The 60,948-nt window shown below is 39.7% G+C and overlaps 1 protein-coding gene across 2 annotated transcripts; it reads left to right on the forward strand.

The window, feature by feature from the left end:
- The first annotated feature begins 33,101 nt into the window (after positions 1–33,101).
- Positions 33,102–36,005, forward strand: SSTR1 (somatostatin receptor 1). 2 transcript variants are annotated; one of them, XM_045067838.1, is made up of 2 exons: positions 33,102–33,589; positions 34,427–35,561. In XM_045067838.1, exon 2 carries the CDS (start codon positions 34,494–34,496, stop codon positions 35,559–35,561), a length of 1,068 nt encoding a protein of 355 aa, XP_044923773.1. In that variant the 5' UTR covers positions 33,102–33,589; positions 34,427–34,493. The 2 variants fall into 2 exon arrangements, with proteins under 2 accessions (XP_044923773.1, XP_012901700.1); XM_013046246.2 differs by lacking the exon at positions 33,102–33,589 and adding an exon at positions 35,891–36,005 and having other exon boundaries at positions 33,600–35,634.
- Positions 36,006–60,948: the final 24,943 nt, after the last annotated feature.

Raw genomic sequence — 60,948 nt, forward strand, 5'->3', positions numbered from 1 at the left:
CTAAAAAATGTTGTCTGCAGAAAATATGCATTACATGCAAAAGGGTTTAGGGAATTTTGAGTTTTTTTCAGGCTAACAGGTTTTTCTCCCCCCCCAACCCCCAGTGTTACTCATAGCCATCAATATATTTATTGCATTCAATGTGCTGACTATTTCCAAAAGGGGGATAAGGTACTATGTGTTTCCAAATTGGCTAGAGAATTTTTTTTCACGAAGTATCTTTTGAATTTAGCATTCTATAGACCCTATTTTGAGATATTCCTATTTCTCTTCACTGGGGGAAAAGATCATGTTTTTGTCACTGAGATGCCAAACCCTCTCTTCCTTTCTATTAGATTGCAAATCTTCTGCTTAGAAACTCAGGTCCTCTATAATTCTGATACCACCAAAGGAGGCCACCAGATATAATATGCCTGTCTAGATAGACAGTCTCTAAGATGTTCTCAAGAATGAGATGTCAAGGGAAGAACATGAGCTTGAAATAACATTTGAATGCCTTACTTGATGATTGTGGCATTAAAGATGCATAGTAAATACCATTTTTATTCTTTCCCCAATTATCTGTTTGAAAAAATAACTATGTTGAAATTGCTTCAAACAGAGTAATATTAAATATAATACCACAACCTCACTAAATGCTATTTGCTATTCAGTGGATGTGATGAGCATCTGATAAGGAGTCCACTTTAGATGAAGAAATATTAAAATGATTCTCTAATCAGACACTCCATCTGTGAAGCAAAAGCTATCAACAGATATACATTAGCCAATAGCATCGATGAGAATCTGTGAGTCTCAACTAAAGAGAATGACTTCCAGGAGAGATTTTGAAATAATAGATGACAGTTTGACTTAGTCCTCATTGTCTTGAGTCATATTGAATCAAAATCAATTTGAAGTTAAGCATTTATAAGAAAAATCATGTTATTTATAACTATGAGTGACTTACTTGACTTGATGCAAGTGCACTATGCTTCTAGCTTTTACTCAAAATTTACACGAAGGAATTTTGGTGTGCATGAGATTTGAAGATTTTCTAAACTTTGAGATGTGTGCTTGTAATTACCAGCATAGAAAAGAGGGTGGGAGCTATTGGGAGAGAAGGAGGTTATGACATTTATCATGGATCTCCCCTCTATGAGGAATCCATATATTCTCTCATTTAAAAACTTAACAGCAACTTATGGAGGATCTGTGAACCAGTTTGACCAAGATGGCTCCATAAATGTTAAGTAAAATGCCCAAGATTACATAGTTAAAAAGTCTGGGCAGAGTCAGAATTGCAGACCTAAATTAGACTCCAAAATCCACATCCTTCGCATCAGTAAGTGGTTTTGCAGTAACAAGAGGATTTTATTTAACAAAAACATTTTTCATAGTATTTAAACAAATACAATAGTAAGTTTCCAAATGGATTTAAAATAAGTCAATTAGGGTGCCTGGGTGGCTCAGTGGGTTAGGCCTCTGCCGTTGGCTCAGGTCATGATCTCAGGGTGCTGGGATCAAGTCCAACATCGGGAATCTCTGCTCAGCGGGGAGTCTGCTTCTCCCTCTCTCTCTCTGCCTGCCTCTCTGCCTACTTGTGATCTCTGTCTGTCAAATAAATAAATGAAATCTTTAAAAAACTAAAATAAGCCAATTGACAAAAATGCAATTTTTCACATGACCCTTAAGTAACACTTGGCCATACTAAGACTGTCATACTTTAGAGAGCAGAATTATGTGCCCTTGTTCTTTTTGATTCCACCCACATTATGGACACTCGACACATGTTTAAAAAACAATCCACATCCAATGCCCACAATGACTGGGCTCGAGTGCTTTGCTTGAGCATACTTTCCCCCTGGCTGATGTGTGAGTTCATTATCTCACATATTTTCTGTTTGCTGATTGAAGGTGACCAAAGTGCCAGGTATTTTTAGCTCATTATATAAAACACTCATTAATGAAGAGTCACAGCAGGTTTAAATTTGCTTAATGTTTGTTCTCACTTTTTCCCCTGGTCTTCCCATGGCATTTTCCTTTCTTTCATGTTTTTAAATCTCGGGGAAAAAGTTTTTCTCTGAATTTAAAAACCTATTTATAGTGACCTGAAAGTTTTATTATATGAAATAAAAAGAAGTGAGAATTATGTACAAGAACAAAAAGGAATGAACGTTTGTTAGTGAATCAAAAGCAAATTGGGGTAAATAGAAAACAGAAAATATGGCAGCATGTTTATAGCACCGACGATGTTATACATTATTTCTGTCACTTTGAAAAATGGCCTTTGAAATTTGCTAATAGTGTTTCCAAATTGCTGAGTTGATTGTAATTTAGTAGGCAACTAATAACAAAAACTTGCCATTTGCAACGCTTACTTAAAGCAAAAAGAAAAGAGAAACCCATGCAGATCAAAGCCTCTCTTAGACTAAGAGAAATGACCAAGAAGAAAATATATTTCGTCTGCTATCAGCCTGACCTGAAAGGAATTGATTCATAGTTTTTTTGAATAGGGGGCATGTGAATGGTTCAGTCTATTAAGCATCTGCCTTTGACTCAGCCCATGATCTCAGGGGCCTGGGATGGAGCCACCTCAAGCTCTTCATGGAGCTCCACGTCGAACTCCTTGCTCCTCAGGGAGTACGTGTCTCCCTCTGCTCATGTTCTCTCTCTCTCCCTCAACAAATAAATAAAATCTTTAAAAAATAATATTTCTTTGACTAGAATTAAAAGCACATATTCTCTTATTCATATGCAAATGATATATTAAACACATATGTAAAGTCAGGAAATGTATACAATTTGTAGAGAAGAAAATATACCCTGTGATTAAATTAAGATGGGAATGTAACATGACCATATTTCATCAATACTGATACATTATCTTTTTAAAAAATATTCTCATATTTTAATTTAATATTTAAAGCCAAAGTGTAAAAACCAAAGATCAGAGATAGAGTTAATTCTTACCTGTGTCACTATGGGACTAAGATTGGACAAACACATGCAGTCCACAAATAACACAGACTATTTCAGTCAAGATCTCCTCCCACTCTCTTTGACCTTCTCCTTGGACTTCTGCCCCGCCAATTCCTTTTTGGGTTTAGTACAGTCTTATGTTTCCAATTTCATAGGCAAAATTGTAGTTATTAACAAGAAACTAAGTTTGGCATTCCACTGACAAACTTATTATTAATCAATAGCCACACTTCGAACCTATTCCCCTTATCTGTGTTCTGGCTCCTCTGCTCATTAGGGAACTTGATCCCTGCTGGTTCCTTCTTGTCATCATTTAAATATGGTTAGGTCCTCCCACAGTATCTCTCCTGCCACTTATAGTAAGTTCTGTACCATATTGACCCATATTTACTGTTTCTACTTCCTTACTCTCATTTCCTCTGCAACTCAATCAGAATATTATTTTTGCCTACTCCTTTTCAGGAAAGTTCTTTTGGTCATTTTCTTAATAATGCCAGTGAATATATTTAAATCCTTGTCTCAGTTGACTCACCACTAGCTTAAAATGGTAGTACTCTTTAGAATCCTCTTCTTGGCTGACTTATTCTATTTTCCCTAGGTAAACTCATTGACTCTCATAGCTTAACTTTTAAATATATAAGTTCCCTAATATATCTTCCTTCTTCTGAGTTACAGATCTATTTATCAGTTTATCCACTAGATAGCCCTTCTTGAATGGACTCCCATGTTTCAAATAAAACATACAATTTTCTCTAAATCAATTATTTCTAGTATTTCCTATATGTAGATTAGTAGTTAACTGAGTGACTGGATTAATGAAATCTTGTTTTCTTCATGTGGTCTTGAAAATTATAGTCCACATTCCTCTCCGTTTGCTGAACTCTTTCTGTATTTAGTGTCAATCAATGTTCTTCATTTTACAGTGACTGCCATTCAATCCCAGATTTGATCACTTATTATTTCTAAATAATATTATTATACATGCATGTAAAATTATTTAAATGCTCCATATGTTAAAATTCTAGCTCTTGGGGTACCTGGGTGATTCAGTTGGACAAGCATCTTCCTTAAGTTCAGGTCATAAGCCTAGAGTCCTGGGACTGAGCCCCACATCAGGTTCCCTGCTCTGCGGGGAGTCTGCTTTTCCTTCTTCCTCTACCCCTTCCTCCACTCATGCTCTCTCTCTCAAATATATAAATAAAATCTTAAAAAAAAAATCCTCACTCTCTTCTAAAGTACTAAATTTTGAGAAATAAGTTCTCAAATTTAGCAACAGTGTCAAAAATTAATTTTATTTTCTGTAGAATTGGGGATTTAATAAGTACTTCATGAGGATTTTCTTATAAGAAATGAAATGACATATCAATTACTCAAAGAAGATAGTGATGAACTTGGGTAAATAAGTCTGCTCCTGGACAACTGAAGGTATGTCATTAAGATAGAGGTTTCTAATATATAAATACATATTTATTCATTTGTATATCTTTTGCTTATTAATAAAGAAAAAATATTCAGAACTCAGCAAGTAACTTTTTAAAAAATATGAAAACTGGGGTGGGAAATATTTTGGCTCACGAGAGTTCCCTCTGAGTTGCCATGACAATTATCTCCTGTTCCCTCTGTTCCCATATTTTTTCCACAAACCATGAGACCAATACACAATGATAATGGTCTCTACCAGAATTTACATGGAAGCATATCTTGCAATTTTTAGGAAATAACAAGAGTAAGAAGGACTCAATCAATCATCTATATTCAGAGTTTTAAAATATTTTATATGCACAAGGTACTTTTTCCTTCTATCAAGAAGAAAAGTATTAATTACATTCATTTTCTTGCTAGTAGGAGGAATTACTATGTGAGAACTTGGTAGTGAAAGAATGTAACTGCTATGAAACATTTAAGTAACAAATGTGTGTAGCTTTAATTTACCTAAATTGGGATGAGTAGAGGGATGATAATAAGAATATTTAATCTGACTAATCTAACTAATCATTGATAAACAACTATCTATCCAATATTTTAGGGGCTTTTCTTTGTTTTCTTTGAATTGTGATAAATCTTTGTTTTCTTTGAATTGTGATAAAATGCTTTCTTTGAATTGTGATAAAACTTTTATTAGTTTTAGATATTCCTCCAAAATATTATCTTGCCTATGAAACACCATTTGTGTTTAATTTGCTGCATTGATTTTTTTTTTGATGTTGTTTTTATTTCTCAACAACAGTTTGTTAGCTTTTTTTAGCTGCACTAATTTATTCCCTAGAGCACAATAGTAGCATATTCCAGATCTCAGAATAAGGAACAGAGTTTGAAGATTGGGTCTGAGAGACAGAATTTAGCAGTGGCCTATGTTACTCCAGTGTGGAGAAAGTAGCATTCCTAACTCCTCTAGTTGACAGCATGTGTTTTTTGTTTTTGTTTTTTTTTCCCTTAGTGCTGCTAGCATTTTTAGAGATTTTCAGTGTGTAATATTCACTTCACAAACTTTCCCTTCCTAGGTATATGCCTCTCCACGGTTACCCATTTGAAATAAATTAAGATCTAAAATAATTATGACAGCCATGGATTATGATATATTGCAGGATCACAATTTCCTTATAAAATGCTTTATTTTATTGGTAATACAAATTCTATAGATATACTGTAAATGATTATATATTAGTAGTAGCATTTAAATACTTATATTCTTTCCTAGACTATAAATTCTTTGAAAATAAACACTGGTTTATTTATATTTATATATAATATAGGGCTTACTCTTTTCCCACACTGGGTTTTTGGCTCATTAATTATAACCTTCTTTTATGACTGCTAATTAGTTAAGGATCAATTTCTTCTATGTTATTAGAAGGAACTGGACAGTCACTTCCAGCTAAGCAAAAAGGGCTGAGCTAGGGAAAATGGAGGAAAAGCCCATCGCAGCCTTAAAAAAATATGTAGCCCGAGTAGTGAGCCATTTTGGGGGAAAAGTACAAATATTTATAGAGGACTTGTATTCATATTTCTCTTTAGCATAGTGTGAACCTCCTGGGTTAAGAACAGCCACAGGAAAGGTATGTATTATGGTTCCGAGCTTCTGCAACTGAGTAGACCTACATGATCCTGTGATAAATGAAGCCTGCTTATATTTGCCTGTTTACATGTCTATATTTCTTCCAGCACATAAACTACTTCTAGGTAATAACTGTCCTTTCATCTGCGCATCGTCTGTACCTACTCCAGTCTGGCATCCAGTTCCTTTTCCACAAGCATTATTTGAGGCTGTGTAAATTCTCAGAATGCCTGGCTATTCATGCAGAATCTTTTCTTTGTAAAAACCAAGTCATAATGCCATTGCGATGCTTGTGTGAGCATGTGTGGGCGGGAGCGTGTGTGTGTGCGCGCAGCGCGCGCACGCATGAGCATGCTCAACAATCGGAAAACATCTCCTGAAATGTCAAAAATGTAGCCAATCTCCTGACTCTCTCAGAACCTGCGACCCACCGACTCTACTACCTCTCACTCTCCTTTACCTTTTTCATGAACTTCCTCCTGCTACCCTTGAATTCCATAGTCAATCAGTATAATCACATCCTTCCAAACCCCCTCAATTCTGTTGTCGTCTTCTTGTTTTCACTTGTGTGATTAAACCACAAGCCCGGTGCAATTTATCTCCTGTCCTCTCCACAACTCCACCCATGCAGTCGAATTCAGTGGCAGTAAAGCACACAACTAGACAAATTAATGTATTTTTAAGTTCTAATGATTAAACTGAAGTGGGTTCTTTACACTAATGGATACTCATTCTCTACCACCTCATGGCATTCACTTTTCTGCTTTCCTAGAAAACTTTTTCACCTTTGTCCTCTCTCATAAAACTCCAAATAGCTCTTTCCATCCACACTCTCAGCTGGAGGCCATATTACCAACTTCCTGAGAAAACTGAAGCATTCAGAAGAGCACGTCTACAAGCTGTCATACATCTATCCTCACTCAGTGCTTGAGATGTTTACTCTCCCTCCTTTCACTATGACTGAATTCTTCATGCTCCTTGCTCAAACCCAGACTTTGTGCAGCTCCTTGTCACTTACTCAAGAAAATTCCTATCTCAATCCCACATTGTCTCTTTTCATTCTCTAGAATCATTCCTGTTAGCAGGCAAACAGTTATTGTTTGTTATTAACAACGCTGTTATTTCCCTCATCTTAAAAATATCCTAAAAATAACCCTCTCCTGACTCTACTTTTCCCTCCACTAACTCTCCGTCTCTCTGCTCCTTTTTACAAAACAAAAACAAGAACAAAAAACTACCTCCTTGAAATGCTAGTGCAAACTTGATGTCCCCAATTTAATTCCTCCTGTGCTCTTTTAAACCACAACAGTCAGGTTTTTGCCTCTACCGCTCCATTGAAAATAATCTTGTCAAGGTCATAGATGTCTTACCAAAGGAAGTTTTTAGTCCTCACATTCTTTGATCTTTGATTTGCATTGAAACATGTGGTTCACTTGGCTTGTAAAACCCTGTACTTTCCTCTTCTTTTTCTGGTTCCACTTCATCTCTGACTTTTAACATTACTCATTTCCTTAGTGATCTTCAGACTCAGGGCTTTGAATACTTCATATGCTGATGACATCCAAATTTATACCTCCAGCTCCAGCCTCTCTCTTCTGAACTCCCAATCCCCCATATACAACTCCCACTGACTTTGCAATGTGAACGTCTAATAAACATCACAAAAGTGACATATTCAAAACGGAATTTCTGATCTTCCTTCAAACCAATAACCCGTATGTAATCTTTTCCATCTCAGTTAAAAGAGGTTCTCGCTTTACATTCTTGGGCACAAGACAGCGGCGTGATTGCAATTCTTCCCTTTCTCTCACACGCTACTCCCAATTTGTCAGCAAATGCTGTCAGCTATCCTTACCAAAACATATCCAGAAGGTGACCACTTTTTGCCACTTCCCTTCCTACCATTCGGGTCCAAACTGCCGTGATAGGTTTCTTGGATTCCTAGAGCAGCCTAACGCCTCTCTCCCGTCTCATTCTTGCCTTTCATCAGGCAGGTTTCAACACAGCCACCCAAATGACCCTTTTAAAAAGTTGTGTTAAAATGTTCAAAAACCTTCTGATGTTTCCTTATCTCTTATATAATGAAAGCCCAAGTCCTTTACAATGGGTTACAAAGTCCTCCAACTTCTGTCCCATTTCTTACCACCCGCCTGGGAGGGGGGTGCCTCACAGGCTACCTTTTCTCAGGTTCATTTCGCTCTAACCATAATGACTGACCTCTTTGTTCTTCCTCGAACACAATAGAGTTCTGGCTCCAGACCTTTACAGTTAAAGTCCCTACTTCTAAGACCACTCTTCTTCCCCTCCTATGCTTGGCTTGCTCTCTCATTTCTTCCAAGTAGCTCTGTCAGGGAGGCCTCACCTGACTCTCTCACGTGAGCTGCCATCTCCACGCTCCCTGTCTTTTTTTTTCCTCTACATTATTTGTCATCTTTGATATACAAGCTACTTCTCCCATTCATTTTGTTTTTGATTCTTTTCCCTAAAATATAAGAACTATGAGGAAAAGAGATTGATGTCTATTTTGTTAATAGGTACCTTGAACAATAAAGCAGCTTTTAGCAGCTGCTTAATGAGTATTTTTTCAGTGAAAAAATTAAAGAAAAAGATGGCAGACAACAGCAACAATGAAGAGGGGAAAACAGACTTATTCCCCAAACACTTAAAAATATAACAAAAGGATAAACAGGGGAGCCTGAGTGGCTCAGTTGGTTGGGCAACTGCCTTCAGCCCAGGTCATGATCCTGGAGTCCTGGGGTGGAGTCCCACATCAGGCTCCCAGCTCCATGGGGAGTCTGCTTCTCCCTCTGACCTCCCCCCTCTCATGCTCTCTCTTACTGTCTCTCTCAAATAAATAAAATTTTTTTAAAAAGTAAAGAAAAGGATAAATAGAGAAAAACTTGTGACAGAGAATTGATCTTAACTATCAGGAAACTCATTTTAGAGAAGTAAAGCAAACAAACAAACCTAAACAAATAAACAACCACCCCCAAAACTCTCAGTTTGTAATTTTGCCTCTAACTGGAAATGTTTCAGAAGATGGAGTTAATTAGAAAGCCAGAGAGAGTCCCAAACAGCAGATTTTTACCACTCTTCATAACCAACATAAAGAAAGCAAAGTATGTCATATCTAGCTGACGTAGTGATAACAATAAAGTAAATAAATAAATAATGAAGTAAATGTTTGTATACTGAACAAAAATTAATGACTAGTCTGTGAAAGGGTTTATTTGGTATTACTTCTTGGCCCCAGAAATAAATATAATAAGTAGCTAAGATACATAATTTCCTACATGCTGGCAAATCTCTGGCACGATTTGGCTTACGTTTGGTTTTTAAATTTTCTTTTAAAAACACTCAACATACAATTACAATGAGCAGATCTGGAGGCCAGCTTCTCCTCATAGTCTTATCCTGGGATTTGGTAAGAGAAGTCTTCCCTTTCTTTTATTCAGACTTCAACTCTTAGTTAGTCATGGTATAAAGCCATGATAAAAACACAACACCACTCTTAAAGCATCCCTACAAGACTTATAAAAGTAAAATTCCAATGAAAGTCAAATATTTATTGGAATACCCCTGACGAGATTGATGGAAATGTCATCAGGGCCTCAATATCTTCTGATTACGTAAAAGCATGATGACTTCACTACTCATCTCAGTTTGAAAACAAATGTGTTTGTATTAGTGAAAGACTTTCCCCTGAGTGCCCTCCTTTAAGAACAAAAATATGCATTTTTAGCATGATCTATTCACAGCCGTTTTCTAGCTTTAGCAATGTTCATGGGACCTACATACAGATCTTTCTGTCTTTGAATAAAAAGTGATGTATTGGGTAGTAGGGACAATAGGGCATACTTAACTTTCCTTAAATTATGAAGTTTTTATGTTTCACTTATAAATATTGATGATATAAAAATAGTCTAAGAATTGTCATAATGATAATGAGGTTTCACTTTTACTAAATCCTATATAACATTTATTTTCATGAGATCAATGCATTTTAGTCCCAACACCATACAGGGTATATCTAGCACTTGTGTGCTAGAAGAATCAAGGATTTTAGAGGTCTTAGCAATAGAAAATGTAGTCCTATCAACTTAATATAAAACATTTTATTTATATTCACTGAGAAATGATTACATACAAAATGTGTTGCCAGCAATCTGTGGCATAGTGTCAATATTTTGGAACTTCACAATTTTGCCTGATCCATGTCTGCATGCATAAAAGAAAATCAGAATTCTGCTTCACACCATCATGAAATAAATGGTACCAGTTTCTCCCTCCTGCCATGAGAAACTGTAAAATTGGACAAAATATATGAGACAATTGTTTTTTAGGCATTACACACAGTCCTCTCAGGAGTGCTATCATTGAGAGAAACAAATAACACAAGATGAGCATCATATTTGTCTGGCCTCCTGCCTGGGGCATTTTCCAGAGCCCAGCTCAGAGAGGTGGAGCCCACGCAGGGGCTGGTGGTCTCATTGAATGTAGGAGGCAGATGTAAAAGTTTAAAAATACAAAAGCTTCTGGAAAACAGAGTACTGGAGAGGTAGGATCTATATGGAAGTGGTGCCCCATAAATTCACACAAGTGTCCTTGGCTGAGGGTTTGGCTGTGCAGGTATAGGAAGAGATACCACAGGGCCTAACAGACTGATAGTTGTCCCACAACAAAGACACAAAAGGTCTTAAAGTGCCAGGAGATGTTTGAATGCTATTCCAGCCTCACTGTGCACCTTAGTCATTTAGTTAGAATTCACAAAAGGCTACATCCAAGGAATAAGGACTACTCTAGAGTAAGGGACATGCTCTAGGACTAATGGAAAAAGAGAAAACAACTAAATAAACCAGCCCTAGTAAAAAATAAAACCAAGCCTAAAAGAAGCAAAAGGATTTGTCAATAATTTAACTGACAACAAAATTTAATGTTCTTCCAAAGAAGACAATATAATAAAGACAAAATAATTATCATAAATTCCACTAACTATAAAATAAAAATAATTACTAGATTTATGAAGCAGAAGGGAAAAAATGTGAAATGAAATCATGAAAAATGAAATCAGTGGAAACAGATCCCTAAATGACTCAGATATTGGAATTGTCAGACAAGAACTTTAAAAGAGCTTTAATAATGTTCAAGGACACAAAAGAAAATAAGTGTAAGGAATAAATAAGTAAGAAAAATCAGCAAAGAAATGGAAACTGTAAAGAATTCAATTTCTAGAACTTATAAGCATATATCTCAAAAGAAAAATTCACTGGATTGGTTTAAGAACAATTTGGAGACTATAAGAATAGGTCAGTGAACTTGAATACAGATCAATAGAAATTATCCAATATGAAAAACATGGAGAAAAAGTACTTGCAAGAAAATGAACACTGACTTAGGGACCTGTAGATAATAGCAAGCAATATAACAAATGAGTAACTGGAGTCCCAGAAGGAAAGGATAAAGTTAATGAAGCAGAAGATCTAAGTGAATAATAACCAAAAACTTCCTAAATTTGGTAATAGCATCAACTTACAGATCCAAAAAACTTAGGAAACCTCAAGCAGGATAAACATAAATCTTACCAGACCAAGGCACATCATAATCAAGTTGCCGATAAAGAAAGAATATTAAAAAAACATTAAAAGTACTCATAGAAAAATATACATACAGGAAAACAGAGCTAAAAATGATGGCTGAGCTCTCATCAGAAAAATGCAGGTCAGAAGAAAGTAGAATGATATTTCTAAAAAGGTGAGAGGAAGAAAGAAAAAAATCCCCATTCACCAGGATTCTTGTCCTTCACAGTGAGAGTCAAAGACATTTTCAGGCAAGTGAAAACAACAAAACTTCATCTCAACACACCCGCACTACAAGAAATGCTAAGGCTAGTGGGAAATGATACCGTATGGAATCATGAATCAGTAAGAAGCAATGCAGAGCACTAACAGGGTAAATATGTGGGTGAATATAAATAGTTCTCTCTCCCTCTTAATCCCTTTAAAAGATGGCTAACTGCTTAGAATTGGTCAGGTTTATAATGTATGAAGAAGTAAAAATATATGGTATCAATTGCAAAAGAATTGTGGAGTAAATAGGATTGTATTCTGGTAGGATCCTCGCATATTACATGAAGTAGGATAATATTAGCTCTAAGAACACTGTGTCATGTTATACATGCACAATCTCTCGTGAAACCACGGAAAATCAGTAATACAAAGAGCTTCATTAAGAGTCACATCTTAGACCTAAAAAATCTTCCTATGAACAAATAGACCTTGAAGATACAGTCTAGCAGGTGAAATCAGGGGGACTCAATGAAGTGATCAGGTAGAACCAGGTGCCATCATGGTAGTGTGTTACCCTGAAAGAGCTGATATGGGTTCCTGGTCTCAAACTGTGGATGACTTTCTTTCATACAAAAATAGCTGTAGATTACTTATTTATGTCTGCTCACTCCCTTCTGCTTGCTTCCTGAGAGTAAAAACTATGTCCCAAACAACTTAGAATGAGAAACCAAAAAGGAATTATTGGCAAATGATTTCTTTAATCCTTACATCATGTTCTGAGGGAAGACCAAACACATGACTCTAGATGGAAGTTGAATAATAGACTGAATGTCTGTTATCCTCAAGGATCATACCTTCACGCAGGAGACATACATGTTCTAGGTGACTATAGATTTAACACTATCGTTAGAAGAATTAGGGGAAATGATAATATTTTATCTTTCTATGGTGGTTTTCCTAACATCTTGAAATATTGTATACTTTGGTTGCATAATGGTGTTTTATAGTCTTCAGTTATTTGTAATAGCAGCAAGTTTCCCCTTTTGAAGTGTTGTGCTTGTTGACAGAATTCAAGCCAGGGAACTACAACATCAAAAGAATCTCTGATATATGCATTTAACTCTGGTCTTTTATTCACATTCTTTTATGTTTTCATTTCCAGCCATTCTTTCATTTTTCTAGTGGTAATGAGAGAGATGAGTGGTTAGAATAATTCTGTTAGTCAAACAAATAAGCTGACATCTGCCTTTGAGAGCAGTTTTAATCTTCCTTTGTACTGAGGTAAATCAGATGCCTGTCAAGCCATGAAATGTTTACAAATTCATTTATTTCCCCCCCAGTAGAATATGCATTGGTTTAGGCAACAAGCCCTCACTTTAGAGAACTCTGTCCTTCTGACGTCCAATAAATCCTTGAAGTGTTGTCACATAGAGCCAGAATGCTCTAGAACAGTATTCTTCCAGAGAGTTTTCCACTGATAAAAACAAAACAAAGCAACAACAACAAACCCAAAACAAAAAAACCCTTTTGTTCATTGTAGGCAGGAGAAGTTGAAAGACTCCTTTTTTCTCAAAAACAACGGATAAAAACATGTTTCCTAGACCAAGGTATTTGAGGCCACTATATTGTGCAGAGCCATGCCCCAAACAGAGGGATTCATTTACTCTTTTGTTTATCCAACATGAGGATATTTCATATTGTCTGGACTCTGACCTCAAGGATAACATCTCCATTTTAGGAGACATACATGAACAAATACAAATACAACGTGAAAAGTCAATCATTAATATAAGCCTTTGTGCCATGAAGAATTTAACCTTGCCCACCAGAGATTTGGTCTTTGCCTTTGGCTTCTGGAGGTTATATCTAAACCTGGGCATAGTCACATCTTTTCCCACTGGCCGTGGCATGTGAGATAAATAACAATATGATTTAGGGTGGGGGCTGAATTTTGTTCAGGGGGCTTTAGGTCGCACAACCTTAGCTCGTTTTCTGAGGGACTGAAGATGGAGATTAGCCACTGGTTAGTCAACTATACTTATCTGATGGGGCCCCAATAAAAACTCTGGATGCCAGACTTGGATGAGCTTCCCTGGCTGGCAATATTTCAAGCTTATCATCAGAATATAAATCCTGGAAAAGTAAAGCTGTCCATGACAATGCGGAGAGGACAACTTGAAATTCTGCGTTTGGTACTTCCCTGAACTTTGTTCTAGATAATTCTTCTCTAGGTTGATTTTAATCAGTATTCTGGCCCTCTAATGAACCATAACTGTGATTATAACAGCTTTCAGTAAGTTCTGCGAGTCTTTTGAGCAAATTTTCAAAATAAGCAATTGATTTCAGAAGTAAGGGTGGTCTTGTGGCCTGTGATCCCTCTAATACAGCATCCCTTATATTCCAATGTCTTCTAGGCTCTTCACCTGGCTCTGACTTAAACCTGGCTTTCCCCTAAGAACATTTCTGCCCTAAGAGCCCTCTCAAATAATAATTGTTTCTCTCCCACTTCCCTTTAGCCTCTGGACTTAGAATTGGTATGGGTGCTCTCTAGTCTCCTCATTGCTATTCTGGAACTTTCTCTTAGAGCTTCAAGGAAAGCTTTTAAATTTCATGGTATCACTTCCTACTACCCACTACCCTTCAATATGTGATCATCTACCTCCTGTATGCTCCAGATCATCTTCCTCTCAAAATTATCATCTGGCCTCAGAACTAATTACTTTACCTGTCTCATGAACATGACTTTTATTAGAGATGCACCAACCTGAACAAAATTCAGACTTCGCTCTGCACTGATCCAGACTCTTGTGCAATCAAGACTCCTGTCCAATCCAGGATCTCCCCACCCTGAGCTGATCTTTCCATAGCCTTAAGACCATTTCCTATAATATGATCTTTATTGAATTCCTTGAGGTAATTTGATCACATGGTATGTCAAAGTTTTGGTTTTATATATCGCTGCATTCTTTCTGACATTTTAGTCATTCCATAAAATAAATTAGTCATCAAAGATCATTCCTGGGAAAATCTTCATTATCCATTCATTCTGTTGGTTATACTTCAAATAGTTATTAAGCCCTGCTATGTGCCCAAGAATGTGTTTTTTACTTGGGATTCAAAGATAAAAGACATCACCTCTGCCTTCAGTGAGATTACAGTCTAATTGGTTGGCAGGGTCGAAACATTAATATACATTGTATCACAATGTCATGCATACTAGACTGAAGCTACTGGAACAAAAAGGAGGGAGTTCTGATGGAACCTACTGGTGTTAGGGAAACCAAAATCCTACATAGAGTCACTACCGGAAATCTAGGAAAGATAAAGGTATGGCCTTCAGCCTCAAGAGAACACTTAGTCCCACCAATTGGAATACCACCAGGGGAAAAGAACCTGAAAGGGGGAAAGGGAATAAAATCATGTCAGTCAAAGAAAATTGAGCTTGAAGCCTGAGAAGAAGATGAGGAATGGAAATGAGGGCTGGGTTCAAGTGTGAGAGGTGCTGTCACGTAGGAAGATAAATGTGGTTCTTGGTAGCCCCATACTGCAAATTTGAAAACTATCAAAAATATCAGATTTTCAATCATCTGGAGACATTTTGTCTTAGAGTATCCTACAATGCAATGGCTGCTTTGGGAGGTAATAAGTCTTCTGTCACCAGAGAAGCACAGGGAGAGTTTAGACATGACTTTCCAAAGACGATCAAATAATCATTTGGTGATTGGACTGGAGGGTTTTTAAAGCATCTTCTCCTTCTGAGGTTCTATACTCCCATGCCTTGCCTGGCTCCTTGTCATCTGGCACAGAACAGGAAATAAATGAGGGCGGGGAATATTGCTATTCCAGAGGTGACACGCTGAGTTTGACTGGCCTTTTCTACTTGTCTTTCCTCTGTGGCATTTTTTGTCTAATCTACACAGAGCATATGCAATCAGCAAATTTAAAATGTAGAGTTATTTTGGTACAGTGGAAGAAAATGTCAGCATAAGTAAGATAGAGTAGGTAGGTTTTTAAGTTCATAGTCTAACATTATTTAATTAACATGGCATGGATTTAAAGAATTAAACAGCCTCTTGCAGACAATCCCTTTTTACTGTCTCCTATTCACTTGGCTCCTTTTCGGCAGCACCAAAGTACAGAATACTGACAACAGGGTTCTCTCTTAGGAGAAAATGGATTTATTAAAAAATAATACAAGCAGATATTTTACACAAAATATTAAAAAAAGCATAGAAAGACTTTTAAGAATCTCACCCTCTTCACAGAGGTGCAATATATTTGCAGAATATACTTATTTTATTAGTCTCTTAGGGCCGCCGTAACAAGTCACTATGACTGAGTGGCTTAAAAACACAGAAATTTATTCTCTCACAGGTTCTGGAGGCCTGAAGTCTGAAATTAAGGTATTTCAGGGCAGTGCACCTTCCAAAGCCTATAGGAAAACTCTTTGTTTGTCTCTTCCAACTTCTGGTGGCTCCGAGTGTTCTCTGGCTTGTGGCAAGATCGCTCCAACCTCTGCCTTTGTCTTCACATGGCCTTCTGGCCTGTGTATCTCTCTCTGACATCACCTCTCCTTATAAGGGCACCAGTCATTGGATTTAAGACCCACCCTTAATCAGGGATGATCTCCTCTTGAGATCCTTAACAGATTACTCTGCAAAGACTTTATTTCTAAATAAGGTCATACTATGAAGTTCTGGTAAGCATCAACTTTTTGGGGGGAGGGGGTGACATTGTTCAACTCACCATTCTTGTCATAACTGAAACTAGGCTCCACACCAAGGACCCCACATTTCTCTCTCAAGACCATCTCATTTTTTTCAGGGCTCCCATTGCCACTCTTAAACATTATTCTGTTATTCCTCTATGTTTATATGAAAAAACACATCGTCCTTTGGGATATGTATCTTGGATATTTCATCTCCTCTCCTTTCTTAGTTATTAAAAGATAGAAATTTCCAGAATAGATTTAAAACACCAAAGAAAAATTAGCTACATGCTATTTATGAAAGTCTGGTGATTTGAGACTGTGTGAATTTAACTGAGCTGGGACTGTGGCTCCATGTTCTTTGGGTAAAGTGGGCAAAAATAAAGAAGCAGCCATTGCTCTCTGAAGGTCCTAGAGGTTAGGTGAAAGGCAAGAAGAGGTAACAGCAGTCCTATGCTGATCTGGCAATCCTTACAGAGATCCTACAGAGTCTACTCTGGCAATGACATGGACCTCTTTTCAGGAGGCCTGCTTATTAACTTTTCCGGCTGCCTCCTAACTCTCTCTCTCTCTCAGATTCTTATATTCCTAGCTTCCCCCACCATTGCATACGGCATTATTACTACAATAAACTCCTTATTTCATAATACTTACAGAGCTTCTATTGCCCTAGTTAAATCTTGGCTGACAGAGACAGAAACACCACATTTCTCACTACAATGTAGATTACATAAAGCAGATTTCTTTCTTTCTCTTTTTTTCTCACTGCTGTGACCCTAAAGCAGTTTCTGGCATATACTAACTGATCAGTACATTTTAGATGAATACATTTATAAGTAATAAGCAGCAGATTTGAGGAGAGGGTGGATGCAATTTTGAGTTGGACATGCATGTAGACTAAGTGAAGGTGTCTGGTAGGTAGCTGGTAATCAGGACAGGCCTAGAGTGGGAATACATACATGTGAGTCATCAGTGTGGAGGTAGACTTGTGGCCATGATAATGCATAAGATTGCTTTTATAGAGGGCACAGAGTAAGACAGTTGAGGGTAGAACCCTAGAAAACATCAACTTAAGTGCTGTGCAGAATGGTAAGAGGAAAATTAGATAAGAGAATATCAAGGAAACAAAGGTAGAAGAATCATTGAGGAAAAATACCAACATTATCATGTGCAACTGGAAAGTCTGTAAGAGAAGGTCAGAAATGTTTTCATTGTATTTAACGAAAATAGAATAGTGATGACCTTAACAAGAACAGTTTGATGACAGGAAGTGAGATAACAAGTGTTGCTTTTTTTCTAGAGAGTTGGCGCTGGGTGGACGGAAGGGGATAGAGCGGTCAATAAAGGAGCACAGAGGGCCGGGAAATTTTGTGTTTTTTAATGACGCTAACAACTTTTTGAAAAAGCACACACATTTTTTTTTTGTGTATGTCTCTGTGTGTGTGTTGTGTGTGTGCATGTGTTTTGTGTATATACTTGTACATTGCATCTAACGAAACACAGACAACTGAATGAGACCTCTTATTTACTAGCTGGGAGAGGCTGGGCAAGTTACAAAATCCCTTGATGCGTCAGTTTCTATATACATTAAATGGGTTAGTGTCCTGGCCTTATATGCTTGTGAAAATTAAATAATACCTAATTTAATTAAATAAGAATAATTAAATTTAAATAAATAATAATAAAATAGATCAGATCCTTGGCACCAAGCCAAATATACCAAATCAATAAGTTAATAAGTACCCAGTGCACCCCATCTTGTCTAAGAGTTCTATACCTGAAAGAAGGCATAGAAGCAGCAGAGTTGTGGACCTTGGAAGCTGCCCCATGAACAATGGAACTATAACCAAATCAATATATGTTAGCTGATGAGATACTTGCTGATGCTAAGGAAGAAGGGTAAAGAGAAGCAAAAGTTAACTGCAGCAGAGGGAAAGGGGAAAACTTGTGAAAGAAGTTCCCTGAGAGAGCTGGAAGGCAAAAGATCCAGAGAAAAGTGGCAAATTGCCTTTAAAAACAATGTGTTTCCCACTGAGATGGGAGGGAAGAGGGGAAAGATTAGCTTGGATGTTAATGGGGTTTGGAGGTAGAGTGAATCAAAGTGAGGGAGTTTCTGCCTCATAGATGAACTCTATTTTTTTGTGATGTGAGATCAGAAGTCCAACCAGTGACAGCTAAAGAAAAACAGAATGAAGTAGGGTACTTCAAAAGAGTGGCACTGATTTGAAGTAGCAGTTGTAGGGAATGGGGGAGGGACAGTATAGGGACAGAGCAATTGCTTGTCAGATGAGGTCATGAGCCTAATTTACGATGAAAAGCCATTTTTAGTAGGAACAATCCCATGTTGTTGTAGAATTTCTCTAGTTGCCACTCAACAGCTTGGGTTGAGAGTTGGAGAACATGGATAGGATTGGTTGGGAGTTGGGATTTTGGTGGGCAACTGCAGAAGGGGAAGAGGGCAGAAAGGAAGTTGATAGTACTAGCAAGCCAGTATCTGAAGGGATGAATCTGGGATCTGGTCAGGATAGGGAAAACTGTGAAGTCATGAGGGGCTGATCTTTTGGGGCTCTGAAGTCTGAAGAACATGTGTGGTAGGATGAGGAAATGAGCTCTTTGGAAGTGCTGATGCTCTTGTTTAGGGCATGGGTTTGTCAAAGTTGGTGGGAAACTCTCCCTGCCCATTCTGGGTGCTTTCTTTCCCTCAGGACTGTGCCAAACTCCAGGGTACTTTCCACCCACTGTGGACGTCTCTGGAGACTTCTGGACATTGGTTATTGGTCTACATTGGTTACAGCTCCATTGTTCATGGGCCAGCTTCCATGGTCCACATGGACCTGCTGCTTCCATGCCTTCTTTCAGGTATAGAACTCTTAGCTGAGATGGAGTGCACTGGGTCTAGCCTCGTCTCCCTAATGCAGTATGTGGCCACTAATTTCAAGATCCTGCCATGTTCCTGCCAGGAAGAAAAGCCCAGATACCCTCTATCCTTGGAACCCACAAACCTCTTCCTTGCCCTAACCCTGTCATGTCTCCAGGGAGCTCTTTTTATTTGGGAGAAATACTTCTTCTCAAACCATATCCTCTCAGTAGGCTTAGGCTTCAGAGAATAAAAGTCACAAAGCCAGCCAGACACTGCACTGAGGGGAAAACCAAATAGTTTGTGGTCTACTGAGCTAGGGAACTAAAGGGATAATAAAATATGAGTTCAAATCTATAAGAAAAAAACACAATACCTGAAAGGAGATGCTTAGTTTATTATGTTATACGTATATTCACTCGAAAGTATGAGAAAGTTCATTTATTGGCAGAAATGACTGAGTTGTTTGTATGCAGAAAATCACGTCTAAAAATGACAGAAAGACAAGTGGTTGGACTAGAACCGGTACCAGTGTTCTTTTTCTCCTTTTTTAGTTCTAGGGGGGGAAATTAACAAAACAGCTCGTGTTAAACAGAGCAGGAAGAATAGGTCCATGTATTAGTAGAGGTTAATCAAACTTCGGGGAAGCCATTGCATCTCAAATCCTATTACAGAAGCTTTTCTGGAGATTATCGCTTTCAAAAATTTTATAGGAATTTGGATGGCATCAGGTTCTTACTGCTTGATACAAACAAGTGATTCGATGAACCCAGTAGAGTTGGTTACCCAAAGGTTTCTGCAGTAGTAGCATGTCTACCCAAATAAAATACGTTGTCTCAAAAAAAAAAAAAATCCCTAATATACATTTTATTTCTTCTTTCATCATTCTTACAGAGCATTGCAGTGTTCTTCTAAGTCTCAAAGCCCGCTGTAGGAACCAAATCAAGATATTATTCATCAGTGAAAACCAGGAATTACTGAAGGTGTACATAGTGGCAATAGTCTGGGATTATTCTGTCATCTGATTCTACCTCTAGAGACACAAGGTCTCATCCCATCCACACCCAACTCCGCTCCCCCAGACACACTCAGCCACCGCATGTATTTTCTGACAAGAATGAGCAATATTTCATCAGTCCTCCCTAGCCACCCGGTCCTGGTTTTAATATAGCTGGAATATCTTGGGTAGCTTTATCAAGATGTAAACCTTATCATCAAGGCTTAGTTCGAAATTTAAGTTGTTTCAGCTGTCAACTGAAATACAACTATATCGTATCTAAAACTCTCTCTGTTGAAGTTCTCAATGTTAAAAATCTCCCCCTGGTGGATTTGAAGAGCAGTGTTTTCACAAATAAAACGGGATAGAATTTTCCAAGAAAATGAATAGATGCTAACATTTTGCAGGTATGAAAATCAGATCTGTTCATCTCAAAATTTAGAGGGGAAACGTTGCAATTACTTGAACTGTTACCATCAAAAACAAAACATTTTACTAATGTAGAGTTGTTTTTTTGGGTACTGTAGTCTCAAACACAAGTGTGAGTGAATACTGAGTTTTACAATTTCTTCTCTTATGTGATTACCCTCTAGTGAGTTAAGGCACTTTTATGAACTAAAAATGTTAATTTCCCACTTAATTGTTTGGTGAAGAGAGACAGAACGTTTCCATTAGGAAAGAATTTGCCCCATTTGAGTGAATCTGACATCTATATATTCTCATCATTATTATAGCTGTCAGTCAAATCAACGAAGGTCCAATTGCAAAGCCCCAGACCCCTTGAAATGTGTATGCACTTGCTCTAGGGAAGGGAAATTTATATTTTTTTAATTGGTTTTGTTTCAGCAGCAACATCTCTCCCTTTTCTGAGAATATATTTTGGCTGTAGTTTTGTGGAGTTGGTTCAAATTTCAAAGGAGCTCTTAGTCCTTCCGTGTCTAGTGACTCTGCTGACCCATCTGTTTGGTACACATTTGCCTGAGGCGGGGCCAAAATGAGGCATGATGGGAGCATGGGAATAAAGCAGAAGAAAAAAAAAACTAAACAGAAATACTTATGTAAAAGAAAGTGCTAAAATACCTACAATGCTGACAAGCATATATTTAGAACTGAGAAATGGTGGTTAGCAGTTAATAAAAAATGCATTTTCTTTGACACAGATGTACCAATGGCTCATCAGTCTTAAATTCCTTATATTTTATTAAGGGTATTTTTTTTTCAAAACACGTTATTCTAAATTTCTAATTGAGGGCAAAATTATTACATTTAAACGATAGGCAATGTAAGTAAAGAGGAAAATTTAATTGTTGGATTTATTGTGGAAAACAGAAATCACTGACAGATTTGCTGCTTATATAATTTCTTGACATCAGAATCAATCACCCTTTAGGAAGAAATGAAGCTCTCTCTGTTTGCAGATGACATGATTTTATGTATAGAAGATCCTAAAGACTCAACCAAAAAAACTGATAAAATCAATGAAGTCAGTGAAGTTGCAGGACCCAAAATTAACATCGAAAGATGAGTATTATTTTTATACACTAACAACAAATTTTCTGAAAAGGAAATAAAGCAATCCTATTGGCAATAGTATCACAAACAATAAAATACTTAGGAATGAGTCTAACCAAGGAAGTGGAAGATCTCTAGTCTAAAAAATAAAAGACTTTGGTGAAAGTAGTGAGATAATTGGCTATTTGCATGTAAAAGAATGAATCCTTATCTTACACAGATCACAAAAATTAACTCAAAAATGGATCAAAGACTTAAATGTAAGACCTAAAACCATGAAATTCCTGGAAGAAAACATAGGAATAAGCCTCCTCAACATGAGTCAATGAATTTTTGGATATGAGACCTCAAGCACAAGCAACAAAATAAAAAATAAACAAGTGGGACTATGTCAAACTAAAAAGCTTCTGCACAGCAAAATAAATTATCCAAAGTTAAAATACAGTCTATGGAATGGAAAAAACTATATATTTGATAAGGGGTTGATATCCAAAATATAGAACTCATATCACTCTATAGCAAAATAATAGTAATAATAATAATAATAATCCAATTTTAAAATGGGCAAAGCACCTCAATAGACATTTCTTCAAGAAGCTATGCAAAAGGCCATTTCCTCAAAGAAGACATACAAAAGGTACATGAAAAGATGTACAACATCACTAGTAATTAGGAAAATGTAAATGAAAACCATGAGATATCACCTCATGCCTGTTAGGAAGGCCATCATCAGAGGCAAGAGATAAATGCTGGTGTGGATATGGAGAAAGGGATTGATGGTGGGATTGTAAATTTTCATAACCACTATGGAAAACAATATGAAAGCTCCTCAAAAAAATTAAAAATGGAACTATAATCCAACCCTGCAATTCTACTTCTTAACCTATATCCAAGGGAAAGGAAAACATTAAAGAGTTGTCTGGATGCCCATGTTTATAACATCATTGTTTACAATAGCTGAGACACAGAAACAACCTAAGTGTCTGTGAATGGGTGGATGGATATGGAAGATGCTGTATACCTACAATGGAATATTATTCAGCCATCAAAAGGAGGAAATTCTACCATTTGCTACAACATGGATGAACTTGGAGGCATTATGTGAAGTGAAGAAAGTCAGAGGAAGACAAATACTGTATGATCTCAATTATATGTGGGACTAAAAAAAAACAACTAAACTCATAGAAAAAGAGATCAGACTTCGTGGTTGCTAGAGGTGGGGGGTCAGGGGAGGGAGAACTAGAGGAAGGTGGTCAGAAGCTACAAACTTCCAGTTATAAGTAAGTACAAGGGATATAGTGGACAGCATGATGGCTGTAGCTAAAACTGCTGTAGGATATACAGGAACGTTATTAAGAGAGTACATTTTAAGAGTTCTCATCACAACAAGAAATTTTTTTTTCTTCCCCCCCTTCTTTCTTTCTTTCTTTTTTTAAAATTTTTATTGTGTCTGTAGGAGAGTATGGATGTTAGCTGAACCCACTGGGACAGTCATTTCACAATATAGCTAAATGAAACCATTATGCTGTATGCCCAAAACATATACAGTGATGTGTATCAATTATTTCTCAATAAAACTGGAAAACACTAACTATTGAAACACTAAAAGAGAGAGAGAGAGAGAGAGAGAGAGAGAAACCTTTAATTGAGTAGTTCAGCAAGAGAGAAGATCACAGCAGTATGGCATGGTGGTTAACAGCAGAGGCCCTCAGCCAGATTGCTAGTCAAATCAGATCTCTGACTTTTTTAGCTCTGTGACTTGAGCTAGTTACTTAACCTCTCTGTGCTTTAGTGTCTTCATCTGAGGACAGTAAGTAGAAACATCCTCATAGTGCAGTTGGAAGGGTTAAATATGCCAAAGCTAATTGGAAAGCCTTTGGTACACACAGTCTCATACCTTTTTTGTTCAGTTTCATATAAATATCAAGTCTTATTTTCAGACATTATAAAAAGCAATTCTCCGTAAATTGAAACTTTAATTTCTCATTCAAAGTTCCTTGTCCCTGTACGAACTTCAGCATGATTCATGCTCAGATCCTGCAGTAGGGAAAAGAGGAGTCTTTGGATTCTTTATTATTTATGAATTTTCCACCTCTCCCTCACTGCTCCCTCTGCCTTTGGCTCCTGCAGTTGAGAGGGGACAGTTTTAACAGATAAGAAAGCTTTTCCTTAGTTGGTACAATTAGAATCATGCACTGGTGTCCTCTGGGAGTGACTCTTTCTCTTTTGGAGTTCTTCATTGGGTTCTTTAGCCCTGTTCCCTTCCTAGGCTAGAGACCTCCCTTTGCTGGCCTGCCCACTAGCCCTCTGCTAGCGGGTCATATTTCCTTTTCTGCTCCTCCTCCTGGTGCATAAACTTCCTGGTCAGAGCATCTCACTCAGTCGGGCAGAGTGGGTCCATCAAGGTGTTCCCACCTGTCTGCCTGCTGTGCTCTCCATTCCAGGGCATGGGAAACCACTGCCTCTGCCCCACTGTCAGTGGGAATCTGCTTTTCCTCCTGCAGCCTTTTCTCTTCATGCTATCATCTGAGAAAGTACCAGTGGGTCTCTTGTTCACTTCTAGATTTTTCAAGTAAGAATCAGGCACTAATCTCTTGAGTCTTACCAACCCCAGTGAACACCTGACAAGCTCTCCAAGTGATTTTATAGATGCTTCCATGCTTCAGGGACTGGATAAGAAGCCACTTTCCATCTTCAGTGGGAGGGAAAATGCACAGTGCTCTGAAAACTCTAAGGAAATGATCTCTATCCCCCTTTCTTTCTACTCCTGCATACAGACTGGAGGTGAGTGACGGCTTAAGAGAAGTGCACCTCTCTTTAGGATGTGAACACATTTTAAACTATAGCCAACAGCTTGAAAACGTGGGGGTCTCCCTGGAAATCAAGACAGAAAGAAAACTGAACAGCAAACTCTGACTGTTTCTGTATAATAGTCAAACAATTAGATCATGTGAGTCAATGAATACAGTGGTTTGTTTGAACCCTTATGATGTGGTTCGACTGGATTCACCTTGGTATGATGTTGGTAGAAGTGATGATTAATAGTTTAGAATTATTTTAGCTGCATGTGTGACATGTACTAAAAACCTATGAATGGAACACCGTTCACTGTGCTGAATTACAAGCCTGGATAGACAGGAGGAAAACGAAATGCTAAGTAACATGCACTGGGTACCCTCTGTACCCTGAATAAGTAACTGCTAGACCCATTGCATTAAATCCTTTTTGAGCAAGAGGCAAAAATGAAGTTCTTAAGTTCTTTTTACTGATGAAAAAATAATGTTACATTGTAATCCATAGTTTGGAAATTATTTTATAAAAGATAAGACTTGCATAGTCCTTACTACATGCCAGACACTGTTCTAAACATCTTGAACATATTTTATCCTTTTAACTAACCCTATTAGGTTGACACACTGAGGTCTTCACCTTACAAAAGAGGAAGCTGAGGCACAGGCAGGCCAAATAACATGCTCAAATTTAAATAAACAGAAAAGATGTGACTGAAATGGACAAGTTTGGTTTTAGACAAAGATACCATGCTTTCACAAACATCGTCTTGTGATTCACATTACCATAGCAATTTCAAGAGGTAGTTGTAGCTGATTCCAGGTCACTCAAGAGACTCCTTGGCCATGGAGCTGTGGAGCTTGCCTGGAAGATAATAGACTACCCCAGCTCTGGTCTCAGTTCCTTCTACTATGTTCTGCTGGGTACATTTCATTTGCTATTTAATTTGCATCATAATATGTTAATTTCTAGAATAAATTTGTGTTTTTCTGAAAGTAAAATAATTAAGGAGGAAATAAATCAATGAATGCCCCATTAAATAGAACAGACACTTATGGCCTGGAGTCTTTCCTTTTTTTTTTTTTTAATTAAAACAAAGATTTTATTACTTTTATCTTATTTAAAAGCAATGCATACTCATGGCTGAAAAATTAGAAAATCTCTGTATTAAAGGAAGCTGAAAACATCTGCAATTCAACTGCCTTGTGACAAACACCTTTATAATATCTTAGTCACCATCCTTTCAGGTCTACTGATATATACGCTCATTTGGGGTGTGTGTGTATGTGTATTTAATGGGCTCATATAGTTTTGAAATAGACTTAAAAAATTTTTTTTTAATTTAAATTCTAGTTAGTTACCACACTGTGCAATATTGGTTGCAGGAGTAGAATTTAGTAATTTATCACTTACATACAACACCCAGTGCTCATCACAGGTACCCTCCTTAATGCCCATCGCCCGTCTAGTCCATCCCCCACCTACTTCCCTCTGTTTATTCTCTATCATGAAGAGTCTCTAATGGTTTGTTTCCTCTCTCTTTTTTTCGTCTCTCCCATATGTCCATCTATTTTGTTTCTTAAATTCCACATAGGAGTAAAATCATATGATATTTGTCTTTCTCTTATTTTGCTTAGCATAAAACACTTTAGTTCCATCCATGTCATTGCAAATGGCAAGATTTCATTCTTTTTGATGTCTGAATAATATTCCATTATATAGATAGATAGATAGATAGAACCTCTTCTTCTTTATCCATTCATCAGTCAATGGAAATTTATGCTCTCTCTATAGCTCGGCTTTTGTTGATAATGAAATTGACTCTCACACTTGACAATTGTCTTGACCATTTTTCTAAGCCAATAATAATTCACCTTTAACATCATTTTGTGTTTAATTACTTTTCTATTGTAATAAGTATAAGAAATATATTTAATGCCCTCTTTGCTTCATCTAGCCCACCCAGTTTTTCACTGTTAAAGATGTAACAGGCTACTGTTTACTGGTGGATTTGGGCCCAGATGTCAGACAGGCCAACCACTGCTTCATAACACCCAGTCTGCCCATGTTCCTCCAGGGTCCTGAATGGCTTCACGTGTGCTGTTGGAACAAGCCTAACCCGACCATGTGCTCCTTTATCTTTGCATCACTCAAGTCTGCTCAAACATCATCTCCTCCCCTTCCCTTTTGGTCTAACCTAGGTCAAATATACCCAGCCTCTCCAGCAGTCTCTGGCCCCTAACCCCTATTTTTCTTCTTAGGACCTAACACCAAGTGCAATTCCATTGTCTGTATGTCTACTTGCTTCCTCTCTTGTCTTGCTAGAAGTCTACAGGAAACTACTTAATCTTTGCCACTGTATTTCCATTGCCTAGAACAGCGCCTGCTGTTCTAGTGGGCAATAAATATTTGTTAAATTAATGAATAAATTATTTGGCTTAAATTAAAAACACACAGCATTGTTTATACACAGTGGAATTGTGATATGAATTTTCAGTTCTTTCTCACTAAGAAATAGAGGCCAAAAAAGTGACCATATACAACAATGGAATTAAGTCTGTTCTACTATGGTCTGAATTTCATCTCTCTGAATATTTTTTTTAAAGATTTTATTTATTTATTTGACAGAGAGAGATCACAAGTAGGCAGAGAGGCAGGCAGAGAGAGAGGAGGAAGCGGGCTCCCCTCTGAGCAGAGAGCCGGATGTGGGACTCGATCCCGGGACCCTGAGATCATGACCTGAGCTGAAGGCAGAGGCTTAACCCACTGAGCCACCCAGGCGCCCCTCTCTGAATATTTTTAAAAGATTTTAGTTATTCGAGAAAGAATATGCCAGAGAGAAAGCATGAGCGGAGGGGAGAGGCAGAGGCAGATGCAGAAGCAGACTCCCCACTAAACAGGGAGCCTGGGATCATGACCTGAGCTGAAGACAGACCTTAATGGACTCAGGCACCGGGGTGCCCCTTATTGAATTTTTTTTTTTTTTTAATCACAGGATACAGTATTAGAAATCAGTGTTTTGGCTAATTGCCTAAGCAGTGAAATTTCAACTCACTCACGTCATCAACAAGGAATGTAACTCTTACTGGAGGCCAGGTGGCCCTTCCTGGACTGTGCTATCTTCTTGCCTCTCTCTTCTGACAAGAAAGGAAGAGCCAGGCTGTCACAGGCTGCTTCCTCTAGGACAAAGTGTTGCTTAGAGAAAGCAGAGCAGAGGCAGGGCCTGGCTTTGGGGAGGCAGCCAGACCTCAGGAAGAGGGAGTGAGCAGGCCAGGCAGGCGTTCTCTTTCAGACTAGTCCCAGTAGTTTTGAGCCTACCTTTTGAGCCCAAAGCTCACAGACACTGTGCCCTATTCCTCCTACCTCCGAACGGAAGTCAGAGATGTAGTCAACACAAACCCATTATTGACCGTTCCACTTCACTTGTGCAAAAGAAGAAAACATCAGTCATTTAGCTGCTTCATGTCATCAAATAAGTAGTGTTTGGGTCCTAGCCTCCTGCCACAACATACTTAAAATGGGAACAAAGGGGCAGTATCAATGGCAGGTGTTGTGGTGACTATATAGATTTAAGTCACTCTCTAATTATATACCTTTTTGTTTTTAATTAAGAACAAAACTTTCAAGATCTTAAAAAAAATATATATATATAGCTTCATAGCCTTCATCTCCAAAGCTGTCTTTGCTTCCCACAGCCAGCTCTTTGCTGGCTTTAGGCTGTTCCTTAGTTGGTGAAACTGACTGACAGACGCAGCCCACTCCAAAGAAACAACCCTTTCTCAGGGAATGGGTGATTTGCTGTAACTGTTTAAATGCTCTGCTTAATATCAAACATCAATTAAGAGAAGCAAAAATACGGCTTTGTGACTTTGAAAGCACCTGTGTAGTGTCTGCTAAAGAGAATCGGGTCCAGAAGTTTTTGATAAAATTGTTTGCAACTAAATTGATCTGGAAATCCTTGACTGACAGAGACGCCATTAGAGGAAAATGTCTTTTTGGTAAGGACTATTCAAAATAATACGAGTAGGATATGCCTGCTTTTGTTCTTTGCTCTATTTTTATATTCCATGGATAATAATGAATAATTCCCTGTTTGTGCTGAATTCTTGTTCTTAGAAATAGTATTTAGTAGTAGAGAATCCATAAGAGAAGATTTGAGTTGTTGCATCGTGTGTGTCTTTTTTGAAAGCACAAAAATGATGCTGTCATGCTGTTTCACAGAAGAGGCAATAGGAAAATCAGCAGGCCAGGGCGAATTGCTGAGATTGGTGATGAACTGAACCACAGGCTACCAGGGCTGTTGTGAAGCAAAGGGGCATTCCTGAGAAATGAGGTTCAGGATTGTTCCTTAGCCCCATCCTCACTTTTGCACTCCAGCTAACTCTCTTATCAGACTGTCATCACGTTAATGGCTTGGTGGCAGATGGCCTTAAGTGACACATACCTCTGCTGTGGGCCATATTGCTGAGAGGTGCTTGCCCCTTATCGCCAGCTTGGTCCCATCTGACCAGACAGGTGTTTGTAAACACAACTGTGATGATGCCAGTGTGGGGTACGATCTGGAAAGTGTTCCTTTTAATCCCTGGCCCCAACCAGCAGTTTCCCATTGTCCCGGATGAGAGGAGCTCATGTGAGGACCACCAGAGGCTTCAGTTGGAAAAACCACATTAGTAATGATTTTGACAGAGGCAGAGTTTGAGCTCCTGATAATTACTATTACACCAAACCAACTGAGACTCGGGACTGCAATTAAAAGAAACGATCTTCCACATATAATGGCTTTTACACTGCATGATACTATTAAATAACCATCATTAGCTACTAAAGTATGTACCGCCCATTTTCCAGAGCCTTTTCTCTGCCAAGAAATTTAAGACCAAGAATGATCAATGAAGGAATCATCAGCATGATAATTGTTGATACAGGACATGCAAATTGAAATTGTTCAGAATGATTTAAATGTGTAAGAAATTGTTACAGATGATGGTATTACACAGATATTAAAACTTTCCTTGCAAGAGACCGGAAGTGCATTTCTTTGTATCTACATCTTAAGGGCTGGAACAAAAGGAAGATCCTATCTATGGCATACCTCAGAAAAATCAAACAAGGAGGTGTTGGGCAATTTTCCAGGGACTGAGCTGGGTGCCGGGGATATAAAGATAAGTAAAATATAGCTACTGTTCTCAACAAGCTTACAGATTTAGAAGGGAGGAGAGATAAGTACACAAAAGAAATAACAGCACAGTGTGATAAATACAGTAATCCACGTGTGCACCTGGTACCTGAGAGCACAGGGGAGTGCAGCTTGTAGAACTGCGATGGGGAGGAAGAACAGTTCACTTAAGAATCTGCAACTTCCTAAATTGGGACTTTTCCTTCTTTCCTTCTTGCAGGTCATCATCTCTCTTCTCTCATGTTAGAAATGTTCATATCACAGAAGTATAGAAAAGATAGTAGCCAAAGAAGGAGAGACCGCAGGACAGTTAACTTTCACAGGGGAAACAAGCCTTTCCTAAGCTTCCCCAGGCTGTAGACATGTGAATTAAAAAAAAGGATCCCTGGTGCCTTAGTGGGTTAAGCTTCTGCCTTCAGCTCAGGTCATGATCTCAGGGTCCTAGGATCGAGTCCCGCATAGGGCTCTCTGCTAGGCAGGGAGCCTGCTTCCTCCTCTCTCTCTCTGTCTGCATCTCTGCCTACTTGTAATCTCTTTTTGTCAAATAAGTAAATAATCTTAAAAAAAATAAGTTTTTAAACAAGACATGAAGACTGTGGAGTTCTGCCTTCTCCTAGGCCATGCTCCTTACACATTATAACAATGCCATGCCCACATTAGTGTTCTCGTCTCATCAAGAGACATTAAATTAAGGTCTGAGAGGAAGGCAGATTCCTAACTGGGCTCCTGTTCCTGATGTAATTTAAAAACAGCTGCAACCTCAGTCTCATATTGTTTAGCCCAGAAATGCTGCCTTTTGCTCAATTGTTTTTGTTTGTTCATGGATTAGTTCACAGATACAATGTTAAGAAATACGTGGCTGAAAAGATTCCATATAACACTGCATGGCTCATACCCATCTCGATGGCTCTCTTTTTATTGAAGTAAAATTCACATGACATAAAAATCATAATTTTAACCATTTTCAAAATGCACAATTCAGTGGCTTTTAGTACATTCACAATGCTGTACAACCACCACTATTATCTAACTCTGGAACATTTCCGTAACCCAAAAAAGAAACCCCACATCCATTACGCGATCATTCTCCGTTCCTCTCCTCTCAGCCCCTGCCATACTCGGGTCTGCTTTGTCTCGACGGATTTGCCTATTCTGGACATCTCAGATAAATGGAATCACGCAATACACGACTTTTTCTGTTTTGCTTCCTTCACTTTGCATAATGTTTTCCAGGCTCGTGTGTGGGTACTTCATTTCTATCTATGGATGATAATGTATTGTGAGGATACACCACAATGTGTTTTCCATTCCTTAGTTGATGGATATTTGGTTTGACTCTTTGGCTATTATGAATGATGTTGCCATGAGCACGTTTGTTCAAACACCTATTTTCAATTTGTTGGGGCAAATACCTAGGGGAAGCATGTTCCTTGGTCAAATGGAATTCTGTTTTAATATCTGAATAATCATCAAACATTCTAAAGCTGCTGCATCATTTTTTTTTATTCCCACTGGCAACATATAAGAGTTCCAATTTCTCCACATGCTGGCCAACATGTGTTGTTTTTTTCCTTTAAAATAATTCTTAGAACCATTCCAGTGGGTGTAAGTGATATTTCCTTGTCAATCTTTTTTTAACGGATAACTAATTCATCATAGAAATCACCTGAGAAACAAGCAAGCAAACAAACACATTCATGTTGGGTCTTAAGTTTTCTTCTTTCGTATATGAGGCTACCACTAAGTGGAGAGATTTCCCTAAGGTGAGCTGCAAAATGAACATATGAGAGTCTGAACAACAGAGCTCTGCTTTACCGGCTCCCATCCCACCCCCCCCCCACCCCAGCAACCATGATCAATGCCAAGGCGTCTAAATGATGACTGTTGAAATGTCAGCCCCCTGAAGAATAGCCAGGTGTCTTTAGTCAGTGATTGGCAAAGAGGCATCCAAACCATTATGAGGCTTGGCTTGTAAAAAGCTCTTCTAGGGGGAGAAAGGCCATTTTTTTTTAAAAACACTTGATGAACATATCCCTCCTCCTCCCTCTCCCTCTTCCCCTCCAACTCCTCCTCCACCTCCTCCTCCTCCTTCTTCTTCTTTTGCCTCCATATGTTCAGTATTTTTTACAGAAAATAAAACACAACTAACCATCATTTGGTAAAATGTAAAAAGGAATTTGTTTCGATAAAAGTAGTGTGGAGGCACTTGGGTGGCTCAGTGGGTTAAAGCCTCTGCCTTCAGCTCAGGTCGTGATCTCAGGGTCCTGGGATCGAGCCCCACATCAGGCTCTCTGCTCCTCGGGGAGACGGCTTCCTCCTCTCTCTCTGCCTGCCTCTCTGCCTACTTGTGATGTCTGTCATATAAAGAAATAAAATCTTAAAAAAAAGTAATGGGTTAAACACCTTGGGCGTTATGAAATTTCAAATTCCTTCCTGGCACATTTCTCATTAATAATTCAGTGTCCATTGCACACCTTCCTGTGAGGGCCTGACATAATTTATCTTTGATTGTATAATCAACACACTTCAGAAGCTACTCTTTTCCTTTCAGGAGCATTTAATCTTGAGAATTAAAACACACATATGCAAAAGATTGTCCATAGAAAACAGGGCAATAGGACCTACACTTCTTATTTTTTCCTTTCAGGTTCTGCATCCATTTCTGCGTGCTGAACTGGAGAGGAAGGAAGAACTAACAAGAAACTCCAAGACAAAGCTAGAGTTTGAAAGAGGCCCAGCACTAGGCTGCTGTAGGTTAGCCTTTCTGGAAACAGGCAACTTTCAGAGAAAGACTTGATGGGCATTTGAAAAGGGACAGGAGAGCTGGATGAAGTGATCCTTCCCTGGACGACAGCCAGCGGTCAGCCAAAGGGAGCCTAGGCTAGGGATAGTGGGAAGTCCCAGAAGTGGTTAAAAATCATGGTAATCAAACATTCATTCTTTAACACAGAAACCATTCAATTCCTAAGTGAAGCAGGCGAGCTTTAGGCGTGCCTGCATGGATTTCTGTCTCTTAAAAGTTTAGGAACCTGAACTAGAACGTGGTCACACGTCCAGGGACCTCAGAAAAGGCTGAAATTCTAGTAATCACGGAGAGACCCGAAGGTGTTCCTGCCAGTTTGTGGAGTTGGTGACAGGTGTGGTCACCTGCATGGCGGGTTCCACTTGGGTTTAGAGGAGTTGGCATCCTTGCTCTCCCAGGCCTTTACACTCTCCTCCCCCGGGGCCCGCCAACTCTCCTGGGTACAAAGTACAGCAGGGACGCAGGCGGAGCCTTTCCCAGCGGCGCAGCCATATCTTTCCCCAGTGAACACCTAGATGGATTTCCAATATCGCGCCTGGCACGTTCGGGAGGGAGCCTCGGGCTCCTTGCGTGCTCCCAGCCGCGCGTCCTCCTTTTTGCAGTCTATATTCCTCTGGGAGACGCAGCGGGCTGTGGGCACTACAAGCTTTATTAAGAGATTCGCAATGGTTTACTCAGGCCCCTAAATCACTCCCGCCCGCGAAGAGCTGCCTGCGGTGCTGTAACGCAGAATCTCCTAACGCACGTTTTTTTTTGTCCTTCCTCCTCTTAACACGGCTCAGGGTCAGTTTCAGCGACTCTGAGAGTATCTGCGTGGGCGCCTGTGCGGGGGTCCGGCCGAAAGGAAGGAGTTGGATTGCGCGAAGAACGTCACCGTGCCACCAGACCGCACAGGCACTTTGCACGGGCCATCTACGCGTCGGTCTGGAGGTAGCGCGCCCTGGGTAAGGGGGGCCGAGAGCTTCCGCGGCGGGTCTGGACCGGCAGGGCTAGCGGGAGCGGGAGGTGGGGGCTCAGGGACCCAGACAATTGGATGAGAGTGGAGTTGGGGGTCTCTCAGGACGGGCCAGCAACTGAGGGAAACTGAGATGAACTCCAGACATCTGTGCCCGGGTCTGCTTCACTGGATAGGAGCCGGTTGGGGTGGGACAGAGTCTACACCTTTGGTTCCCACCCACCCTCCAGGAAGGCGGAGAAACTCCCCAGTTCTCCCTGAAGGATGGGTATAGGGTACTGCAGGGGACACCCCCCACCCCACCCCCGAAGCAGCGGCTGGAGTTGATCCGGGCACAGGACTGGGAAAGAAAAAAAAAAACAAAAAACTGGGCGAGAGGTGGTAAGCCACCTATATCGCCTTCCTCCCTCTTTCTCTCCCCCACGCCTCCCTTTTCGTAGCTGCTGACGCGCTGGTGGTGTCTATTAATCATTCACCAGCCCAGAGCCGCGCCACTTAATGGCTGTGCGGCGCGGGGCTCCAGCCTCCTGGCCTCCCCTCTCCACGCTTGCTAGTGCCCAGGCGCCCCGGAGCTGCAAGCGGCTGCGCGCAAGCCGCCGCTGGGCAATGCGCCCCTCCGGCGCCGGTTGGAGCCAAGCTCTCCACAGCCGCTGCGTGCCACCCCCAGGTGTCCGGCAGCAGTGAGCTGCGGGCAGGCGGGCGGGGTGCCGAGTGAGGGCGCAAGCGGCGGGGGCGCGAGAAGAGCGCCCCAGCCTCAGTAGCCCCATCGGCCCCCAGCAGCTGAAATGTTCCCCAATGGCACTGCCTCCTCTCCTTCCTCTCCTAGCCCCAGCCCGGGCAGCTGCGGCGAAGGCGGCGGCAGCAGGGGCCCCGGGGCCGGCGCTGCGGACGGCATGGAGGAGCCGGGGCGAAATGCGTCCCAGAACGGGACCTTGAGCGAGGGCCAGGGCAGCGCCATCCTCATCTCTTTCATCTACTCCGTGGTGTGCCTGGTGGGGCTGTGTGGTAACTCCATGGTCATCTACGTGATCCTCCGCTACGCCAAAATGAAGACGGCCACCAACATCTACATCCTGAACCTGGCCATCGCAGATGAGCTGCTAATGCTCAGTGTGCCATTCCTGGTCACCTCCACGTTGCTTCGCCACTGGCCCTTCGGCGCGCTGCTCTGCCGCCTCGTGCTCAGCGTGGACGCAGTCAACATGTTCACCAGCATCTACTGTCTGACTGTGCTTAGCGTGGACCGGTACGTGGCCGTAGTGCACCCCATCAAGGCAGCGCGCTACCGCCGGCCCACCGTGGCCAAGGTAGTGAATCTGGGCGTTTGGGTGCTATCGCTGCTTGTCATTCTGCCCATTGTGGTCTTCTCGCGCACAGCGGCCAACAGTGATGGCACGGTGGCCTGCAACATGCTCATGCCTGAGCCCGCTCAGCGCTGGCTCGTGGGCTTCGTGTTGTACACATTTCTCATGGGCTTCCTGCTGCCCGTCGGGGCCATCTGCCTGTGCTACGTGCTCATCATCGCCAAAATGCGCATGGTGGCCCTCAAGGCCGGCTGGCAGCAGCGCAAGCGCTCAGAGCGCAAGATCACCCTAATGGTGATGATGGTGGTGATGGTGTTTGTCATCTGCTGGATGCCTTTCTATGTAGTGCAGTTGGTCAACGTGTTTGCGGAGCAGGACGACGCCACGGTGAGCCAGCTGTCGGTCATCCTGGGCTACGCCAACAGCTGCGCCAATCCCATCCTCTATGGCTTCCTTTCGGACAACTTCAAGCGCTCCTTCCAGCGCATCCTGTGCCTCAGCTGGATGGACAACGCCGCCGAGGAGCCTGTCGACTACTACGCTACGGCCCTCAAAAGCCGCGCTTACAGCGTGGAGGACTTCCAGCCGGAGAACCTCGAGTCCGGAGGCGGTGTCTTCCGTAATGGCACCTGCACGTCTCGGATCACGACTCTCTAAGCCTTGGCCACGCAAGGACCCTGCGCAAGGCAGGAGGAGGAAAATGAGGAGGAAGGGAGGCCGGGTGCTAGAGGTGAACGTATCCCAGGCGTCTGGGTGCGGTGGGGCAAAGTGGGGCTAAGACACTGTGTGCGAGTGGGGTGGAGCGACCCGGGAAAGTCGTGCGACCAAGGTGGAATTGGGCACTTTGCTTATAAATTGGGAAGGCTTGCTGGCCCCTTTCTCCTCGTCTGCTACTTTCGCTCCCTCCTCCACTGCGCTTGCACTTCTGCGCCCCGCTATGCGCCCCAGTCTGTAACTTCGATCTTTCCTTCCGCCCCGTCCTGCAGGTGCAGATCATGAACTCATAAACGTCGTCAACTCAGCCTGACCCTCCGCCCGGCCAGCCGTTATTTTTGTTTGAGCTGAGCCGCAGTTACCGCCACGGGTTTCCCACGGGGTGAGTCCCCGACTCGCCCTCAGCCCCTCCCTGCCGCGCCCCTCCGCTCGCCAGATTCTGCCTGGTGCCCCTAGCGGAGTCTGGAGAATCGCCGCTCTCTGGGCTCAGTTCTGTTTGAAGGAGGACTCGGGAATGAACTAGGCAGTTGGTCTTTTCTCCTACTCTCGGGTGAAGTCGTGCCCTCCCAAGAACCCTTTCACCGCTCGCACTCCACCCGGGGCGGAGCCAGGTGCTTAGTAAAATCGGTCCCGCGCTTCGAACCCCAGGCATTCTGCAGTCCCCATCCAAACCCCGCTCTGGAGCAAAAAGGAACGGACAACAAGCGACCCAGGAGTTTTCAGCAGATTCCAGGGTTTGGCGGGGAAAGGGTTGTAATAGAAACCACCCTTTTTTCGGGCTCACAACCAGCGCTTTTGATTTCAAAGACCAAACGCTGGGCACTCCCGGGACAACGCCGGTCTGTGTTGGCCCCATAAGGCAGGGCGCACTTTCCCCGGGGCCGCCTGGGAGTCTGCCGCTGCGCGAGGATTGCTCCCTCCCCTAAGCCGCAGGCGGCGCAGCTGTGAGAGCAACAGCAGACTTGGTTTCCTGCTCCCGCTTATCTCGGAGACCAGGCGCCGCGGCTGGGACCTCCGTGGCGCCTTTTGAGCCTTGGCCAATCCCGAGCGCGCTGCTGCCGCCCGCAGGCTAAATAGTGCGGCCTGCCTGGCCCCTGAAGGTTGCTGCCTTTCAAGCGGTGCCTAATAAGTTATTTTCTTGTTTAACATATTTATTTATTTATTTATTTGTGATGTTTGGAAAGGTGTCTCTGCTTTGCTTTTCTCTACTTGCCTAGCCCAGGCCCTTTCCTTCAGGACACTGGGGATGGGGATCGAGGTGGCAGTGGGGAGAGGCTTTCTCCCCAAAGACCCCTCAAAACCTGTCCTCTTTGTTGGGCCCCCCCTTTTTTTAATCCTTCTATTTTTGCTTGTATTCAGTGAAATTTGGAGATTCTCTTATACTTTTTCTTATGTAGTCTCTTGTTTGTCTTAATAGTAAATACATAAATACATAAATGATAACGTGGGTCAGCCACCTCCCTCCCGTGCAGAGTGGAATGTCCTGAATTCATTTCAACATCACCTTATGTATGGTTTTATTTATATATATATATTTTTACCCATGCCATCTATTTATCTTGCTCCGTCGTCATGAGTCCGTGAAACAATGCGAGGCTGGCTGGAGCACTTTCAGATATGGGCGTTCCAGGGACACTCAAGCCTGGAGCTGAGAAGTCTGATGCAGACCAATTGTAATCAGTGCCTAGAACGTCCCTGTTTATGTCCCTGCTTCTTCTAGGTTCTGGCATAGACGATTCTGATAGACAATCTAGTTAACATTGCCACTTCTTTCAAACACATTGAAAGTAGAGTCATTTGTGTCTGTTTAACCTTACCAATTACATTGGAAGCCTGAGCAGGGCAAGGACCAATAATTTTACTTCTTTGTATTTCCTGTATTGCTTTAGTATGCTGGCATGTACATAGTAGGCACTAAATACATGTTTGTTGGTTGATTGTTTAAGTAAGCCAGAGTGTCTTACAACCCTGGGGAGATACTGTCTGGGGCTGTCAGGTTCTCTCATTGACATGATACACAATGGTTGAAATCATGGAAAAAGATGTTTTGTGTAATATTTGCTTCAAGAACATTGTGCTTTCCTGAAAGCAGTAACCAAGAGTTAAAATGTCTCTAACGTTTTGTTTAAACTAAGGAACAAATATATGCTTTGGTTATACATCATAAAGTTTAGATCTGTCCCTTGATAATAATATATATTATTACTCCTTTGGAAAATAGATTTTTAATGGTTAAGAACAATGAAATTCACAAATCTTAAACACTATCCTCTTGAGAGGATACAAATCTAGTGCTCTTAACCTGTTACCATTGTAATATGAACTAAATAAACAAATATATTATGTTGTTGCAAGTTGTCTGACTTTGCCATTTGAATTTTACTGTTTCAAGGGATTAGTTAAAAACACATACATGTGGGCTTAGTTGCTTTGTGTTCCACTTAGATTTTAAGAAGAACGGTTCCAGATTACCTTTGGAAATTTTACCACAATTGGGATTATACTTAAAGTTGTTTTTTAAAAAAGAAAAGTCTATTAGTTCAGAGAAAGAGGAAAAACAACTTTGAGTCAATATCACTGGGAAGCAGTGTACCGGCCTAGCTAGAGGATATCCTAACTAGAGAATACCTAACTAGAGGATATTTCAATCTCCCAAAGACTAAATTACTGTCTACCCTTATTTATGATCTCAGACTTTGTTTTGGGAACTAAGTAATTGCTGACTTACTTAGGGAGAGAAAAAAACAGGAGAGGGAGGGAAAGGGAAGAGAGAGAGAGAGAGAGAGAGAGAGAGATTGATTTCCTAAAAGTGTTCCAGAGGAAATAGGCAAAAGAAATAGAAAAATCAGATTTCAACATAAGAGAAGAGAGTCATGTTTTACGCTTGGTTCTGTGATAGTCACTTCCATCTCTAGAAGAATTTAAGAAGGTAATAGAGGATTTTTTTTTTTTAACCAGACTTTATTTTTCAGAGCAGTTTTCTTTGCCCAGCAAAATAAGTGGAAAGCAACATTTTCCAAGCAGGCAATAGCAGTAATTCTAGAATCAGAGTGGTGGGTAGGGGGGGTTTCAAAAAACTTCAAATGCCCTGTAACTCTAGACTTAATAGTTCTAAACATTATCTCAATAAAACTAAGGATAGCTGGACTTTTGTCCTTTTAAATGGTTTTTAAAAGCTATAGCAAGATGGTAAATTGAACTTGGAACATTACTCCAAGCCCCTTCCAACTGGCTAGCTGGAAGAAAAAAAATAAATAAATAAATATCCAAATGTCCAATTGAGTTGATGATTTAAATAGCCGTTTTAAGAAAAAAATTCAAAATTTCATTTGAATAAGTTTAGACAGTCTCCCAAGCTGGCCTCCTCCTCCTCCTCTCTAGTCAGCCTTAAAATGGCTTTCCAATGAAGACTGGGAAGAAGCTTTATGCATCCTAGTGGAGAAGATGCTGGTGGTAGGGGGAGGGTCCTTGGTAAAGGGGCTCTCTCTGCCCTTTGCTCCCTGGAAACAGGTGCTTTCCCCCTGGAGATGATTGCTTTCTATAGTTGGTTGAAATCTGCAGCTTCTGGAGTCTATGATCCAGCCTCTCACCTTGCTGAGGGCCATACTCCGCTTCTGTGGGCTGCGGCCCTTTTGGTCTTCCATTGGCCTGGGGGGCTACCCCAGCCTCTGCCAAGGAGTGATCTCATCCTGCCACAGGCAGCCCCATGGTGAGCCTCTTGGCTCATGACTAGGGGGATCTAGGGTGGCTCTGGGAAAGTGACCCTCAAGCTCTCTTCTGTATTTTCCTGAGACTCTGCCTCAGGGCTTTTCCATCTCTCCTTACCTAATTTCACTTCTTCTAACCATTCCCTTCACTTCCCATCCCCTTTCCACTAGAGGAAAAACACAGGAGTCCTTTTGTCTTAGCCCTTGATGTGGTGAGGCAAAATAAAAGGATTTAGCAATCTCTGCACAATTCCCTGCCTCCAGGGGTTCACCTGATTTTCAAGATTTTTCTGCACCACCTTGAAGTTGAAGATAAGCCCTTTTCTGTCTTAAGGTGCGGAGTTAGGCACTCCCAATGAGGGACTGCAATGAAACAAGACTTGTGAAGGAAGTTGAAATGCATCATTTTAGTGTCTGTGAACCATTATCTCTCTTACTAGTGAGCTCTGTGTTCCCAGAGGAATTCTCACACAATATCCTCAGGCCATCCTCTCACACAATGTCCCCCACAAAAGGATTATGTTGAAAATCTCTGATGCTTCATCTAATTTAACCCTGACCATTATACAAAATGCTGTATGCATGATTTTGGCCTGAGAAGAAAGGCAAAGTGTTCTCCTGGAAAATTTTATGGAAGATACATTAAAAACAAACAAACAAACAAACAAAAAAACCTGATATATTTCCAACTTATTTTAAATAAATATTAGAGATATCAAATTTCTATCAGTCTTCCAAAGAACACCTTGGTAGTGGGGTTGCTTTGTAAATCTTGCTCTTCACCTTCTTTGGTCCAACGTACCACAGCAGAGAGGTTAGGCACTCAACTGAAATGATAGATGTTCATATAATTAGTACAGTGTGTTCTTAAGAAAATAAAGTATTGCAAAGTCTATGCCGTTATCTGGTTACACACCATTACATCTTTGAGGTAAGGAGAACCTCTTTCCCACATTCCGATGGAAATGTTCCTTTTCATTCAGCACATTTAAGTTCGCTGGCTTTAAAAGGAGGCAGAGGGGTTCAACATTGTTACATGGTTTCCCTGGAGGAAGGCAGGTACAGAGATAATGTTGTAAGTGATCATTTACTATTTTGTTAAAGATCTAGAGACAGGTTATTATAGCGAATGTATTCATGAAAGGATTTGTATTAGGGATGAACAGATATAGTCCAGGTTCTGATTTCAGCTCTAAAGGAAAGGACTGTGTCTCTACAATGATGACAAAGTTGAGGAGGCCTGTGAAGAGAAGTAACCAGTGCAAACTAAAATATCAAAATACCTGCTTGTCAAACTGTTGGGTAGCGACATCTAAAAAGGAGCCATTATTTAAAATAGATGTCCTTTGGTAAAATGTTCACTTTGATAATGATCTGAATTATTTTCAAAACCTATGTTAAACTCAATCTTACTAGTCAATATTTGGAAATATTACACTTCTTCAAGACTAAGACTATAGGCATGGTCTCAAAATTCTTTGGAATAATAGTGAGCTTAAGATTCTTAATAATAAAAAAAAAAAGATTTCTTTAAACCAGTGTGATTCAAATCTGCAGTTTTGAGTGGAGAAGAAGTTTAAAACAAAGGAATGAGAGGTGCGGAATGTTGTTAACTAGCATACTAACCCCATGTGTGTTCAACTCCGCACCCCTACTCATTGCCCACAGGCCCAGACCAGCTATGGGCGAAGACCTCAGGAGTACTCACAGCTTTAAAAAATTACAGAAAGATTTACGATGGAGCAGAGTCCACTTGGAGGAGGATGGTTTGTGGAGACACTAGAGTATCAAAAGACAGCAGTCCATTTACATTTAAAAAGGGAGAGGAAAAAATCCAAGACATGATAGGCAACCAGGAAAATATTTTACAATGACATATGTGGTTTACATGTCTGTTCTGGGACTGGCTGTGTCTTTGTCTCTATAACCCTTGAACAATTCATTAATCTAGCTAATATTATTAGCAGTGGCAAAATGTCTATTCCAAGTAAATAATTAAATTAAATATTCTCCTTCATGTCCAATGAGCCACTGTAATAAGCAAATCAAGCAGATGTCTCTATGCTTTTTTCAAAAAGACTCCCAAGTCTCCCTATACATACATAAACTCTCTGTGGGATCTGAACCCAAAACAGACACACACCTCAGACAAAAAGGAATTTCTTAGGTAATAACTGGTGAAATAGAACTTCAAAACTTTGTCCGACCCCCTAGCCTTTTACGTTCCCATTCCCTAACCCTTCCATCCTCACCTCAGAAGCCTTTTCTCCTGAATTTTCCCACTTCTCCCAATAGAGCTCTTCTCAGAAAAGGATTTCCTCTGATTTGCAGTTTATATCCCTGACAAGGCTCCAAGTGTTATCTTCCAGAAGCAAGGCTTTTTAATAAGGATATAGTATCAGATCATCAGACAGCCGTATCCTGGAAGGCACACTTTTGCCCAAGGGAAATACTTCTTAACAAGTGGTCCATGAACCCTGCATCAAATCACCCAAGAACTTAAAAAAAAAAAAATGCATTATGGACATTGGGGAGGGTATGTGCTTTGGTGAGTGCTGTGAAGTGTGTAAACCTGGTGATTCACAGACCTGTACCCCTGGGGATAAAAATATATGTTTATAAAAAATAAAAATAAAAATAAAAAAATAAAAAAAAATAAAGATGAAAAGAAAAAAAAAAAAAAAAAAGGAAAAAAAATGCATATTGTCTTTGCTCCGCTCTAAAGTTTTTGATTCATTAGGTCTGGGGTGAGTCTCAGTGTTTCTAAAGTACACTTAAGTTTGAGAACTATGGTTTCAGGATGAAGAGCATGGAGACTGGCCTCAGTAGATGTAGCTGTACTTTATTAATTGTGTGATACTGAGCGAGTTAATCTTCCTGATATGTGTTATGCTCACTTATAAGATCAGATAATAATACCTCCTTTTGAAGGTTGTGATGAGACAGTGCATGGTCAAGGGCCCAATCCATTAGGACTCTTTAAGTTGTGAATGAACAAAAACTTACTAGCTCACATAACTGAAAGTTCTGGAAGGAGAAAGATCTGGCTTCAGGGTGTGCTTTATCCATAACTCAGTAAGACTTTTTTTAAATTTTTTTCGTTTTCTTTTCTCATCTCTGACTTTTGCCATGTTGACTCCATTGCCAGATAGGCCATTTCTTTGTGATTACAAGACAGCTGCAGAGAATAAAACATGATATTTTTCCAGGCTCCAATTTCAAAGGAAAGAGTAAAAATGATTCTCTCCAATTGGACTGTTTGAGATAGTTTATCGGTTGTGAGACACCACTCCGTGTCTCTCACTGTCCATCTCCTCCATCTATGTTGCTAAGTCTGCCCAAGAATAAAGGCCCTGACCACACTTCTTCTGGATTCTTTCTCAAGGTGGTGTTTGTTAGCAAGAATGGTGAGCAATCAGATAAAGTCTCTTCCAAGAACACGGAAGTCTTGATTATTGCTTGCTCTGAAGTGGCGGTTTCCCCACCATCATTGTTCCTTAGCTGTGACACAAGCCCACTGGCACACGGTGTCCAGATGGGCTCATATGGTTTCAGCTCCATGAGAATCAGAAACAAAAGGAACTCATGCAAATCATGATGCTTACTGGCTGCACCACGAGTAATAAACTCTTGTCTCTGACCCCGAAATTCTGCGTCTTCTGCTGTCATCCATGAAACAATAGATTGTGAAGCAATAGACTATCTTATTAGCTTGTAAGTTAAGTAAAATGGAATTTGGGACCCTGACAGGATCTACCACTGAAGCCATTAGCAAGGTCTGAGGAGTGTTTTTGGCTAGATCTGGGCTATATACTTAACCCTTGGAGCTGAGAGGGTCAACTCCACCCAGAAATGGGAGGGTTAGGAGGGTGGATCCCAAAAGAAAAAATGAGATGCAATTACCCTCAGTAGATGAGGAAAGGTATATTACATGGCAAAAATAAAATTAAAAACCACCCAGCACAGATCTGGGAACCAAACAGATTGATATAGATACCTCAATAAATGACAGATGATATTATTATTATTAATCATTGTTGGTATATCTTTAAGAGAAAGAGAATTAAAGTGATTCATGTTTTAAAATGCTTCTGCTTCTAGTCATATATTTAAGTGGATGGTATTAGAGTAACTTTAAATATGCAAAACTTTGCTTCATTTCTTCAAATGTAAGCACATATGAAACTGGCACAGATATATTTTCATTCATATATTTTTTCTACGATAAAGAATATAGTCACTTATTTGGGAAATTCAAAACATCTCACAGATATAACTGATAGTTTCCAAATGACTTTAGCATCAGACTCCACATCTTTAAAATGAGAATTAGATTAATAACAATATAGTACATTCCTATAAGGTGAATGACACCATTTATGCATATTTTAAAATCAGGTGACACAGACATTTTACTATGATACCCAGCTTACAGTTAAACATATTGAAAACAGCTTTGAGATTAGAAACCTAAATGAATAAAGCATGAAGTGATACACGGAGATTTGGTTGAGCCAGCTCTGAAATTACATCTTATTATCAGCACTTGGGGGAAAAGTTTGCTATAAATACAGTTTTAGGTAACAGAAGCAAACCCACCACAACCAGGATAGGTGCCAATGATTAGTAAAATAAAATCCAAATGAATTTCCTTCTGTTTTAGCGTGGCTCACAAATATATTTGTGCCACATATTTAGGGCCCAAGATACCATTGTGAAGATAACCAAGTCCCATGAATTAGAATGACAGCTGCATCTCCCCTCAGATTTCACAGCAGTTATATAAAACTGTCAGTAACCAGAGTTTAAAAGATAGCAGCAGGGCAGGCAGGGGAAGGAAAGAGAAGTAACATTTATTCAGTACCTACTTTGTAAGTGACACATTTGCTAGGTGCTTTATATGCCACCTCGTTTGGTCTTCCCCAAGATTCCTGTGAACTATAAATCTTTATTTCTCCTACAGGCAAGGGGCAGGAGTGAGGGGGAGAGAAAGGGGAGTGGGGAGAGGGAGAGAGAAGAGAGAATTGCCCAGCATGTTGAAGCAGGTAGTTAGAAGAACCGGGACTAAAAATCAAGCCTAATGACTCCAAGAACCATGATCTTTCTATCATACCAGTTGAAGTCCTTTTAACTGCCACACAGAGTCCATTCCATCAACTACATAGAAATGGGAAAAGTCTGACTGTTACCTGCAGTTTTACAAATCACAGTGACCAAAGCCAAAATGTCAAAATGTACCACTCTACTAATGAGTAGAGGTCTTACCTCAGGGAGAATAATCAAATAAATTATTGGCAAATACTAAAGGAGCTATACTATTTTCCACAGAGTCAATCTGATTGCCTACAAAAAACACCAGTTTCACCTCCAAGCCAAGTGTACCCATGTCAAGAACATCATTGTGTACATATGAGGCCTCCCATACATGCTCTTCCTCTAAAGAGAGAGACATGGTAACAGAGTGATCCAGTAGGTGGGGTCAGGAATCTGAATGCATGGTTAAGAATCCTGGCTTTGGAGGCACCTGGGTGGCTCAGTGGGTTAAGCCTCTGCCTTCAGTTCAGGTCATGATCTCAGGGTCCTGGAATCGGGCCCCACATCAGGCTCTGCATGGTGGGGAGCCTGCTTCTCCCTCTCTCTCTGCCTGCCTCTTTACCCACTTGTGATCTCTGTCTGTCAAATAAATAAAATCTTAAAAAAAAAAAAAAAAACTTTAAAAAAAAAAAAAAGAATCCTGGCTTTAGAAACCACTGGCTATGTCACTATGGGCCTGGGCCACTTATCTACTTATGTCTTGCACTCTTTGTTTCGTTTTTGTTTGTTTGTTTGTTTGTTTTTAGAAAGAGTGAGTGTGTGAGGTAGAGGGCGAGGGTCACAGGGAGAAGGAGAGAGAATCTTAAGCAGGCTCCCTGCTGAACTGACATGGGGCTTGATCTTGTGACCTAAGACCATGACCTGGGCTTAAAGCAAGAGGGGGTGGCTTTACCAACTGAGCCACACAGGCACCCTTATGCCTCATATTTAACTGAAAAGTGACAAGAAGAATAATTTCTTTTCCATAATGTTAGCAAAGTGACATGTAAGTCCTTCTAACATATTTTACACACTTTAATAATCCTTTTTGTTGACATAACTATCAGAGATAGTGAAAGTTCAAGAACACTGAAAAGCAGAGTTTCTTTTTCACTTATGACGATATAGTAAATATGTCCCAATTATTAGGAATTAAATGATTAAGAAATATTAAAATAATATTAGTTACTACAACTTTAATGGCCATTAGAATAGGACAAAACTCTGGAGTTTAAAAAGGCAAAATTCTGAATGAGTAACATTAGTTCAATTCCATAAACTACTGTAGGGCATTAGAGACAAGTTGAGTTCCTTTTACCTCTCTACTTCAACTAGTAAGGTGTTATGCTATAATAATAGTGTAAAGTAACTGAAACACATTAACCTAATTTTTTTTAATCTGGTATTCTTTTCAATTAATTGGCCGTATCATTTATCAGGATAGCAATTAAATAGAATCCACTGAATTATTCAAGTGAATAAAGTCTAGTAAAGAAATGATGAGCAAATTAGAAAAACCTTCCCAAATATTGAAAGCTGATATTATAAAATTATAAACAAATTATTTTCTTATAAATTATTTTTATAAATTATCTCATTGAATCTATGAGCAACAGGAGTAGCGTGTAAAACAAAGAGGTAAAAATGTAAAGCACAACTTCAAACAGCTGTGGACACTTAAAATCTGAGGTCTGCCAAGTATTTCTTTGAAATGAGTGCTGTCTCACCTGCAGCTGCATTTCTCATCCCATTTGCAAACCAAGGATGACTCTATAAGAATAGAACTAATGACTGCATTTATTCCTCTGAGAGTTAATCCTTTTCTATGGCAATATCTTCCCCAAAGTAAGAATCTCTAGAATCATCACAACTGATATCCTGTTACGTCCCATTTCAAAATGAAATAAAATGAACTCCATTCTAAATTGAGTACATATTCATTTTTTCCTATCATTTGTCCAACAAAAGCACTGAGGAGACAAAGGGGAAGGGAAGCATTTGACAAGCCAATGATGGGTCCTTGCAAAGATGGTGAGCGGCAATGAGCAACAGGATATAAAGTCAACGAGGATTTGCTTAGGCAAGACCCCATTCACGCTCTCTCTTCCTAGAGCACAGATGTCGGGGCTTCCCAGTTGTTTTCCACCAGTCTACAAATTCCCTAAGGGCCATTTGTTTTTTATTTCTCAGTGCCTACCTCATCATCTGAAAGGTACACAGTCATTAGGTGTAGTAACTGTGGAGCTCAGTGACTTAATAGCTCTGTGACCTCAGGAAATGACTTCATATCTTCACCTTAATTATAATTTCCTTATCTATAAAGTTGGGGAAATACTAGTACCTACATCATGAGATTGTTCTGAAGGTTAAATAAGTTAACATTTGTAAAGTATTCAAAATAGTTGGCACACGATGAGTTTTCTAGTACTCAACAAAATACCGTTACATTAAATTTGATGGATTTACTAAGACAAAGCAAAGCTTTGAAGTCATTGATTTTAGGTATTGGGGGCATTGCTTACCTCTTGAGTAGCTCTCTCCCTACCTGTGAGCTTCTGGAGTATTCTCCACATGAGCATCTGACTTTCATATCTCAACGAATTTTTCTAAGTACAGGTACTTAATAACTTTAATTATGAATTCCTTAATCAGAAGTGTGTTGGAGTTTTTTTGTTTTGTTTTTTGCCTTTTTTTTTTTTTTTAGAGACAGAAAGAGCACACATGAGAGCACATGATGGGGTGAGGAGCACAGGGAGAGAGTGAGAGAGAGAGAGAGAATTCCAAGCAGACTTCCCACTGAGCAAGACACCAGACAGGAGGCTCCATCCCACCATCCTGAGATCATGACACAAGCTGAAATCAAGTCAGATACTTAACTGACTGAGCCACCCAGGTGCCACTGGTGGGTTGGCTTTTTAATGACAGATAATTACAATGGCTCCCTAACCTTGCTGCACATTAAACACATCTGGGAAGTTTTTTAAAAACCTAGGATTCTGGGGCACCTGGGTGGCTCAGTCATTAAAACTTCTGTCTTTGGTTCAGGTCATGATCCCAGGGTCCTGGGATTGAGCACCACATCGGGCTCCCTGCTTGGTTCCCCCTCCCCACTCTCACTGTCTCTTCCTGTCCAATAAATAAATAAATACAATCTTTAAAAAAACAAAACCTAGGATCTCTAATGCACAGCTTAAGAAACTTTTGAAAATAAAGCCTAAGACATCATTTGGAAATAAGTTTCCAAAGGATTCTGACACCAATGGTTTTACTAACTGGTATGTGGGGAGCCTCCACTATAGATGAAAAAGACTCCACAAAGGAAAGTACTGCCTTCCTAGTGAAGGGATTGTGGGGGCTGTGAGGAGTCTATGGTTGTAAAGGTGATGTTTTTCTTTCTCAGTCTGGTGTCTTTTTTGGCCCCTTAAATTCCACCACACTATAATCAGAATTGCCATTCACCCCAATAGCTCTTCAGAGGCCTTCTGTAAATCTCCCAACTACAATGGTATTGTTGCCAGCCCCTCTCTTACTGGTATCATTTTCAAGGGCATTGGAAAATCTTTGTTTTGATATTCTTTCTCTTTGATATTCTTCCTGCAGACACATCTCTTCAGGGGAAACAACCAGACTTTGCACATACGGAAATTTCTGAAGATTTCCTTTCTATATCCTCTAATACTCTTTTGGGTCTTGGTTCATGTTCCACCAATTATCCCAATTAAAAAGGAGTGTATAACATGCATAGCCTTAACCTCTTCCTCTGCAGCCTTTTCTATTTAGCTCATGTGATCAGCACATGCAATATAAAAGTCAATTTCCAAAGAGCTTTGAGATCATTGGCAAAAGCAGACTTTGTTTCTTGAATATTTTAGTTCATTGACCACTATAGGAAATGGAGAGTATGCTGAGGCCTGAAGAAATTGGGATTGGGAACAATGGGAATGATGGTAATGACAGTGACTACTGTTACCTCCGTCATCCTTATTATGACCTCCTGGCTGTGCGACTGTAGTTGAAGTGGCTTCAAAGGAGTGAGTTATTAGCATTCAATGAGAGATCCTAGAGTCTCACTGGGTATTTAAGGCCATGATAAAGAGAATGAAAAGGAGGACTAATGAATTGGAAAAAAAAAATCATATGACAGACATGACTATAAAAGGAGAGTGTAGGATCTACATTTAATGCATTGGACCAATTTTTAGCCTGGGTATTAGAGGATGACAACTCAACATCCGGGAATAATTCAGATAAATATAGTACTTCATTAGTTTCCCATAAGCTGCATAAAACTAGAAAAATAAAGATTGCCAATAATGTGAAATAACAACACATTTTGCAAAGAACTCTCTAGCAATAGGATAATTTAAACTTTTTTGGAGGGGGGGTAAAAAGTATTAGAGAAAGAAAATCACAGCTTAAAAAGCCAATTTCATTTAATTTATTTCTCAGAATCTTTAGTAATATATAATAAAGTTGCTTAGTACAGGGAATAATTTTTTAAACAAAAGTCACACCTATTTATTCCTATTTTATATCAGATTTCATCACCACTTGAAGGTTAGTTTTGAGTTAGAAAACATGTTTTAATAGTATGTCTACTAAGTTAAAGACTCAAATAATATTCTTTAAAATCAAATATTCACGACAACATGACTACAAATAGCCTAGTTCTACATCTTTGATTCAATTGTTTGTCCACCAAAATGATTTATTTCTTTTACAAAAATGACAAATTTTAGATAGCAGGTTTGCAATTGTGGGTTCTTAAAATACATTGCTTGAAATGATTATATTCATATTGTTTCTTCACTGATGTAATGCCCTATATATAGATTAACACCCCAGACAAGTAATATTGGTTAATAATATTTTGTACAACAGGAGTGTTATGAGAAAAAGGTCTTTAAAAATGTGTTTTTCTTTTCCTTGGGATTTGTCTTTTTATGAAACTAGAGTGAGTCATCATTCATATGGGTTAGGAAATCCCAGCCTTTATTCTTCAGGATAAAATTTCATTTGTCCTGTTAGTACAGTATAGTACAGTATTGTACAAATAGTCTAAGTCAACAATTTTTTGGCATGAAAATAGGAAGATGTTAAAAAATTTACATTTGTTTCACATATTAAGAGAGGTAATTGGCAGTACCCAGTGTTGTTATATTTATTAAACAAAGTATTTATAGCACCTGATTTTTATAAGGGCACATGAGTCTTTAGGATACCGTAAAAAATTGCTCAAGGGCACATGGGTGGCACAGTCAGTTAAGTGTCAACTCTTTTTTTTTTTTTTTTTTTTTTTTACTTATTTGTCAGAGAGACAGAGAGAGTGAGCACAAGTAGGGGGAGCGGAAGGCAGAGGGAGAAGCAGGCTCCTCTCCGAGTGAGGAGCTCCGTCCAGGACTGGATCCTAAGACCCTGGGGTCATGACCTAAGCTGAAGGCAGATGGCTAACTGACGGAGCCACCCAGGTATCCCAAGCATCCAACTCTTGATTTTGGCTTAGGTCATGATATTTGGGCGGTGAAATCGGACTGACCCTCAGTCAGGCATGGAGCCTGCTTGGAATTTTCTCTCTCCTCGTCTTCTACACACTCCACCTTCACACACTTGCACTCTCTCTTTCTCAAAAAAAATTTTTTTTCTCTAAATTTTATGAATCATATACCTGATGATTGACAGATTTTTTAAGTTGATTTTCTCTTTTGTTGATAAATAACTAAATTAAAAATTTACCCATATTTTCAAGATTCCTGTTTCCAGAATTTATTTTCCACGTCAGTGTCCAGAATTAAAGAAAATGACTAATCAAAGTTATAAATAAAACATTATCATAACTTAAGGAAAAAACGAGTACATAATAATCTCTTTGCATGAAACAATGCCATAGAAAATAATTTAAAATTATATTTAAATAAATCTTAATATATTTAAGTTTAAATCTTAACATTAAAGTTTTAATCTGCGGTAGATAAAATTATTCTTGTGGTGGTGTATTTGTCTATGATTTGACTATATATAAATGATGAATCATTAAATTCTACTTCTGAAACTAATATTGCTATATATGTTAACTAACATTTAAATAAAAATTTGAAAAGAAAAGAAAAAAAAGAGTGGATCTTGACATATAAAGGATTACTATTATTACAGTTCCTATGCTAGTATTTGAAAACAGAGATTAAAGCAAATGCAGCGGTTTCTAAAACTTTATTGAATTCTAGATCTTCTTTGAGTTTAAATTAAAAAGAAAATCAATCTTATTTTGTGGGTAGGTGGAGAAATTTTCATCTATATGGCATCAAATATCTTGACAAACATGGAAATGGAATGAAGGTATAGTTGATAGTGAAAAAATAATTGTTGTCACTGTGCAAATCAATGTTAATTTTCTCACTCACACAAGAAATATTTTAATTACCTACAACCTTGAGCAAGACAATTCAGATCCAACAAGACAAGAACAGGAATTCTTATTCTTTTTTTTTTTAATTTTTTATAAACATATATTTTTATCCCCAGGGGTACAGGTCTGTGAATCACCAGGTTTACACACTTCACAGCACTCACCAAAGCACATACCCTCCCCAATGTCCATAACCCCACCCCCCTTCTTCCAACCCCCCTCCCCCCAGCAACCCTCAGTTTGTTTTGTGAGATTAAGAGTCACTTGTGGTTTGTCTCTCCCTCCCAATCCCATCTTGTTTCATTTATTCTTCTCCTACCCACTTAAGCCCCCATGTTGCATCACCACTTCCTCATTCTAATGGGGTGAGACAGACAACAAACACCTAAACATAAATATATTAAGAGCTATAGTGAAGATAAAACAAAGTGATATGAGATAGTGTTTCTGAGTAACTAAAATTGACTTGTCAGAAAATGCCCTTCTAAGGGGGAGCTATTTAAGGTAAGATTTGGATGACCTGTAGATTATCCTAGAAAGATTGAGGGAAAGGGAATTCCCAGCTGAGGACCTAATATGGGAATGCTATATTCCAGAAACCAACTGGAAACTGAACAGAAGAGGATGATCAGGAAAGAAAGGGCCAGTGAAGAAAGAGGAAAATTTAAGAGAGGAAAGTGTTTCTATAAAGAGAAGTTTCTCTTGTACCAGATGTTCATGAGAACTCCAGTATGAAAAGGACAATTAAGTGATATTGAATGTGATAGAACATTGGTAGTTGCTGACCTGATGTAGCACAGTTTCAGAGGATTACGGGGTGAAGGCTAATTGGCATGGGTTGAGGAAAGAAAAGAATGGGAAAGAAATGGAGATAGCAACTTTGGTCAACACTTTCAAAAAGTTCTTCTCTGGGGTGCCTGAGTGGCTCAGCGGGTTAAGCCTCTGCCTTTGGCTCAGGTCATGATCTCAGGGTCCTGGGATGGAGCCCCACATTGGACTCTCTGCTCAGCAGGGAGTCTGATTCCCCCCACACCCTGCCTGCCTCTCTTCATACTTGTGATCTCTCTCTCTTTGTTAAATAAAGAAATAAAAATTTTTAAGAAAAGTTTTTATCCAAAAAGGAGCTGAGAAATATAACAGGAGCCAGAGGAAGAAACCAAGAGAGCATTTTTGTATTAGTGGGAAAAATTAAGTTAGGAGGGATACATTGATGAAAAGAAGAAATATTTCAGGAAGAGAGTTCTATAGTAGGGAAGGCATGGGCAGGAGAGCATGAACCCAAGTTTTGGGTTTGGCAGAAGCATGTTCATCTCTTATAATGGAAGATGTGAGAAAATGGGTACATAGAAAGTGGTTTTCATCTTGTTGGCAGTTTGAGGAGATATGAAAATCATGACATAGTCTCATTTTAAAGAGTGGGAAAACAACACATATTTAGGTAAAAAGATAGCCAAGCAATATTGACTGCCCAGTAAGAATTTGTGGCCCTGAGTTAAAATTGGAATCAATCAATATAAATGCATGATTTTCTCCAGACTTATTCAGCAGTCAATGTGATATAAGAAATAGTGGGATAACTAGAGTTAGAATTTTTTGGGGAAAAGTAATACAGAAGAAAAAAGGAGCAAGGTAGTTGCATCCTTTAAAAGTACATAGATAAAATGCTGTAACATGAAACATCAACTGAATAAGGAATAAATAATAAAAAGCGATCAGTTAGAACAAACAAGAATAAAGATTGATGATTTGGAGAACTTGGTATGATCAAAGCACAGCTGGAGTGGGAATGAGAGAATGAAGAGCCATAAGGTGAAAGAACAGAATACAGAAAATTGGAGGAACAGCACAGTTGTCCGTGGTAATTAGGTCAAGGATGTAACTGTGGGTGTGGGAGTGGCCAGCTACTGTAAGATGGTGAAAAAGATGCCAAAGACGAAGAAGGTCAAGGAACTATGAAGTCACATGGAGGATGAGTTTTCACAAGGATATTGAAGTCACCAATAAACATTATTGATACAGGCATAGAGATGACAGAGATTCACATACTGAAGTCTTCTACAAACAAAAGGAAGGGACCAGGCAATTAGCAGTTGCCAGCTACAGAAAAGGGGAGCATGGGGTGATATACATAATAGTTGAATCACTGTATTGGACACCTAAGGTTAATAGAACACTGCATGTTAATTATTCTTCAGTAAAAAAAGGTGGTATAGTTTGATATGAGTGCAAAGATGTCTGAAAGTTTCAAAGATGGAGAAGTCACACAAAGCATAAAGAGAACAGAAACACCAACTATGCTGTCAGACCCCAAGGGTTATCTGTATTAATGTCCAAATTCTTCTCTTCACATCAAGTAAGTGGTATTGTGTGGACAACACAATATTTGTTCCATCAATGGTTATAGCTGGACATGGATAGGATTCGTTGGCATTTAACCCTCTTGTTTAATTTTTCTTCTACTATATAAAGATATTGAAACTCGACCACATTAGAGAATAACTAGCTATTACACATAAAGTACCTGAAATTATGAAACATTCAACTCCATTATTCATTTTAAAGTTTTCCTTGTGTGAAATAAACTTTGACATCCCTGTACTGGACAGGAGCAGGGAATTGTGATATAGTGATTAGAAATATAAGACTAGGAAGAAGCTAGTTTTCGTAGGTAATAAGGTTGCATGCTTACACTTTCCTTTTCCTTCTCCAGCTGCAAATATAACAATTTAACACTAAACAATCAACCTTCGTTTTGGCCAAGTGAAGCTAATAATGCAAAATAATCAGCATATCTGAGGTACCATTTACAGAAGCAACTTCTAATATACATTTTTTCCAGTTCTTTTGACAAATGTATGGCTCTGCTAACATCCTATGATGGATGTATTTCTACCTGTCTTCTTTAATAATGTATCTCACAAGAAGGATAAGCAGAAAACATATTATACAACACAACTGTTTGTTTTCTCATTTCACGTTCATGATTACTTGAGTCACGAATGACATACGATCCAAACCAGTAACATATGTCTGTGCCTGACAGAGGACATTTTTCATCTTCCGGGTCTGGGTTACATCTTCAGTAGCCTGTGTGATGAATCTGAGTGAAGTGAAACAAGCGTCTCAGGTTCCCTTCTTGGGTATGATATACTTCAATGTTTCATGGAAGCAGCAATGAAAGAAAAAGTTTTTTTCTTCTGTTTTCTATTCTAATTCTAGTAAGCATTTAGCTTACTTCTAGACTCTATAAAGTTGGCTAAATAATTTTATTGTGGTGTTTCTTCTTTCAGTCAGAAGGCGGATACCTGGCCCAACTTTCCTGTCCTTCACCCTACCCCTTTCCTTGGCACACTTTTGATCTTGTTGGATCATACAGGTGTGGGAGCGATTCCTATACATCAAGTGATTGTTCATACCTTCACATCTTTCCTGATGCTTGGAATGCTTTTAGCTTCTTTAGCCACTTGGTATATTTCCATACATCCTTCAACTCTCTGACAAAGCATTACCTTCTTCCTCTTCTTCTTTTTTTTAAAAGATTTTATTTATGTATTTATTTGACAGAGAGAGAGAGAGAGAGAGAGATCACAAGTAGGCAGAGAGGAATGGGTAAGCCAGCTCCCTGCTAAGCAGAGAGCCAATGTGGGGGCTCGATCCCAGGACCCTGAGATCATGACTTGAGCTGAAGGCAGAGGCTTAACCCACTGAACCTCTTGGCTCCCCAAAGCATCACCTTCTTTATGAAGGCTTTTGCAACTCCCCTATTCATCTCTCTAACAGTTAGTCATTCCTTCTCCTTTCCTTCTATGTGCATTTGAACTTATATTAGTTGTTGTCAGGGTGGCCATATAATGTATTGTCCAAACCAGGGCAATTTTGAGAGCACAGGGGTGCCTTGTTAATAACTACACTGGGATATCAGGCATAGATGACTGTCCTGGCTAGTCAGCGTATGTGGTTACCCTAATTACAGCACTTATGGCATTGTATGGTGGAACCATCCTTCTCCTGCAATGAGACTATGAGGGCAAGCCTATTTTGTACATCACGCAATGACTGGTGGTATTTAAAAACTTAGTGGATATCTACTGCTTTGTTGTTACCTTTATTCTAGTAAAAGTGTCTTTAGGGACAGCCTACTGCATTCTTTAGATGCTACAAATTCCCACCTATGTCATTTGGATACAGCTGAATCCACCCCTACTTTGCCCTATGTGGGTAGAGTCATGACTTTGATCCCACTGGTCAAGGCAACACAAGTCACAGGCTAGTCTACGTCAGTCAGTGATTGGTTCAGATCTGCACGCAATGACCTAGAGCCAGTTTGGGGGATTTTTTTCAAGTTGGAGTGGAAGCTCGGTGTCCACTTTGTTCTCACACTCTGAGCCTGGATCGGCCAGGAGCTACTCATGAGAATCAAGTAAACATGGAAGAAAACAGAGCCAAGACCTAGATCTTCTAAGAAACCATTGCAGCTTTTATTTTTCCTCCAGTGTTGCCTGATGCTAGGTGGTTTTACCTTATATTTTTGAATTACATGAGCCCATAGCTTCCTTTTTTGCTGAAGTCAGTTTGAGTTGTGTTTCTGTATTTTGCAGAAAGTTAGTTGTGGTTGTCCTGATTGCTGAGTCCTGGGCTATAGGAGCCACTCCATAAGTCCCATTGAATGGGTTGAAATGGTGGTTCTTGGTGGGCAGTTTCAGGCCTGTGAATGACTACAGGTAACTTTCCCACTGCAGCTCCCTAGACCTATGGCCAAGTTTTGTGGTTTTTAGGAGTGTTTTACCCAGCTCTCCAGGAGAGCTCCTGGAGTAGTCACCATAAGCTCTCGTTTTTGTTTCTTTTTCTGTTTTATAGGTACTTTTGCCATGGGTGATTTGGTAGTAACTTTGGGATAGCTGGTGAAGTAAAAGGAGGTGCTACTTCCAGCTATTGCTTATAAAAGTGACCAGAAATTTGAAATATACTATCAACATGAAAACCATCTTCCCCAACCATTCTCCCATCCTTACCAAGACAAGGGGCTGCATCCAAGCACACACAAACTTCAGAATGCCAGTTTGGACTTATTTGCACTATGAACACTGCTCTCCCATGTCCTCTAATCTAAGAGGTCTTGAATAAAAATATTGAAAAAGAAACTATTTGCGGTGTCCCAGATACCAAAACCTATGGAACATTTAGTGGTAGGGAGGGAATGGATCATTTCATAATTCTTATGCAAATAACCCCTACCTTGGTGAAAAGTCACAAAGGGTACCCCACATAGATTAGCACCATGGTGAACATGAATTAATTCACTTAGTCAGATTATTCTGGATTTGGAGGTAAATGACCTTCCTGACAAAATTTAACGTCAGAATACAGATTTTTATTTATTTACTCACTTATTTATTTATAGAAAGAGAGAGGGAGAAAGCACAAGCAAAGGGAAGGGACAGAGGGAGAGGAAGAGAAGAGAGGGATAGAAAGAGAAGCAGACTCCCCACTGAGCAAGGAGCCTAATGTGGGGCTAAGTCCCATGACCCTGAGATCACAATCTGAGCTGAAACCAAGAGTCAAATGCATAACCAACTGAACCACCCACGCACCCCAAGAATCCAGATTTTAAATTTTCTGAGGGCTGCAAGTAGGTGGAGCATAAGGAATGCTATTTTGATGAAACAGTATAAACGTGTATTTGGAATAAATTGTATTTGGGGGATTGTTGGATAAAAATTCACTTCCATTCCTCTAAACTAAGTAGTGAATAATGTTAACATTAATATATAAAATGACAGGTTAATGTCATCCCACCCAACTGTCAGTTATTAACCAACTTGTTTCTATGACTCATTGAGACATCAGGAGCTCTTACCAGTGATGACTGTGATATAGGAGCTCTGCAGCTACATTCCAGAAATCCAAAAGATACTTTCTCCCTTTTCCTCTATGGCTTTGCCTATATGACTTATATTATCTCATATGGGCATTCATCCTCCAAGCCCCAAATCTGTTCTCCACACTGTTGAGTAAATTTATTTTAGTACCATAAATTAGATCATATATCTTCTTATCTTAAAACTTTTCACTGGATTTTTCATTCACTCAGAATAAAATCCAAGCTCCTTGGCATATTCTATCATGTCCTGTCTGCCTGGTCCCTCTATATTCAACTCATGTCATTCATGTCCTTAGTCACTAAACTCCAGCCAGAGCCTTTCTCTGAAGTCTCAAATATGCTATGTTCATTTCAGCCACAGGGCCTTTGCATATGCTGTTCCTTCTGCCCAGAAGGTTATTCCTTCTCACTCTCCTTACAACTACCCCCTCCACTTTTTCTTGTGTTAAAATCCTCTTTGGTTTTGGTAATTGCACATTTGTGTATCCCTTTTTTTACTGCCTCTCTTTACTGGAATGTAAGCTCTAGGAAGGCAGCCTGGGACCCAATCTGTTTTATTTATCATTCAGTTTGCCAGCACATAGAAGGTACTCAATAAATATTTGTTGAAATATAATAGAATAAACTCACACTGATGGCTCAGGAATAACTTCCCCATTCCAAGTGACCAGTAAGTGACCCCCAAAGACCACTACCCTCTCTTCACCAGTCCTGGGTGCAAACTTGCCCCAAAAGAGGCTTTTTAAAATCATAAATGTTAGAGCTAAAAGGTACACTGGAGATACTAGTTTACAGACAGAAAATGTTGAGTTTTAGAAAGCTGAAGTGACTTGCCTCAGGAGGGATTGCTTCTCTACTTCTCTAGATTCCCTGATGAGAGAATGTTTCTAAAACACTCCAGACCTCTTCCTCCTTGAAGGCAGAGTGAGCTGGAAGCTTCTGAGTTCAGAAGAGAATCTAGGCATGCAGTTTCAGGACCTCAGACTCTAGCATTAGGGGAATCTGTCACAGGACCTACACATTTTGCACTGCTCCTTGTCCTAGGTTTTCAGGTGTAGGCTCTACCTGTCCTGGGCAGGCCTGCAGCTGTCTTAGTGCTTCTGACTGGGGTTAGTGGGATAAGTTTGTCTCATTCTGGGTTCAATATTTGCAGGGCCAAGCTGCCTGTACACTTAAGCTCTGTTCTCTAGTATAGCTTTTATTAGTTTAAAAGGAAATAATTTTCTGATTCCTCTGCCTATTTTAAATTTTTTTTAATTTTTATTTTATTATTATTATTTTTTTTTACTTCTTTTCAGCATAACAGAATTCATTATTTATACACCACACCCAGTGCTCCATGCAATACGTGCCTTCCATAATACCCACCACCTGGCTCTCCCAACTTCACCCCCCCCGCCCCTTCAAAACCCTCAGATTGCTTTTCAGAGTCCATAGTCTCTCATGGTCATCTCCCCTTCCAATTTCCCTCAACTTCCTTCTCCTCTCCATCTCCCTATGTCATCTGCCTATTTTCATTGCTTCATAATTGGGTGAGCTTAGTCTTTTTGGATTTCAACACCAAAGCTCTACAGTTGGTCACTGTCAAAGTTAAGGGCTAGAATTCATATCTTCCCAAGCTCCAGCTCTGGTTTTCAATGTGTAGTGCACATACTTCATGCAGTTCCAGCTCAGCCACTCCTGTCACACCTTAGCACTCTCTCTGCTACCTGCAGCACCCTCTAACCCATGCTACAGGGGCAAGGCTGTCCTCTGACCTATGTGTTCCCCTTGCTGATGCTGGCTAAAGACATATTTATAATAATTTCACCATGAACATGTTTTGAGACTAATGAAATAAATCTTTATAGAGCCAACTTAATGGGAAAATTAATCAGATTAATAAGATAAACATAAATATATCATTATGAATTAGGTTATAAAACATTTTTTTATTATCACCATGTTTATTTTTATTTTTTTCTTAAATTACTTTGTTAATTATCTAATTTTTTGTTTTATTTTACCTTGTTCCAAGTGACTCCTTTAAGGCTGACATTTGTCGGATATGAGATAAGGAGATTAACCCTCTTCTAGTTGGTGCATATTTCAGTTAATTCTTACTAGCAAGAGAATTGTATTCTGCTTTATTATTGCCATAACATAATACTTGTAATTGCTAATGGACAAACAGGTGAACCCTTTCTATGCTTAAGTGTAGTATACAAAATTATTATTATGACCTTGTTGTAATACATTTCTCCCCTGGTCATGCTACAAATAGAGAGAAAAAAAACATCACTAATAATGAAAAATCAAAAGAAACACAGCTCTTTACTGAAAATCCTTTATCACTCTCTTCTGTCCCAACATAAACAAAAAGCAAAAGAAATAATAATGTAAGTAAAATAAAACTTAAATAAAAGCATCTCCTATGTAGTTATGCTTTTCTTCTCTAATGGTGTTCAGAAGGGTGAAGCCATTTCATGTTGTGCATTTGGAGGAGCAATGGGTCAATGGATATTGTCACCTAAGTATCACCTCCTTTTCCATTAGAAGATTGACCTTCTAAACTTTTGTGTGTCTAGGTGGTGTATGCCCTTCTCAATTTGGAGACTGTATGTTATACTTCAGAGTCCTTGTGTCTTTGATGTAGCTAGATGAAGATCTCTTATATTTTTGTTTCTTATTATTATCGATCAGCCAACAGTTATGTACAAAAGGACACCCTCTGGATGTAAAACTATGTTAGATCTTGAAGAGATCTGAAAAAAAATTGTTTCTGTGTTTTAGTTCCTATTAGCTCAAAGTTTATTCTTGTGTTGGAAATAAACAGATGTGTCTTGATATTCCTTTTGTTGATTTTAATGCCATAATACTATTTCCTTGGAGTTAAGTCTTAACTCCAATTAACACCGTTGTCTCCCTTGACTCTTCCTTCTTAGTTGGAGTACAGGCTAAGCTAATGAGAAAAACTTCAAGACACAGGGACTTGACCCTGAGAGAAGTTTATTTCTCACTCCTGCAATGGTCTGGAGGTGGGAAAGCCGGTATAGTGGCCTTACTCCACAAAATCGTCAGGGACTTAGCTTCCTTTCATCTTATGGTTCTACCATCCCCTAGAGTGGTGGCCCTATTTTTAATTCCTCAAAAAGTTGAAAATAGAGCTACCCTACAACTCAGCAATTGCACTATTAGGTATTTACCCTAAAGATACAAATGTAGTGATGCGAAGGGGAATGTGCATCTGAATGTTTATAGCAGCAATGTCCACAATAGCCTAACTATGGAAAGAACCTAGATGTCCATCAACAGATGAATGGATACATATACATATATATACAATGGAATACTATACAGCCATCAAAAGAAATGACATCTTGCCATTTGTGATGATGTGGATGGAGCTAGAGGGTATTATGCTGAGCAAAATAAGTCAATTGGAGAAAGACAACTATCATGTGATCTCCCTGATATGAGGAAGGGGAGATGCAACATTGGGGATTTGGGGGTAGGAAAAGAATAAATGAAACAAGATGGGATCAGGAGGGAGACAAAGCATAAGAGAATTTTAATCTCACAAAACAAACTGAGGGTTGCTGGAGGGAGGGGGAGAGGGAGAGGGTGGTGGGGTTATGGACATTGGGGAGGGTATGTGCTATGGTGAGTGCTGTGAAGTGTGTAAACCTGGCGATTCACAGACCTATACCCCTGGGGCTAATAATACATTATATGTTTAAAAAAAAAAGACTGGTGGATGCCACACATATTTTGACCTTCAGAAAGTAGACCGTAAGTCCACGATATGCAATTTCAGTTTTCATAAGTGTAATAGATATAACAATATTTATACCAATATCCAGCTCTTTTTTCCTTAAGGGCACACAGAGGGTTATATCTCTTCACTCTTTGTAGTCAGGCACAGCCATGGGAGCCAATGCAGCGTGAGTCACTTTTGTGCTGCAGCTTTCCTTGCCGGCACTTGACTCTCTGTCCTTGCTCCCTTTGCCATGAGGACCATAAAACACATGTTGCTGTGGAGGTGCTAAGAGACAGGAACTTGCATGTAACCCAAATGAATGCAAAGAAATTCTCAGGCTTGCAGGAGATGTGAGTGAGCAAGACCTAAACTTATGCTGTTCATTCCACAACATAACCCATCTTGCGGTGACTATTACAGATGGTGAGGTGGACACTGTAGAGTACTTCTGTCCCCATGTTATCCGTGAGAACATAGTCCCATGGGTAATCCTGGTTCAAGGGCTGGCTGGGCTGTTTATACCCTGT

This window comes from Mustela putorius, unplaced genomic scaffold, assembly GCF_011764305.1.
Source record: "Mustela putorius furo isolate JIRA1106 unplaced genomic scaffold, ASM1176430v1.1 tig00003898_pilon_pilon_pilon, whole genome shotgun sequence".
NCBI classification, from domain to species: Eukaryota; Metazoa; Chordata; class Mammalia; order Carnivora; family Mustelidae; genus Mustela; species Mustela putorius.

Coding starts and splice junctions, on each gene's coding strand:
- SSTR1 (XM_013046246.2), top strand. CDS start 34,386: ATGTTCCCCAATGGCACTGCCTCCTCTCCTTCCTCTCCTAGCCCCAGC.